This window comes from Chlamydotis macqueenii, chromosome 1 (genome assembly GCF_036417535.1).
Source record: "Chlamydotis macqueenii isolate bChlMac1 chromosome 1, bChlMac1.mat, whole genome shotgun sequence".
Taxonomy (NCBI): Eukaryota; Metazoa; Chordata; class Aves; order Otidiformes; family Otididae; genus Chlamydotis; species Chlamydotis macqueenii.
Genome location: NC_141556.1, coordinates 147902808 through 147974896, shown reverse-complemented (window position 1 = coordinate 147974896; position 72089 = coordinate 147902808). Strand labels below are relative to the sequence as shown.

Genomic DNA, 72089 nt, shown 5'->3' with positions numbered 1-72089 from the left:
CATTTTGAAACCACCTAGCACAGTGACACTTTGGTTCTAACTGGAGCTTCTGGATATTACCACACTTAGAAAGTGATGGTAATAATAGATGAAGGGTCTAGAAAGAGTTCACAGTATCACATCTTGTGAATAATATTTTAGTAGGCATCTCAGTATAAAATACTTAGCAATTATCCAGACTCCCTGGCCCTGCAACATTAAGGACTACTTTTCCAGGGGGAGAAGTTTGTTGTTTACATAGTGAGCATTGTCAGCAAGCAGATCTTTCCATCTGCCCATCCCCCTTGCTTTTATGCACTGGCTTTGTAGTGTTACTCCCCATAAGCTGTTGGTGCTGAATAAGACATGTTCTTGTAGAGTTCCCTGCAGCAACCATTGCCAAAGAGCAGCTGAGACACTTACAATGATTCACTGGTGCACGATAGCTCTAATTTCCTCTTTCTGTTTTCAGTCTTTGAACATTTTCATTTTCTGAAATTCCAGTGCCAGGACTGCTTTGTTCCTTCTTTCCTAAGGAAACAGACTCTGTTGTTTAATTCAGATACTGGAACAGAACAAAATTTATTCAGTATATGTTTCCTTAGACCTCTGTATATGTATTTATGTACAGACAAACATATGTATATGTGTGTGCATGTATACATATACATGCATATATATAAATATGTGTCTATCTTACTCTATCTTTTATTCCATATATGTACCTGCATAGTGATGAAGTAGCAAATCATGGCTTCTACCACCCCCACTACCCTCCAAAATAAACCAGTTCGAAAAACAGCTCAGGTACCCAAATTTGCCTGAGGACATTTTCTTCCCTCTCTCCCATTCTCCTCTCCCCCCAAATAAACCGAATATATGTCTTTTTACACTACCTCCAAGTGCAGTAGCTCAATGACAAGGTAAAACCTTTTTTTCCCAAAGATTCTACCTAAAGGTCGTAGAAGTCTTTAACTCTATAAAGTATAATATACTTGAGGAAAAGTATAGTTTTACCTCAGAAGTTTCATTGTCTCTCATTCGATGGTGCTGCTTTTTCTGATTATGTTTCCCCAAAGCACAGTTTAAGGTATAGTTTAAGATCATTTGAAGTATAATGTATACTTTATACAGTACATATAATTTTACTTACTTTTTCTTAAACCATCCTTTATGAAGGCAGAACTAAATCCCAGAACATCGTACAAGTGATTATTAACTGAAAGTGCTTCAATAGGTTATTACTTCTTTTTATAACAAAAGCTCTTGGATCTTTTTCCCTGGGTATCAGAGCAAGTCCTTGCTTACATCAAAAGAAGTTTGTGTTTCTCTCTGCAAAATATATTCATTAGCTCTTTCTAGTTCAATGGTAACATTTACTGTTAACAACCCAATCAGACTGCAGGTCTGATTTTTCTACTCTTTAAGACAAGTAACACTATGTTTGTCTGTGGCCACATCACCTTATTTCAGAAATCAGTCTGGTCTTCCAGCCCTCCTTTTGAAATAAAATTAGCATCTCTACATAAAGACAGGTTGGTTTAAGTAACATAGCCGGTTCACGCAGGAAGAATGTAAAGAGCTGATCTCAGTTTAGTATACACTCAAGTAGGCCATCCTGGCCATGCAGGGTACCACTCCTGCCTACTCATGGAGTCCGAAGGGTGGGAGGCTGGCATTTCCATCCAACATGCATGAAAATATCTGCCAAAAATAGAGAGAAGGAGAAACTTGTCAAATGTGTCTCAAAGACGTTGCAAGTAACTCACATAGGCATAGTCCTTATAAAATAAAATATGAAATCCCATATCATACTGCTCTCTATACTACACTCAATAATTTTGTGTTCCAATTATCAATACAAATCACAGATTTTGTGCTGGTCATTCCTAATTTATGAACTGTATAGAATAACAGTTAATTGACTCAGTAGCTAATTCCCCCTTGTATCTTCTCTAGTGATATTCAAGTATTTCAGCCAAGATTTTAATTGATTTTCATAGTAGCCACTCTTTAATAGGATAATTTGTCAATACAATAATAAAACAATTGTTCCTGTAGCACTGTGAGTTCAATTTATCAGATAACAAAGTTAAGGTTGGTTTCATTAATTGAAGGCAGCTGTAGGGTTTGCAGGATGAAAGACAAAAATCTTGATGGCACTGCGGAAAATTAGGTCAGAGGGCAGGGGAAAATTAGTTAAGCATGATGGACCAACAGTGACCTGTACAGGTGTTCAAGCTCACTTTCAGGGAATCACTTCCTCTGTTCCTCTTTGGCTCCAGCAAAGCCCATAGGTCAACACGTGTACTCTTATGCCTGGTTTGAATTAAAAGCCAGTCTAGAGCTCTCACTCTCAAACTCCAGATAATATTACCTATTAAAAGTAAAACATTTCACAATGTCTTTATGTTGTCATGTATTTCCCAGGGAGCTTTGTTTTCATCAGTAAGTGGCTCTTGATTCCTAAAATAGGAGACTTAAAATAACATTAAAATAATGCGCAAAGGTGGAAAAACAGCATTACAAAGGCATAAGTGATATTCATGGAGGCTAGATAAAGGGAAGAGTGCATTGAAATGAAATATCTATTGAAAGTCAGCCTGATTCATAGAAATATGTTCATCTATCACATGCAACACCCCACAACACTAACAGTGGAAATGTTTTTCCCTCTGTCAAAATTTTTAAAGTATTTTTTCCCATATCTCTTGTTTTCAGCCTTGTATATTTTTCTCTATACTGTACAACATTCTGTCTTGATGTTATTCTACATTAACAGAAAACTTTAAAAGCACAAAAACCTTTATAAATCTATTCCCTTTTATTATAATGATTTAACTTCAAACTCAAGTTTCCTTAAGAAAGAAAAGACTGGTCTGACACTATACGTTCTCTATTTTGTGAGCTTACTGTGTTAATACATCAGTCTGAAAATGCCAAAGACATTTGTTTAATCTTGGTTGAAATCAACCACCTTCAGCTATACAAGACACAGCTCCAACAAGTGGCTCAACTTTCTAGATGAGAAAATAAAATAGCCATACTGTAGTGAGTAGGATGAGGGTAGTGTTAGCAGAATGGGTGTTTCTGTGCCACAAGAAATGGAGGGTTTGCATACAGAAATGTTTCAGAGTGGGACAACCATTAAGGTGACTGAAGGTTCAGTCATCACAGTTACTTTCTGAGGTGCACTTTGGGGCATCTCAGCTCCCTAATGGATTCAGAAAACCATGCAAGCCGTGATATCCATGAGTGTAAGTGTATATGTATGTTCACCTGTGCACGTCCCCTGCTGTGCAGGTGGAAGTGAGCCTGAGTGAGGCTTTATCTGCCAAATGGAAGCTCCTGACTGATGGAAGTCCCTGTGCCTCTATTAGAAGACTTCAGGATGCAGCCATTTTACAATATGATTTTTCTGGTGCATCGTGGTGCACTTACCTGTCTCCCTCTCACAACCGACTTTTCGACTTTAGAGTCCAACTTTTATGTATATCATTTTGGGGCTTTGAAGTTGTGGATGACAATGTTTGTTGGCTGTATTTCTAATTTTCTCCTTACCAGACTGGGGATTTCACAGTCATCCCTCCCATCTTATTTTCTAAACATAGAGGTAGTCAGAGCCCAGGAAAACCTGAAATCATTTTGACACAATTTGACAGAATCGCTTACCTTTAAATTATCAAAATAAGGGCATAGAAACTGAAAAAAAAAAATTAGAAGGTGAATGTAATGCTTAATGGTTCACATCTTTAGCATGCAGGCTCATCTCAAAGAAAGCCTTCTTTGTTCAAGAAATACAAAGTGGTTTAAAATTGAAACTTTGCTTCACATTTTTAAGAGAGGTTTGGTTACACTGTTGATTCATGGCAATGATGTCAAATGCTCAGATTGTTTGCTGGTGGGAGTTTCATTTTAACTTCCTCAGTTACAACGTTGTTCATTCTTAACCTATACAAAGCAGTTCATTCCCAATACTACTGAACAATATTCCTTTAAAATTCATTCGTCAAATCAATCTCACCTTTGCTCTCTTTATATAAAAGAAAATACACCAGGAAAATATCATAATGTTATTCATTTGCTTGTTTGTACATCTAAGTGCTATAGCTATAACTCCTCCTTACAAGGACTGAAATATCTTTTTCACTTGGGCACCAGTGATATGTTTTCTCACTGTGGAACTGAACATTTAGGGGCTGAAACAATGCTTATTATTTTCCTATCAAACACTAACAGCGTCACCACTATATTAAATCTTACCTCCATCCTGTATAAAGTCAGGATAGAATAAGAAAAGAAAAAAAAAAGAAATCCTGTTCATATTATGGTATAATTTAATGAAGATATGCTTAGGCAACATAATGCACAAAGAAAATCTGATTTGCCAAAATTTCAATATCAAATTTTAACCTTTTTTTGCAGTAAGTATAATAATTCAATATAATAATAATTTTTAATGTGTGCATGCACATATATATGTATATATAGAAAAGCTGCGTCAAACATTGAGTCAGATCCCCAAAACTGCTTTAAAACAACACAGGGATTTTGTCAGTGGAACTATATGAATTTATGTCACATGAAGAGCTGACCATTGACAACAGATATATTGATAATTAGGAAATAACTTTTTACCTCTGTTTTACTAATAATAAAATGTTTCTGTCAGCAGAATTAAATAAGTGTTTTCATGTATCTGCAAATCTATCTGTCTATAAATGTGCACAAATTTGTGCTTATTGAAAAAAAATATTTTCTGAAGCCTTACAAGTCAGATTATTCCATTTGCTTCATTTCTGAGCAAATCACATGTATTAGGGTAAAATAAGAACATTGCTTACATCTTTTATAATTAAAACCACTTGATTCTGGTACTTCTAGTAATGTGATTTTATAAAATTGTATCAATAACACTGTAGTAGAGAAGCTACTGAAATCCTTTGTCACTCAGGAAAAAATGAAACAAAAAAAATCTGAGCATTTCTTGCACAATTGCATAGTCTAAAAGTTTATGCCTAGACTGTATGAAGGAAAAAAAAAAGTATATATTCAGAGAGACAGTACACAGAAGTGAAAGCAGCTGAACTTCTTGCAAACCACCCTCAGTTGTGAAAAGAGAGAGAACAGCGGCTACCATGTGGCACAAAACCTAAATATATATTATTTTGTTCCTTTTCGTTAAGACTGCACAGGGCATAAGTTGTTTTCAAGCATGCCTCGGACTCCTACAGCTCCAGCTGTCATGTGTAATTAAACATTTGGCCTCCACAATTACTCTACAGTGTACATATGCCAGTATTTCAAGCCTGGAATATGCATTTCAAAGAAGAATAATTCCCTGGAAATCCTAAATTGACAGGAGCAAAGACAGCCTGAAGGAAAGTAGTCAGAGAAAACTGTAAGGTCGGGATCTAATGATTAAAAAAGAAACTTCAAGAAGAACTTCAACCCTTAACTAAACCAATGGGAAAAAGAACGACAGTTGGCAAGCAGATTTCTGCATAGGGATCCTGATTAGGGAGCCTCTTGGGTTAATTTAATATTATCAGTGTTGTTCACCTTGCTGTAGTATGCCTTACCATTAATACCATTTAAACAGATTTCTTTTTTTCTTAAAGCATATTTGGCATCATTTATTTTCCATGACTACTGATTATGGCAACATTAAATTTGATGATTCATACTGAATCTGAGGTTGATTTATCAGCAAAGGGAGTTGGGGTTTTTGGTTTGCTTTTTTTCTCTTTTTCTCCCTTGCTTCACATACTTGAGTTAACTATTGGTGCTGCTGCCCTAAGTAATCCTGAGCTTGCATTCCTGTTAGGAACTCCCTTTTTAGCATTTTGTATGAGGATCATTTGTAAATAAATAGCTAAAGACCCTGAGATTTCTAATGTAAGTTTAAGGACAATGGACGTAGAGAAACCCAGATATTTTTAAAAACGCAAAATAGAAGTAAAGCCATAATAGAAAATGAGTGAATAAATCTCTGTTTACAAAAATTATTTTCTGCAGGGTGTCTCTGGGGTCCAAGGATCTATTTTCCACCCTTGATTATCTGCTCAGTAGCCCGTAAATGTAAAGGACAATGAATCTGGTCCAAGGGCTTGAGGCATGGAGAAAAACTTTGAAAAAAAAGAATAAGCAAACTCCTATTAAGATATATGAAAAAAAAAAAGCTGATATACTTAGATTTCCAAAAGTTAGACAAATAAGACTGATTCACCTTATTGATTCACTATAGATTCCCTCCTGTACTAAACAGAGAAAAATAATAACTTCCAGTCTACAGAGCACTCAAAGCAACATACATTGGAATTATTAAGAATTATTATAATTATAATGTATTATTCTTCAATAATAATCCAGAAACACACCATAAAAGACAGACAAGTATGACTAGAGTGGACTTAGGTATCAAATTTTGAAACAACTACATTAATCTGGGATGAATTCCTGCTTATGAGGAACATTTTTTTCTTAATTAGAGTCACAGGAAAGTTTGGGTTGGAAGGAACCTTCGAAGGTCATCTAGTCCAACTCACCTGCAAGGAGCAGGGACACCTCCAACCAGATCAGGCTGCTCAGAGCCCCATCCCATCCAACCTGGCCTTAAATATTTCCAGGGTTAGGGCATCTACCACCTCTCTGGGCAACCTGTTCCAGTGTTCCACCACTCTCACTGTAATTTCTTTTTTTTCCTTATACCAAATCTGAATCTATCTCCTAGTTTGAAACCATTACCACTAAAAGCCTTGCTAAAATGTTCATCCTTATGTTTCTTATAAGCACCCTTTAGGTGCTTTAGGCTTCTCCAGGCTGAACAGCCCCAACTCTCAGCCTGTCCTCATAAGAGAGGTGCTCCAGCCCTCTCATCATCTTCATGACCCTCCTCTGGACTCATTCTAACTGGCCCATGTCCTTCTTATGTTGGAGGCTCCAGAACTGGACACAGTACTCTAGGTGGGGTCTTGTGAGAGTGGAATGGAGGCAAAGAATCACCTCCCTTGACCTACTGGTCACGGTCCTCTTGATGCAGCCCAGGTTGTGGTTGGCTTTCTAGGCATTGTTGGCTCGTGTTGAGCTTCTGGTCCACCAGCACTCCCAAGTCCTTCTCCTCAGGGCTGCTCTCAATCCGTTCCCCACCCAGCCTGTAGCTGCGCTTATGATTGCCCCAACCCATGTGCAGGACCCTCCACTTGGTCTTGTTGAACATCATGAGTTTGCATGGGCCCACCTCTCCAGCCTGTCAAGGTCCTGCTGGAGGGCATCCCATCCCTCCAGTGTGTCTATTGCACCACACAGCTTGGTGCCATTGGTAAACTTGCTGAAGATGCACTCAATCCCACTGTTCATGCTGACAATAAAGATGTTTAACAGGGCCAGTCTGAATACCGACCCCTGAGGAATGCCACTCATCACCAGTCTCCACTTGGACATTGAATCATTGACTGCTACTCTGAGTGCAGCCAACCAGCCAATTCCTTACCCACCAAGTGGGCTGCCCATGAAATAAATTTCTCTCCAGTTTAGAGACAAGGATGTAATGCGGGACAGCGTCAAATGCTTTGCACAAGTCCAGGTAGACGACGTCAGTCACTTGTCCCTTATCCACCAGTGCTCTAACCCTGTCATAGAAGGCCACCAAATTTGTCAGGCACGATTTGCCCTTAATGAAGCCATGTTGGCTGTCACCAATCACCTCCTTATTTTCCATGTGCCTTAGCCTAGTTTCCTGGGGAATCTGCTCCATGGCCTTGCCAGGCACGGAGGTGAGACTGACCGACCTGTAGTTCCCTGGGTCTTCCTTGTTTCCGTTTTTAAAAATAAGAGTTATGTTTCCTTCTTTCCAGTGAATGGGAACCTCACCAGATTGCCACAGTTTCTCAAATATGATGGACAGAGGCTTGACAACTTCATCTGCCAATTCCCTCAGGACTCACAGGTGCATTTCATCAGGTAGCATGGACTTGTGCACCTTCAGATTCCTTAGATGGTCTGGATCCTGCTCTTCTGCAGTGGGCAGTTCTTCATTCTCCCAGTCCCTGCTTTTGCCTTTTGCTACCTGGGCAATGTAGCTAGAGCCCTCGCTGGTGAAGACTGAGGCAAAAAAGTTGTTGAGCACCTCAGCCTTCTCCATGTCCCCAGTAACCAGGTCTCACATTTCTTTATGGAAAGAGTCCACATTCTCCCTAATCTTCCTTTTATTCCTGACGTATTTAAAGCTTTTCTTGTTGCCCTTGATATCCTTGGCCAGAGTTAATTCTGTCAGGGCTTCAGCCTTCCTAAACTGATCTCTGGCCACTTGGACAATCTCTCTGTATTCCTCCCAGGCTATCTGTCTTTGCTTCCATTCTCTGTAGGCTTCCTTTTTATGTCTGAGTACGTCCAGGAGCTCCTTGTTCATCCATACAGGTTTCCTGGTGTTTTTGCCTGACTTCTTTGTTGGGATGCATTGCTCCTGAGCTTGGAGGAGATGATCATTGAATACTAACCAGTTTTCTTGGGCGTTTATCCAAATTCTTGTCTTAATATCACTTACCTTTAGAGTCAGTGACAGGAGAGACAGAAGCACTTACACCAGTGGAACTGTATCAGTGACAATGGAAAATTACCGCAAAAGGCTCTAGTCAACCACGCTAACCTGTTAGGACTGCAAGCATCCTAGCGATTTTTTTTTCCATTTCAGACTAAGCTAAGGCACTTATCTTTAACTGATGGTAACTTACTATTTTCATAAAAATTTAAAGTTCACATCATTTTCAGGTGCCATGGCATGACAGCAAGCTACAATGCCTGTCACTGTGAATGACAGAATGACAATAAATTCATGTGAATCCTCATGCACAAACACGCGTGCAAGGAAACAATGTTTTAATACAGCTTGATATTAGGTTCTAGCCTGCGAGTGTTTTATACAGAAAAAGCAACTTTGGCAAAGAAGCAACAGGACCACAATAGGAATGAGTCATCAACTTCAATTCAGCCCTATTCAGGTTAAAATACAAGTAAAGTCATACTAAGCTATGTGTCACTTTTCTCATGATTTTTGGTTTCATTTCCAAATCCAGCTCTGACAAGTCTGAGGCTGTTGGTAAGGAGTTGAGTACAGCTTCTCCTTGTTAGAGCTGGTAACTGAGGCACCAACTTGGTAAGTAGGAGCTATCAACTTCATTGACTTTAACTGCTAATTTACATTTTTCTTTTAGTAGATGTTTGTGTTACAGACTATTTGGGAAAAGAGGCAGCCTACCTGTTGATTCTGACAGTGGCATGAGCTTTCTATTACTGGCATGAGAATGGTCCTTCTGGCTAAAAACACAGTGGAGTAACCCTAAGAGACAAGGCATCTGTATTGCTCTTCCCACTGCTCTTCCCATACTAATTTTGCCCCAGCCAAACCTGGAAAGGTCCTTTCTCCTGCACTGCAGGTTTGTCCTCTACATTTCACGTAAGCAAGATAAATTCACAAGTTCAGAGAAATTCATAGTGGTCAGCTATTGGAAAAATACGCCACAATACAATTTTAAAATGTCAGTACAAAATCACTACTTCTTAGAAGTCCCTAACTGACTTTCCATTCCTTCATCTCAGGACAGGAGAATTCTGCTGTTTCAAAGCAGTTTCTGCTGTTTCAAGTATATTTAAGTTGATCTAGACATCTCAGAGGGCAAGGGCTTCAAAATCAAAGCTCCAAACATCCACTTATTGACTACTCACCGCACTTAAAGGATGTTATACTAATGCAGGAAAAGGCTTACCTCAGCCCCCAGTCTCTTTCCCCAGTTCTTCTTTTATTTTTTTTCAAAAACTATCAGACCTTGTCCTTTCATTCTGAGAAGCTGATTGTTGGAACGAGGAAGGACACTGGGAGGGAGAAGAAAGAAAGAAAGGAAGAGCAGGAAGAGAGAGGGTATCACAGGGTTTAGGAAACTGTCAGTATGACTGAAAGGCGCTGACCATTCTAATTCTAATAAAGTCTATATCTTGTAATGGAAAAAACCTCGTGCTGGCTCAAGGCTGTGGATCAGAAAGTGAAATCTTACCTCCACTCAAGTCAGTGGAAAAAAAAATTGTATTGACTTTGGTGAAGACAGGATGTCTACTGAACCTTAAGAGATTTCTTCAATAGTTAGAAATATACAATTCTAAAAACTAAGGGCAAGTCCTGAAATTTTATCCCATATTTGAATCTCACTGATTTTTCTTTTTAATGGAGTTGGATGATCTAGAGTACTGTCTTACCCATTCCTGTCTCCTGTTTTTCTTTTTTCCCTACTTCTTTTTGTTTGGCTCACTGTATCTGTCATCAGTCAAACTTCTTATCCTCCAGTTGCCTCTCCAGACAAGCTCCAGAACAGTGTGCTGCTATTTTGATCCCTGTCCGAAAAATGAGATAGAGTATGAAGTGAAAGACAACATTTTTAGTCTCTTAGTAGATACTCTATGGTCATTCTTTAAACATGTTGTCCCTAGGGTGGTCAAATGATCTCATTCTGTCCCATCCCTCTTTTCAGAGCTAATTTTAAGTCTGAAAGTAGTTTAACATGCTGGAAGACTTTACATGATGAAAAATGAATTGTAATAAGTGGAATTTGCCTTTTGATCTTTGGTCCCTTCCTCTTTTTACTGAAAAGTGAAAAACATTTTTTCTTATGAAAAACCGCAAATCTTGCACCCTTTGGGATTGTCTGTCCACTCATTTCTGAAATCAGTTGAAATCTTAAGATTTGGAAACACTTTTTCTCCTCATCCAAAATTTTATATGCACTTACAAAGTGAGGAGTGGCTGCCCAGGGAGAAACACAAGAGAAACATGTGGCTCATAGTGAATTGCAAACTAACTGTAAATTCATAACATGATTTTCTTACTCTAAATATTCTCTGGGAGATTAGCAGAATTGCCACACATAAGATATAGAACACAATTCTATCCAGACTACCTTGGTGAGGCTGGAGTCCTGTGTCCACTTTTGAACATCACACTTTAAGAAAGACAAATGTGAAAGGCCCAGAGGAGAGCATGAAAAATGGAATAAGGTTTAGAAGACATGACCTGTGAGTAAAGCTTGAGAGAATTTATTTACTCTAGAAAAAGAAAAGAAAAAGGAGACTGTGGCAGAACAGTCATCCTCTACCATGTAAAAGACAGTTATAAAGAAGGTAATAATTTCTTCCTCATTAACAGTAGTGGAAAGAATAGAGAAAAAAGGGTTAATTTGTAAAAAAAAAAATCAGCCTAGATATTAGGAAAAAGCCTATTGTGACAAAATCTCAGAGAAGGCTGTCCATGGAGTTTCAGTAACCCCTCCGCTTAGAGGTTTTTCAGACAAGATAGGCAAATATAAGCTAGGAATGTCCAAGGAAAACCTGATTCTGCTTTAAGGTGAAACACATAACCTCTTGAACTTCTATTCATCTCTAAATTTCAGTGATTCAATGTCTTCTTCAATCTTACCTAAACACTCATAAAACGGGAGGACTGTACCAGTTGCCTGGCATCCTCCTATTAGTCACATCCAGACCTCCAGGGTCCCTGTGCGTAATGTACAGGCTGGTTTACAATATTGTCATAGCTGTTGTCGTTTTGAAAGCAGCAGCACATTTTGAATCCTGATGGTTGTAAAGACCATTCCTTTACTGAATCAAATGTTATTCATACAGTGTTCTCTTCCTGGTCTGGACAATCTGAATAATTGTTCTGAAGGAAGATAATTTCCCCGCCTTTTATGCCTCTCCCTGAACTCCACTGCTGTTGGTGATGGAGTAAAGTGATTTATCTCATCTTGCTGAAATCACCTAAAGGCAAGGGTGGGATTCAATTAAATGTAATGCTGGACAACAGCTCTATATTACAGATGAGCAATTTCAGATGCCTAAATATAGCCATGTACAGTCCTATTACTGCTAGCTGCAGTCTAGTTAATTCATCCAGAAGAGTTTCTGTACTGATTTGGCTGACCAAGCATAGGTGCCTACTTGAGATGAGCTGGATAGCTCCCTCCATTGTTGTGAATGGACTGACTTCAATTTCAATGGACTCTAAAAGTAGCTTAGAAAACTAGCTCATGCATAGATGTATTCTGTGGGATACCTGGTGCACAATATACCTGCCATATTTTGGATGTTTACTGTAGGATGAATTGAATTAGGCTAATTCAGCTGCCTAACCATAGTTTGTCATGCTCTGCATTGTGACTCCAGAAGGGTGCAGGTCTCTCCATGTTTCTGTCGGTCTGGCACCGGGCACCTATGTTCAGGCAACTGACCTGATCCTGTCATTTCCTAAAAGTGCCTGATTCTGTCCATTGACTATAATGGGAGTCCGGAGACCGGTAAGGGGAAATCTTACTCTTACGGACTTGTTTGCACCAATTGATATGATGTTAAACAAGAAGAATCCTGCTTACTATGTTTACACTGACAATATAAGGAAGGCTTTAATGGTGAGATAAGTGATTAGGAAGCAGGTAAAGAGGAAAATTTTTCAAGAAATGCCAAAGGAATGAAAGGGAGATTCAGAAGGCTAAAGAAAAAGTAGAGCAGCTGGAAAAAAGAAAAATGAGGGAAGAAAAGAAAAAGGACAGAAATGTGGTTGTCCTAAGGAAGAACTCTTCTCTTCATTGTTTTTTACTGAGAGTAACAACTGTGCACTAAGCAAATACATATTGACAATAACTTAAATTTAATCAAGAATAAAATATTTTACCCTACCTTCAACATCAATACAAATCTCCCATTCATATCAGCAGGCCTCCTAGCATATAAAGCAAGATGTCTGTAACTCTGCATTTATTTCAAAGTCTACGTAGCTGATATAAAAATGGAATAAATCTCTCTCTATCAAATGAGTTTGATGTCCCAGGATTAAGGGGGATAGTGTGGTTTTCAAAGTTAGCTCTGAATAGGGATGGTGCAGAACATTAGTAAATAGGGAAACACATTTTTCTTAGTATCACTCTCAGATGTATCCAGTCTGCTTGGGCACATCTATTTACCCTTTGCTATAATCCACATCTTTCTTACCAGAAGGAGGCTCTAATGGAATCCCACATATATAATAAAGGTCTCATTGTAAAGCTTAAAAATTTGGTACTTACTGCAACAATGAAAACACATAATTTGTATACGAAGCTCTAGGACTAAATGTTTGCACTTATATAGTGTATGAACATTAACTAATAATTATGTTCAGCAGAAACTTGTCAGTCTTTCACAATAATAGGACAAATAATGCAAGAGCTATGAAAGAATAGCAAGCAAAGCAATGATTTTGAAATCACAGCATAAAGTTATGAGTTAAAATATGTCATTACAATCTTTGCATACTGAGGTATCACTGAAAGCTAATCATTTTGTATGTTAACAAGAAAGGGTTGCAGCAGTGATTAGATGGGAATGAAAATAAGAATAGTCATTAATTTAGCAGACATGGAACATATATCAAAGGATCACTATGAGGACAGTATAAAAAGTGCAGTCAATGGTCAGATCAGCAGTGAGCTTGTGAATGCCATTAGGTCATCAGAATTTCCCACATGCCCATTTCAGCCTCCCTCATCATTGACCAGAAGCATAAAGCACCTTTTGTTTAAAAATAAATAAATAAAAATAAACCAAATATATTAATTTTGCCTTCCCTGTTCCATCTTTCACCTCTCTGAATTGACCGCCAACAAGTAGCATGGTGTCAACAGAGTGGTGTTATTAATAGTTCCTGGTAATATTTTCCATTAGGAACTAACCTGGAACTGCCAAAATTGTTTTATATACCATAGCAGCTGTAGTATTACCAAGTAATAATAATGGCTTTCAGCCTATCAACTCACTTGTGTTGGATTTGAGCTGTTTGTGTGCAGATTAAAGTCTTTAAATCCAGTCACCTTCTAAAATTTTCTGTCAGGTTGTACTTATCTGCTTGGCAACTGTTTCCTCATCTGGGAAACAACTCCCACCCACCATGGGCTCCTACCACATGTACATCTCCTGTTCAGTTTTGACTAGATAGTGTTTACAGATCGTACTTCAGTTTTTACAGTGCACTGTGCTCTTCAGTTCTAGAATTTCTTAATAAAAATCCTATTCAAAGATATTTGCTTCTCCCAAAGAGATTTCCTATGAAGGCAGCAAAAAACCAAACTCAGCCTATCAGTGAATCTCTTCAATATCATTTACTTGGTGATTAGGTGAGCACCTGGCTTTGAATGAAAACCTGTGTGGTATCTTTTGTAGCAAGGGTTGAAAAAAAGCTTGCAAAAAACTTTCCAGTACCAGCCCTCTTTCTAAAGAAAATAAATGTCAGTAAAATCTAAAATTTGTCTTCCTATTAATTAGTTTTATTATTTGGAGAGAGATTGGTATCATCTGTCTCCAGTCGTATATTACAGCTGATGTCAGACTGCCCTTCCTCCTGCTCCAATCTGCTTCAGCGCCACTAAACTTAGTTGGTGTTCATTACATCTTGCAATGATTTGAAAATAAAAAAATACATAGAAATGTAGTAGCTTAATTTATTAATCTATAAAGAACTTTTGTAAGTCCTTTACTTATTTTGTGCCTTTAATTACAGAAGAGAGATTCAAAGCCCAAGATGTGCACTTGTAGCTACATTTTAGACATTCAAATTAATAAGTAATAAGATTTGACAAGGTCACAACAAAGGTGGCCCAGCTGCAGGCACATTTAGGCTGCAGATTTACCAAGTGACTTAGAGCCAGTAACCACCAATTGTAGCTTGGCCAGCAGTATTTTCCACATCCGAGTAAAGCAGAATCTGTACCATTTTTACTCCCTTCATTTAAAGTATTTATCTCTTGCTTACAATCCTTTAAGTTCACAATTCATGTATATTAATGCATATATAAGCAAGATTACTAAAAATACATGATTCTTAGGAAACTTTAGAGCCAGGATATGCTTTTCAAACCACTTTGTTGTGGCAGTTGAGCAAATTAAACTGCCTTTTTTTCTTTAATTATTTCTTCTTTCTAACTACGTAGCAGCCAAGATTACAAAAATACATAAAAATAAACACTTGTCTACACAGGTGACAGCCTCAGGAAGAGTTTGTGACAAAAATAGCATGGAAGTGTAGTTATACTTTTGTTGTTGTGGAGGGTGGTCTTTGCAGGTCAGGGCTAAGATCCTTGGCTGCGTGGGGAAGGTTATTCATACTTAAGTAGTCGTCTTATCTTGACTTGGGAATGTTAGAAGGCTTAGTCATCTGCGACAAAAATAATTCATTTTCTTTTATTTTTACCTGGTTTTCAAATTTCAAGAGAAATAAAGGAAGATGGGTAGAAGAAAAACCTAGAACTGCACATTTCTCCCTGTCTTTATCTCATCTATGCATGTACATCCCCACACAGAAATATCAAATTACACTTTGGATACACACCCAATCACAGAGGGCTGTCAAGCAACTGTGGCTGACTGTCAAGCCATCAAGCCTGTTCCAGAAATAAAATGTGCAGAACCCTGGGAAGGAGAACTTCCAAGACTTTTTTCTCTTTGGCCACCCTGTTGTCTGCTGATTGCCTTTCCTTCACCTGCCTCCTTCTGGAGAGACTCATGTGAGAAACTGAGGGTCCAATATGCAGGGCAGATCCTCCTCTTATGGAAGCCTGCTGCCTCCCTGGGGCCCAGGTTAAGGACATCACTAGGAAACTTCCTATCTTGGTACGGCCCTCTGACTGCTACCCATTACTGCTCTTCCATGTGGGTGGTGAGTAGGCTGCAACATGTAGTCCAAGGGTGATCAAAAGAGACTTCAGGGCCTTGGGATAGTTGGTAAGGGAATCTGGGGCATAGTTTATCTTTTGCTCTCTCCTTCTATTTGTGGGCAGCAACATTGGAAGGAACAGACACACTCAGTCTATTAACACATGGCTCCGTGGTTGGTGCCACCGCCACAATTTCGGTTTTTTTGTATAATGGAATGACCTACACGGCACCAGGCTTGCTGGCATCAGGTGGGATTTGCCTTTCTCAAAGTGAGAAGACAGTCTTTGCACATGAGCTAGTGGGGCTCATTGACAAAGCTTTAAATTAGGCTGAAAGGGGGAGGGAGACAATATAAGGCTTGCCGGTGACAAGCTGTGGGAGGGCATGCCAAGGTTAGAGGGATGGGGTGATAGTGAAACCCCTCAGCCTGTTGCTCTGAGATGGGCTGGGTACACTACAGCACACCTGAAGTCTTGTGGAGATGAGCCAGGGTCTCCTGAGGCAATAGGAGCCAACAGGGAAACACCAATAAAATACTTCAAAGGAATTAAGGGCTGTTCCTCTAAGAAGGTGACATGGCCAACAGCCCAGCTGAAGTGCCTCTACACCAATGCATGCAGCATGGGAAACAAATAGGAGGAGGTGAAAGCCACTGTGCTGCTAGAAAGCTAAGACCTAGTTGCCGTTACGGAAACAAGGTGGGATGAATCCCAGGATTAGGGTGTGGCTATTGAAGGCTACAGGCTGCTCAGAAGGGACAGACAACGAAGGAGAGGGGGAAGTGCTGGCCTCTACATCAAGAAATGGATATAGTGTGAAGACCTGTCTGAAGAATCACCATGAGCAAGTTGAAAGCTTATGTGTAAGAATTAGAGACTGAGGCAACAAAGGGAACCTGGTGGTTGGTGTTTGCTACAGGCTGCCCAGCCAAGGGGAGCCTATTGATAAAGCCTTCTTACTTCAGCTACAGGAGGCATCATATTTACAGGCTCTTATCCTGCTGAGGGACTTCAGCCATCTCAACATCTGCTGGAAAATGTCATGGTGAGCTGTAGTCCCGGGGACTCCTGGGATGCATTGAGAATAGCTTCTTAACCAGGTGAGAGACAGCCCTATCAGAGGGGATGCCATACTGGACCTGTTGGTCACCAATACAAGTGAGCTAATCAGTGATGTCGAGATTGGAGGCAGCCTGGGCTGCAGTGATCATGCACTGGTGGAATTTGCAGTCCTCATGGAAATGTGTCAGGTAAACGGTAAAGTCAGGACACTGAACTTGAGGAATGCTAACTTGCAACTCTTCAAGGAATTAATCAATAGGATGCCCTGGGAAACTACCCTCAGGGGTAAGGGAGATGAACAGAGCTGGCAGATCTTTAAGGACGCCTCCCATAGAGTGCAAGAGCTCTTGATCCCCAGGGATAAGAAAGTAGGTAAGGAAGGCAAGAGACTAGCATGGCTGAGTCAAGACCTGCTGGTTAAACTAAAGGGCAAGAAGGAAATGCACAGGTGGTAGAAGCAGGGACAGATATCCTGGAAAGAGTATAGGGATGCTGTCCTATAGGAATAATAAGAAGGGCTTCTACAAGTATGTCAGCTAGAAAAGGAAGGTCAAAGAAAGCATACTCCCCCTGATAAGCAAGACTGGTGAACAAATAACGACAGAAGATGAGAAAGCTGAGCTACCCAACAACTATTTTGCCTCAGTCTTCACTGGTAACTTCTCTTCCCACACCTCTAGAGTGGATGGACTGCAAGATGGGGACTAGGAGAGCAAAGTCCCTCCCATTGTAAGAGATCAAGTTTGCGACCACCTGAGGAACCTGAATATACGTAAGTCTGTGGGACCTGACAAGATACATTCCAGAGTTCTGAGAGAGTAGGCTGATGTAGTTGCCAAGCCACACTCCATGATATTTGAAAAGTCATAGCTGTCAGATGAAGTTCCTGCTGACTGGAAAAAAGGGAAACATTTCATCAATTTTTTAAGAGTTAAAAGGAGGATCCTGGGAACTACTGACCTGTCAGCCTCACCTCTGTGCCTGGGAAGATCACGGAACAGATCTTCCTAGAAGCTATGCTGAAGCACATGGAGGACAGGGAGGTGGTTTGAGACAGCCAGCATGGCTTTACCAAGGGCTAGTCCTGCCTGACAAACCTAGTGGCCTTCTATGATGGAGTGAGCTATCGTAATGTAAATTATAAGCTCAAGTATTTTCTGTTATTGGTTTTTTGTTTGTTTGTTTTCCATCTCTGTTTTATTTTCTTCTATTATTCTCTTAAACTTTTTTAATCTCAACACACAAATTTTATCTTCTTTTTCTTTATCAATTCTCCTTCCTGTCCCACTGGAGGGTGGAGGGAGTGAGTGAGAGACTGAGTAGCTTGGTCTTGAGCGGGGCTAAACTGCAACAGTTATTCTGTTGCCCAGTGTGGGGCTGATGAGTTTGGATAAGAATATTAATTGGGAGCAGTAATGGGCAAAACATGGACTGAACTCAGCTAGAGTGTGAAATGATTGTGGAGTATTTGTTGTTCTAATTGCGGTGAAGAGACGAGCAGTGGATTCTGTGCAAATTGTTCACTTTCGTTCAGTGTTGTGATGATATTATTTTGATTTTAGCATGGGGAATCCTTTTTTGTTGATGCATGTGTATTTTAATGATAATTCTTAAATACATGGTTCACAGAGGAGAGGAGTGGAATGTGTTGGTTTTGTTTAGTGGGGGGGTGGTACAGTGTGAAGGGCGGACAAGGGAAGAGCTACAGATGTCGTCTACCTGGACTTCTGTAAGGCCTTTGACGTGGCCGCCCACAATATCCTTCTCTTTTAATTGGAGAGAGATGGATTTGATGGATGGACTGTTTAGTGAATGAGGAATTGATTCAATGGTTCCATCCAGACAGTAGTGGTCAAAGGCTCAATGTCCAGATAGAGGTTGGTGACAAGTGTTATCCCTCAAGGGTCTGTACTGGGAACAGTACTGTTTAACATCTTAATTAATGACATAGTGGGATTGAGCGCACCCTCAGTAAGTTTGCAGACAACACCAAGCTGAGTGGTGCAGTCAACACATTTCTTGATCTCTACTCCTTGTCTGTTTCAGGATAAGTAACATCTATTGCTGTGTTTGTCAGAGCTGCTTCTGAGCCTCTTGGCAATGCTGGTAATAGAATAGAATCATAGAATCATAGAATGGTTAGGGTTGGAAGGGACCTTCAAAGGTCATCTAGTCCAACCCCCCTGCAAGGAGCAGGGACATCCGCAACTAGATCAGGTTGCTCAGAGCCTCATCCAGCCTGGTCTTGAAGGTTTCCAGGGATGGGACTTCCACCACCTTTCTGGGCAACCTGTTCCAGTGTTCTACAACTCACATTGTAAAAATTTTTTTCCTAATATCCAATCTAAATCTACCTCCCTCTATTTTAAAACCACTACCCCTATCGCAACAGGCCCTAAACAGCTTCTCCCCATCTTTCTTGTAGGCCCCCTTGAGGTACTGGAAGACTGCTATCAGGTCTCCCCGGAGCCTCCTCTTCTCCAGGCTGAACTGCCCCAACTCTCTCAGCCTGTCCTCATAAGAGAGGTGCTCCAGCCCTCTTATCATCTTCATGGCCATCCTCTGGACTTGCTCCAACTGGTCCATGTGCTTCTTGTGTTGGGGGCTCCAGAACTGGACACAGTACTCCAGGTGGGGTCTCACCAGGGCAGAGTAGAGGGGGAGAATCACTTCCCTCAACCTGCTGGCCACGCTTCTCTTGATGCAGCCCAGGATGCGGTTGGCCTTCTGGGCTGCAAGGGCGTGTTGCCTGCTCATGTTGAGCTTCTCGTCCACCAGCACTCCCAAGTCCTTCTCCTCAGGGCTGCTCTCGATCCATTCTCCGCCCAGCCTGTATTTGTGCCTGGGATTGCCACGACCCAGGTGCAGGACCTTGCACTTGGCCTGGTTGAACTTCATGAGGTTGGCATGGGCACACCTCTCCAGCCTGTCAAGGTCCCTCTGGATGACATACCTCCCTTCCAGTGTGTCGACGGCACTACACAACTTGGTGTCATCGGTGAACTTGCTGAGGGTGCACTCTATCCCACTGTCCATGTCGCCGACAAAGATGTTGAACAGGGCCGGGCCCAACAAGGACCCCTGAGGCACACCACTCGTGACCGGTCTCCACATGGACATTGAGCCGTTGACCACCACTCTCTAAGTGCGGCCATCCAGCCAACTCCTTATCCACCGAGTGGTCCGTTCATCAAACCCATGTCTCTATAGTTTAGAGAGAAGGATGTCGTGTGGTAAATGATGAAAACTCATGGATAAGAAGTTGATCTGGGGCCAGACTCAAATTGCCTCTGCCATGCGAAGGACCGAGGAAGAGGAAAAAGAGTAAGGTACAGAGAAGGAGGAAGGGAAGGACTGGTGAGCCTTGGAAATTTAAGTCTGCTGCTTCTACTGTCTTTGATCAGACCTGCCTTCCCTCCAAAACAACAGCAGCCATCTTCTTCTACCATCTGGCAATGGCCATGGGATTCTGACTGTAAGAATATCCAGTACCTTGAGTTAGCCATGATCATGACTGAAGTTAAATTTATCCAGATCCAGGATCCGGAAAGCAGGAAGTAAAAAATTTTTTCCTCTGTTCCTGATGAGGTAGTAATGTAAAAAACAGATTATGTAGTTTCCAGTTTGTTTTAGCATTATCTGTATTACAAACTGAGGACCCCTAACCTTTAACTAAGTATAAGTTCACAGCAAAACTATTATGTACGGATAAAACTGCCACAGACGTTTTGTGAGCTGCAGGTAAAAATAAACAACGTGTGAGGTGATTAAGCTTACCTGTTGATAAATATACACCTATCAATACAGTATTAATTCTGAGTACACCAGTGAAAAGCATTTGTGGTTCTGAAGACAGCAGCATGGAGAAGAAAATGAGAGAAAGCACTGGTGAAGTGAAAAAGAAGGATAGAGTGTGTACTTTTGATACATAGCAGTTCTACACTGGATTAAAAGTTTAAAGCAATTTATTCAACTTATTAAAGTAAGAGTTTATAAAATACTCTTGGACTCTGTTTTGTGCATTTATTGAATGCAAAACTTCCCATATAAAAATGACTAGAACTTGATTTCTGGTCTCACATAAAAAAAAAAAAAAAAGGTGATTTATATTTGAGGAAACAATAAGTCTCCAGACCCAAAACTATCTCTTACTGAGGTATTTTTTTTTTCTCCCTGGAGGAAAAGAAAAGCTATTGGAGCACACATAAAATTTAGGTGCTTTAAGAATTTCTCCAGGACTTCTGTTAGATTTGCTATCAGAAGAGGCAATAAAATGGGAATTTATGTTTTTTCCTTAACAAATCTTATGCTTTCTGATCTGATGTTTTGTCATTGTAATTAGGGCTGTTCCCTGAAGTAGCAAACTGAAAAGTGGTGCCACAGTGTTTATTTTAGGTATGAACATTTTAAAAAATATGATGAATGTTAGGAAATAAAGTTCATATATGTTATTCACTTTTTATTTTTTTTTATAGATTACCTTTTCACAGAGTAAGAGTATGGCTTGATTGTGACTTAACAAGAAGAGATACTGATTTAAGTTACTTTCCTCAGTAAATATTTTAGCCATGTAGGAAATTAATTTATGGTTGCAATAAGATTTCAGGTTGTACCAATCATAGGTGAGAACACCTTCCTAGTATCTCCCCAAAATAATTAGCAAAAAAGGACTAGAACAATTAGGACATGTAATAATTTCTGCTGTCAGTACTGGGTCATTTCTTCAATATGACGATGTTCCACACCACATCTTTAAATAATTTTCATAGGGTTTCTGTCATCCCCCACCTGCACCTCTTGCACAGAGCCTTCAGTGATGTTATGGATACTTACAGGACTTAGCTGAATTCACTTAATTAGTGAGCTCCCATATATGACAGTCTGCAAATTGGAGTTGGATACAGGAAACACATTGGGGTACCCAGGGCAAATGTTACATGCCTTGAAGCACAGGCTGACGGCCTCAGGTGGAGCACAAGTAAAAAGGAGCCTCTCTCGGTTGCCCTTCAGCTCAAACTGGGAGATTATTCTGGTTACTAGATTGCTTCTGCTTTCATTCAATGACTGTCAAAATTAGTCTATAGAATATATTAACACTTGTAAGACAAAGACCAGAATCTCAGAGAACAGTGTTCCAGCTGTGGATGCTCACTATTAGGCTAGAAAAGCAAGTTTTATTTACTTGTTCTTTAGCCCTGTGATATTTTACATTTAGGGTAATGTAGAGACACATCGATTACACATCTTCAGTGTCTTGGTTAGTTGGGCTTTCTCCCAGGGAGCAAGAACTAGGTCTACACAACAGTTTCGTTTTCCCTCTGATCCCAAGTCTCATGCAGTGCTTTTCATCTCTAGCTCCTTTAAAATGTGTTACCAAAACTTGATTTATGGTTGTCTATGTACAGGAGGCTGAAGGTCACATAAGAAATCTTGCACTACATAGACATAATAAGCAGTCAGGAGTCAAGCTCCAAGCAGAAGCTCCGTCCCATCATTTTTTTGTTTCAAGTGAGTGTCAAGGAGATTATGTCCACTGATATTTTGTTTCTCATATAAGATAAATTGAATTTTAAATAGTAATTTCCTTCATTCTGCTCCAGAGGCAAGGATCTTCAACCTCAGAGAGTTTGGAAAAAACATTCTCTCCCCATCCCACTACGCTTCTCCTAGCCCGTAAAGCCTAAGATTCACATAAGTAAGCTGGAAATTGTCTCCAGCATTTTTACAAACATATAATTCATTCCAAGATCCCTTTTTTTCTGCTTTTACAGAACCATCAAGGAAATGTCTGTGATTTTCCATGGAGACAATGAAGAAGGGGAAGAGATTTCTTGTGGGTCGATCTTGACTAGTTGCCAGGTCCCTACCAAGTCGCTCCCTCTCCTCAACAGGACAGGGGGAGAAAATAATACAAAAGCACATAGGTTAAGGTAAGGACAGGGAGATCACTTGCCAATTACAGTCACAGGCAAAGCAGGCTTAACCTGGGGAAATTAATTTAATTTGTGGCCAATTAAACACAATAAGATAATGAGAAATAAGAACAAATCTAAAAAGACCATCTTCCCCCACCTCTCCCTTTTCCCATGTTCAACTTCACTCTCAACTCTTCTACGTCTTCCCACTGAGTAGCACAGAGGGATTGGGAGTAGGGGGTTCAATCAATTCATAATGCTTTGTCTCTACTGCTCCTTCCTCCTCACACTTTTCCCCTGCTCCAGCATGGGGTCCCTCCCACAGGAGATAGTCCTTCATTAACATCTCCAATGTGGGTTCTTCCCATGGGCAGCAGATCTTCAAGAACTGTGCTAGCATGGGTCCTTTGCACTGGGTGCGGTCCTTCAGGAACAGACTGCTCCAGCATGGGTCACTCACTGGGTCACAAGTCCTGCTAGAAAAACTGCTCCTGTGTGAGCTCCTCTCCATGGGCTGCATCTTCCTTCAGGGCACATCCACCTGCTCTGGCATGGGGTCCTCCACAGGCTGGAGGGTATCTGCTCCACGTGCTGCAGGGGGACAACCTGCATCATGATAGTCTTTACCATATGCTGCAGGTGAATCTCTGCTCCAGTGCATGGAGCACCTCCCTCCCCATCCTTCTGCACTGACCTTGGTCTCTGCCTAGTTTTTTCTTTCATATATTTGCACTCATCTCTCTCATTTGCTGTTGCACAGCATTTCTTAACCTTTCTTAAATATGTTATCATAGAGGTGCTACCAATGTCACTGATTGGCTCAGCTTTAGCTAGGGGCAGGTTCATCTTGGAGTGGATGGAACTGGCTTTGTCTGACATGGGGACAGCTCTTGGTGTCTTCTTACAGAAGTCACACCTGCAGCCCTCTTCCTACCAAAAATATGCCACATAAACTCAATACTACCATTAGAGATCTCAGGATTCTAGAGAGCTTTACGAGATCTATATAAGATATGAGATCTAGGTACAGCTTTAGAGTTCTTAAGCTTGTATCTTGAGCTCAAAAGTCATAAGCATGTAAGCACAACTGGAAGTTCAAAACCCTTCCAGATGAGGTCTTCTGTTTCACTGGTAAACATTCTTGGGAAGACACAATATATGTTTTCTCTGTTCTTATACTTCATCCAGCATAGTCATATTAACATTCCTGAGACATGTTAGGTCTGCTGTCAGTCAGAAAGCATGCTCAGAAGATTATCTACATTGTGGCCAGCGTGCAGGTAGCCCATTTAAATAATAGAAAAAACAAGTAAAAAAAGTTGTTTTGAATTGCATATTCAGGTTTTAGCACTGGATCTCAGCAATCAGCTGTCTACATGCCCGTGTCATACAGTGACCACCTTCTTTTACTGTTACAAGTTAATGGTGTGAGGTTTTCATCATTTGTTTTACAAACAGCTGAGAATGAGTAAACATTTCTTCTGTGATAACTCTAGCACTTTGAAAATCAATCTTGTCAACATTGGTGCCATAGCTTTCATTTCAGGAAAATAGGGAATGAAATACAGAGTAGTCTTATAAGGCACTGAGGAAATTAACTAATTCTTTAATCCTTCTACAGTGCTGTAGAAAGTAAACTGAGGTATTGTTGATATTAGGTAACCATGGGAAATCATACAGAAATATCTGACATCTCATGACTTGAAGCTATTGCTCTATTCTGCAGAGCTGGTTGTGAACAAAGACCCCAAAACTGCAGAAGATTTTCTTAGGATATCAGTCAGCAACTCTTCACTTCTTATGAACAAGCCAAACTCCTCAGATTTCTTTTATTTCTTTCAGTAAGTTCAGTATGAAACTATATGCAGCAAAGCTGCAAGAAACTGTCTCTTAAAGGAAAACAGTCACAAATCTGATTTTGCCCTAATGGTCCAAATGTAAATAAGTACTTAGAAGGGGAAATTAGCATAATAGGCATGAATTAACTGACTGAGATAAACTAGAAAGTATTTCTGCTTCAAACTTAATCAAAATAATTCTGCATAAATAGAAAAATATCTTTAAATTCATGTAAATATTTTTAATTTCTTGTCTTAATATTAATGAAAATTCCACAAAACTGCATGTAAGATTATTCTTCTCATACATATCCCTTTGGCTGTAATCTGGAAAAACCAATAATCTAATAGAGAAAGTCTGATCTGAAAGCAATAGTGTGTGTTAACTAACACATGCCAGTAGAGAAAAGCTAAACAATTTTTTTCTCTGGGCTTGTTTGTTAGAGGTTTTTTTTATTTGCCTTCCCAAACATTTCTGAACAGACTTAGCATTCAGGATTCTATATAATATTTGGAAACATTCAGGACATCCTAAACAACAGCAATCTATTGAGTCTTTCTGGATTTTCCAATATTGGTGTAGAACAATAGATCTTCAAAACTTAACACTCATATTCTTTCATTAAAATAGTGTATACCATACAGTTTGAAGTTTTGCAGAATCATATGCATCAAAGATGTTTGTCTGCTTTCATGGACCATTGCAAAATGGCAGTTCTTCTTTTTGGCTTCAGAAACAAAAGAGAAATGTACCTAAACAAGTATTTTTTGAGTGTGTAAGAATTATATAAATAATAATCCCAAATACTACAGTTTCAAATAAATGGTACATCAACAAAATTTTGCATCTTTACCCTATTAAGAGTATGTCTGAAATTTTTTAAATTGCAGCACACAATTTTGATCTTTGCATCTATCTCAGTAGGTTTCTGTATAGTTTAACCGAATGTGCTTTCAGCAATGATATGTCATTTTTTCTAAATGAATCTGAAATTTTATGTAAATTAATGACATAGTGATTCTTTGAAAATTTTGTGTCCACAAATCTTTTTTTTTTTAATCTCTTATTCCATTTTTCAACTGATCAAAGAGATTTTCTTAGACAGGAAAATTTTATAAATAAAACAAGCAAGTGTACTGCAAATTTTAAGTAGTTTGGTAGATATGTAGGCAGAATCTAAATCAGCACATTGTCTAATGTAGTCTGCGTTGACCTATTTAGCTTTAAAGCAGAGCTGTAAAAGAGTAATAATGAACTATAACTGCTTTCTCTACATCACACTTCACACATATCATTTACAATGTATTTGCTTAGTATTGGCAGAGGACACGATGCAAAGTATCTGGCTTGTAAAATCCAACTATAAGGTTAGACATAACAATACTTTAAAGTCTGAAGCCCCAAAGAAGCTCAGCATTTTCAAAGTTTCAAGCTAGATATTTTGAATGTCCAGCTATCAAAAAGTGGTTGTCTTTGGAGCAGGCATTAGCAACTGAAAATCTATTTGCATGTAACTCATGGGCACTACAATTCCTGAGATATTTGCTTTAAGAAGGAGGGCTTGGCTAATAATTTTGAAGCTGAGACTTACCATTCTCCCTTTGCTAAGCTGAATGCCCAGCTTTTCTTCTGTGGCATATGTATTTAGTCAGAGCATGTGATATAGACTTGCTTGTGATCATCTGCCTAACTGGTAAATATTACTCATATGCAGAAGAGGGCTTATTCATGCTCTTACCAAACCTGCCTCAGGAGACACAGAAGATACTGTTAGAATTGAAGGGATATTTTTCTAGACAAAAGACTAACAGACTTGGAGAAAACACAGGGTTTCTCTTCTGAACATCTTCTAGGATAACCAGAAACAGACAAAGATAGAAACATCAGTGAGATTTAAGGAGAGGTGGGATTTTTGAATGACTTTGATGGAAAAAGAAGGGGAAAAACAAACAAAAATACAAATTGAGAACAGTTTATCCATAGCAGACTGTGCAACAGAAGTACAGCTTAGGAAGGCAGTAAAGTGGAAAAGCAGGAATCACCTGCAAGCACAAAAAGAGGGTATCTGTTTCTCATGCCAAGTGCTAGTACCAGAATGTTGTAGTAACTAAATCCCACTTGAATTTATCTTTCTTTGATTTAAAGGAGATCACAAAAGAGTGAACACAGAGAAAGATGTTCATTTTTTTTCCATTATAACTTTTACAAGCTTGAAAGCATTTATGCTCTGCATACTGCATTCACTCTTTTTTTTTCAATTAGGACAAGGGAAAATAATATACCAAACTATATCTACACATTCTTCTGTTGGTGACAGCTGCCATTCAAAGTCCAGCCAGTTTGTAGTCTCAATGTCTTTGTCTCTTTAACAATTCCTCTATTGATAACAAGGAATATACAGGAAATGATTAGCAAAATCCTCATTATAGCATCAACAGTTATGTTGATGCTAGCTAAAAATGAGTTAAAATTAAGAGTTCAGGCACACAACGTACTTGTATTTTAATGAGGTGATTTGTGTAGACCTGTCATTGAGCATTAACATTTACAAATGTAATTAATTCAGTCATATAAGACAAATATTAGATAGTTATATTTTAATGAATTTAAACCTATGTATAAATGCCAGCAGAAAGTTCCAATCATACTTAGTCAGGAATATGCATTAATCTTGCTTAGTTTTGCTCTATGTGGTGCAGTAGACAAGATCTTCTGGCAAAATTAAAAATAAATGCCTACATTTGACCTCTGACTCATGCAGTGTGGAAACATACAATATTTAGGTTTTAATTGTGCTATTTTTCAGTTGCATTACATCAGACCATCTGTCCAAAGTCTAAGCTAGGTTTGTTTTTCTACATATATTGAAATGCATTTTTTTAAATTATGTTTTATTATTTTTTCTAAATAAAAAGTTCAGAAATATTTGCATATATCCAAACAGGAATAGTCCAACATCCAATTAACAATAAAATATGCATTGAATAGGAAAAATCAATATTGATCTGCAAAATACCATGCCAATTTGTTCTCACAGTAAACATCCCTTCTCTCCAATCAACTGATTTTCTTTGACAAAGGGAACGGGAAGAAAATGTACTCAAATGAAATATAAGTGAATGTTGTTTGCAAGGAAGAAATGTATATTCCGATGGCAAATACTTCAGGCCAGATTTCCCTACAACTTTCCAGTTTTTATGCTTCACTGAAAACGAAAAATAAAACAGATCCTGAAACCACATTTGAAAGAACTGTCACAGATGGCAATGCTTATTTGTATACTCACTAGATAATGCTCACAGTATCATATATTTGCATTTTATTTTCACTCAGAACTTGCCTTGCAGTCATTTTCATTCCAATAGACAGGTGTCTTCTACAGAAAAGAGAGAGATGGTGGCAAGAGAACTTAAGTAGTGTTAAGAGGTGATGGTGGTGCGGAATGATACTATTCCAGCAGGTTCTTTGGAAAGACACATTTGTAGAGCAGACAGGTTTGCAAGAAGACCCTGAAGGCAGATCTCCTATCACTTAAGACTGTTCAGGAGATCAATGAAGAATGGACTTCCCTGCTCTTTGGACCTCTGTGCCTGTGTTCACAAAGGTTTCTCTTACCTTGAGGAGCCAGGCCTAGTTAGGAAGAGGCAGGTTGCTGTATCTCTGTCTGCTTACTCCTCTCTTACACTCAAAATGGCATATCTTAGTCAAGCAGCAGTGCATTTGCACTGTCCCATGCAAATGTAACAGACAGTCTTCACATCCATAAGAACAAATGTCAGCTATTCAGAAAACACTTGAAATTACTTTAGCCAAATACGTGCCCCAAAAAATTTTGAGCAATGTCACTGTTCAGATTGTTCTGATCTTTTTCTTCCTTATGTCAGCCACAGTTCATACTCCAGACATGCTAATCCTAAAATATCTACATATGAGCTTAAGAATTGCTTATATCTCCACAAGACACAAAGATGAAATGTAGATGTTTTCAAATCCGACATCTGTATCTGAGTTAATCACTTTAACCTTTATAATCAGTGAGTGGGTAGGACAGGAATTTTTTGGGTATGGTTCATCTCCTCCAAAAGTAGAATTTTGTCAAATGATTGATGTCCTAAATGTGCCTATCAGTCTCCAGAAGACCATAGCATGACTAGCTGAGATTATAGATATATGAAGTTAGGTGAGATGAATCCCACCTGCAGTGATGTATTAGATAAACAAATGCTATTGAAATATCCCCAAACACATCAGGTTGATGACTGCTATAGTTTTATATCAAACACCCCCCTGAAGTGCCCTTTACTTTATGTGTTATTGTCAAAATGAAGTCATGAAGACCAATAATGAACAGCTGGAAAAGTACATGTTACATAAAGGTGAAGAACATCTGGAGTGTTCTACAGAGGATTCAATAGGCGTTTGATAGAGCTGAATTGCTAACAGCAAAATAAAAAAAAAAGAGAGAGGAAAAAAAGGGAAAGTAAAAGAAAGCTGCCAAATTCCAGACTCTAATTATTCTGTAGTTGAGAAACCCTGAAAACTTAGTTATCTTTTGTTAAAGTTGCAATACCATCTGATATTTCTGTGACAATAGACTTAATAATTAGCAATACTGAAGACCCAATGTCTGAAATTACGCTGATAAAAAAATTAATTTAAATATACACTTAAAATAACATACTGAAAAGAATACACGATCAAAACAATTTTTTCAGGACATGCAAGAGTATGTTTTGAAATAACTATTTGCAACAGTATCACCAAAGGTATACAGCTTTTCTGATTTGCTGAAGGATGTGTTTCTGGGAAAAAAACCACAGAAGTATTTAGTCAGCTTGGGGCATACTGAAGTTATGTGTGTAAGCATTACCTATTTGCTTTATTTTTTTTTTTAATGACTTGTGAATGAATATTGAACAGCAGCTAAAAATTCTTCATGGCTAGTACAATATCTGGGGTTCAAACCCACACTTTTCAAGAAAATACCTACTATACAACATATATTTATTAGTAGTGTTCCTATCACATTAATACTTCAAGGTGAGCTAGTAGGGGTATTATGATATTGTAAAATTTTAATCCTAATAAATGTGCCTATGGTAATAAAATACATGTAAGATATTGCTTTTATGAGTTTGAAGTTGATTTATGTTACGTTGTAACCCCTTGCTGAGGAGGATATTTTGCTGTACCTTAGAAATATGTATAATGCAGATTACTACATTTCCTCCACCATTCTAAACATAATAAACAGTTGAATGGTTAAGTAGAACTTTTAGAAAAACTAGCGTTGAATCATAGAATCTTAGAACCTTTAAGATTGGAAAATACCTCCAGGATCATCAAGTCCGATCATCAACTCAACACCACCATGCCTACTAAACCATGTCCTGAAAGTGCCATGTCTACACATTCTTTGAACGCCTCCAGGGATGGTGACTCCACCACTTCCCTGGGCACCCTGATCACTCTTTCAGTGAAGAAGTGTTTCCTAATATTCAACCTAAACCTCCCCTGCTGCAACTTGAGGCCATTTCCTCTTGTCCTACCACAAGTTATTTGGGAGAACAGATGAACACCCACCTCCTACAACCTCCTTTCATGTAGTCGTGGAGAGCAATGAGGTCTCCCCTCAGCCTTCTCTTCTCTAGACTAAACAATCCCAGTTCTCTCAGCTGCTCCTCATAAGACTTGTGCTCCAGACCCCTCACTGGCTTTGTTGCCTTTCTCCAGATGTGCTCCAGCAACTCAACTTCTGGTATGGAGGGGTCCAAAACTGCACACAGTATTTGAGGTGTGGCCTCACCAGTGCTGAGTACAGGGGCATGATCACCGGAAATTTCCTCCAGAAATTGGTAAGACACCACTCAGTTTGAATAAGGACATTGAAATCCAATGTTGTGATACAAGTGAGGCTGTTTTCACGATGCTGCAAGACAGAACATGGCAAATAGTTACACCTACACATTTAATGGAGTAACTCACCTTCAACTATAGTGGAATTACTAAAACATTTTAAAATTTATTTTCTAAAAACTTTCACCCGTATGTTCATTCCCCCGCTCCTCCCTGTCATGTGAAGGACTTATACAGACCTTGCAAGTTAAAATCTCTATTTGTGCTATGTAAAAGCTCAGAAAAGCTTCAATAACTGTTACATGTTTATTGGTCCTGTGACCACTGAAGGCTACTTTGCTATCCAAGTCCAGTCATATATATTTAGCAGAATGCAAGAGAACTGAGGGACACCTACCACCTGCTACCATCACTCGGAGAAGCTTTTGTCAATTCTATGTATAGTCCTCAGGTATCAAGTGTAGTGCCTGTTGAAGCCCCACCTATTTGCCCATCTATATGCCCACAGGCATCGTATACATGTATTTCACAGACCTTTCAGCAAGACTACTCAATAAAATTTCAGTCCATTCCAAGTTTATAAGGGTTCAATCAGGCAGATGTTAATCAGTGAACTATGCACAAAAAAACGAGCAGCCGTTTCCACCGTCTCCAAGATACTTTCCATAGAGTCTATTATTCCAGTACCACAATTGAAAAAGGGCTTAAGTTTCAATTGAATCCCTTTTGCAGTCTCAAAGAAATTAGGGCTCCTCTAGGCTGATACTTACTCTAATGAACCTGAATACTGTGAAACCCTCCTTTTCCACCCCCAAAAAGGCTTCCTTGACCATAAACAAGACTGTATCTCTGGAGGATTTCCTATGCTCTATTGATCTGAAGGTATGCTTTATAGTCTCTTAAGAATGGTATTTGTCTTTATCTCAAGTTCAGAATCAGCAAAATTGCCCCGGACAATTTTATTAAGCTGATAGAGAAGCAAACTGCTCATTTTAGGAAGAGAGAAGGACCTTTGCTTTGTTGGTCAGTTAATCAGAGGTCTTTTATTTATTTCTTGTGAAATTGTCTTTTCTTCAGAAATCAGAAAGAATTTCAGACAGTCTGAGAGCTGTTTTGCTTTTTGGCATGTCTAAAATAAAAGAATCCAAGGAGTTTCTTCCATGTAGGCTTTTGTATTTTATATTTTAAACATATTTTCCTCTTATGTCTGGTTCCTAATATAACTCCTATCAATGGTAATGGAAAATTTGCTGTTAACTTTAATGGAACTCAAGTCACTTTCCTGGTGAGGGTTTCCAAAGAACTTTTTTTCTGAAGATTTACTCACACTCTTTAGAGGCAGATAGGTAAATTCTGGAGTTACATGCCACCTGTATGTATATACATAAAAATCCATGTTGATGGGAGTTTACCTATGTGTGCTAAGCAGAGCCGATAAAATGACAAGAGTGATGCTTCAACAAGTATGCAATCTAAATTAGTCAGGTAAAGGAACAGAATAGAGAGAGGAGTAGGATGTGAAGAAGAGAGCACAGAGAAAGACAATAGAAACCAAGAGAACATTCAATTCTTTTGCAAACGTAATTAAAGATTATCTCTCACTGTTTCAGTGAAGGTGACAGAGGCACTGACATACATTACTAAGATATTCAAAACAAATGGCATGTAACCAAATGTATGTGAAGTCTTAGTTTGCTCAAGTTTGTCGTAGTTATGGTATTTGCTGCAAGGTTGAAAGTACACTCAAGATGTTGCTTGGTTGAAAAAGGTAATATATGGGGCAGAACTCCAAACACGCCAGGAAGAGATTGGCAGACTCACACATATATATGAAATCCAAGAATCTGATGGATTTTGGTGTCACTATTTGAAAGATATAGAGACATCTTCTATTGAGGATGAACCAATGTAATTCAACCAGGACCTAAACTACTGGAGAATAAAGTGCAGAGGCAAAAACAGTAATATACAAAAGAAGAAAAGAAAAAAAAAAATAATTGGGAATGGGGGCAATCTAGTGAAGAAAGTTCAGGTAGAGGAACAGTCCTAATTGCAGCTGCATTTTACCAATATATTGTAATAACTATCATAAAAACTAAGGAACAAAGAAAGTTCATTTACAACATAGAAATTATTCTTTCCTTTAATTTCTTCACTGTCCTCCTTCTGTCACTGACCGGGCTTCCTGTAAGGATAGAGAAGAGTAGATGGTCCTAAATTGCTGAGCTTTAACACATGAACTATGGTTCATTCAAAATATGTTTTGCTTTCTGGCATGTCTAAAGTGAGAGAATCCAAGATGTTTCTTTCATATAGGCTTTTGTGTTGTTTGGGTTTTATTTTAATTACAAACAATTTTTAAAAAATCATATGGTTCATTCAAAAATTTGGAAAAGGCTTGGACATGATTTTGCTTTCTGTATTAACACTTTTTATAAAAAAAATAAATCTTGCTTTTAAAAGATATTCCAGCCATGACTGGTGCTTGTTTTTGCGGTTTCCATGTTGGTTTATTGGATTACCCAATAAATTCCTTTCAGTAGTCAGTTTTTAGAGGGAAAGCCAAGGGTCCAACCAGCAAGGCACTGACACCACTGCATCCCAGGCACAGTAGACATTCAGACAGTTAGAGGCAGAATGGAGTTGCTTATCATAGGTGGTTGGTTCATGTGGCATTAAGAGCTTAAATCACTACAGCGCAAAACAAAATTTATATAACCTTTCTTTGGGTATCTGGGAAGCCAAGAGGACGGCTAAGTACTGAGTAAAGTGAAACATATTTTAATGGCCATCTGAGGTCTCAAGTTAATGCTCTATGTTTTTAGAGAACCATGAGATCTTTGACAGTCCACAGAAAAATCTTGGTTGCTAATCCCTTGAATGTTAATGCTATGAATTTATATGACTTTCCTTAATCATGGGGCAGGAAAATGGAGATTTACATTTATTTTTAAGTTTCTTTTTTTTTTCCTTATTTTTCACTGTCTCCATGAGTTGATGAGTTTTGCTGGTGACATTCCTTTTTTTTTTCTTGTAAGAAAACAACCTGTAAACTGTCTTTGTTTACTTTGATTCAAGCAAACAAGTCATTGCTGTCTTTCACTTGATGGGATATAGCATTGCCATCTATTTGACCCAACTAAATTAAAAAAACAATAATCTATGAAGGTAATTTAGCACTGTTTCAGGACACTTGGCACAGAAGGGGGTTGAGCTGCACTTTAAATTTGGAGCCTTACAGATGTATTATTCAGCATGCATTAAAAAACACAAAATAAACTTAGGAGGAGTAAAATAGCAGGCTCAACTCTACATTTCTGAAGTCAGAGCACCGGGGCTGCGGCAGCTGATTGCTATAAGTGTTAAATCATTCCAACATTCCCATTGTAATCTTACTGAACACAAACCAGGAAAGCTTTATACTGCAAGATTTTTAGGACTTCTCCTTGAAGAGTACAAACAGAAACACTGCAAATTAGACAGCAAAGCTTGACTAAAGGTGACTTTTGGTTGAAGGATGCTGCAGGCCATGGTTGGTTAGCTTTGTTCTCGGGCCATGTTTGATGTTACTTGTCAAGTTTCAGACATAAAGAACCAGGGAGGGGAAGGAGACAGAGAGAGAAAGAGATAACTGCAATTAAAAATAGGTATTTTCTAAACTGCAGACTTTTATTTTTATAGCTGGTGTGTTCCTGAGCAGAGACCTTTCCCTGGGTGAAAGCAGTTGATCATTTCTTATACCATTTAGCCTTTGTCAGGAGGGCTATTTTAACTGCAAAGAGAAATATGTGAAACTGTCAGCCACAGACCTTTAATTCCCAGGCTTATTTTTGTAAACAATGATGCCATTTTTTTTACGGCACACTCCCTTTCACGGAGATACAAAGATCAAACGTGAATGTTTCATTTTCCATAACTCTTCCAGACAAACATAGCTCTTCCAGAAAAATAATAATAAAACCCCCAAAGAAGTAAACAACATTCACAGAGGGAATATAGCTCAAGTAATTCACACAGTATACAAACATATAGGTACAAAACCTGCAACATGAGTTTTTTTTGTTACATTTTAACAGTGTTTCCTCAAATCTTCAAAGCTTGCTTGATGGTTTGCTGAAGTAATTGAACCACTCTTGAGTTGTTTTATATAGGACATCTTATCTTTCTTTCATTACCCAGTCCGTGGCTTCTTTTCTATTCCCATGAAATCCATGTACACACTTTAGAAGCCCTCCTGAACAAGCTTGCTTCTAACTTTCACAGAGCCCTTAGCACAATTTGAATACGAAAGAGATACTGAATAAAAAGCTTTAATCTCTTGTCTGCTATTCTTCTTTCTTGCCTCTTCATCTCTCCCCCCTCCTTCTTCCAAGAGCTTTTCTGTGTTAGTAAAGTGAACACTTTCTGTTTAAAGTAAGTATAATGCTTGAGAAGATGCACTGGGAGAGTGAAATCGAAAGCCTGGCCTGTGAAGCCTCTCTGCCACAATTTAGCAATATTTGTGCTGCATTTACTTGCTCTTGAGCTTTTTGCAGGTAAAAGATTAGTAAAGAGCTCTCCTTAACAAAATCATTCAATCGGTAGCGAGCACAGGCAGTATCAAATGTGCCCTCTACCTCAAATACTGTGGGGTTCTTTCTTCTGATACCTCTTCCCTCAGTTAACTGGAACTGCTTTGAAAGGGCTTTCTGTTCTCCGCTCTCTTGTCAATTTGAATGCCAGGAAATGAGCCCCCTTTGTGAGATTAATTAATAGCAGGAGCTGATCGGCCCAAGCCCAATTGCCACGCAACAGAGCTGTAATTGCTACTTTGTGGAAAGGAAAGAAAAAGTTTTGGTTGCAGTTTAAGAAGAGGGTTTAAGGAAAGTTCTTTGAACTAGAGGTCTCAGTGCACTGGATTAAGGCAAGAAGCAAGGAGGCCTTTGAAGTTTGTTAAGAGGTTTTGGAGGAGAAAAAAGTTGGGTGGCAAATGGGAGCTGGCAACATCAAAAGCATTTAGCACCATTCCTCACCTGCTTGTATTCAGAGCAGGGACCACAGGCTGGAAGCATCATTTTCCTGCAGCTTAAATGATCAGTTTGAGGCTCTATTTGTTTTGATCAGAAACTGTGCCATGTATGTCAGTATGTACCTAAGGATTGTTACACCTGAACATACGAAAGCTAGGTATACCCAGGCACATGCACGTGGATATGAATTACATGTACATATATGTACAGTCACTGAGCTCAAGATGGTAACTGACATCTGTCATTTTTCTTCCTACCACATATCAATTATTGCTACTTGATTAATTACTTGTGCACTGGCATACTAGTAGTCACTGATTACATATTACCAATCTCACATTTGATTAAAGGCTTATTAGATGCAAGTTTTTCTAAAATACTAGAAGTCATATATACATTTGGCAATACCCCAAAAGCTAAGGCCACTTAACGGAAAATGTGACCTGGAGGAAGTGGACACAAGTCCCTTGCAAATGCCTGGGCCATAATCAGGCACGGCAGAAACCTTTGCATGAGCTAGCAATAGAACCCGTGTGACAAATTAACATCGCATCATCTTGTTAACATTGAAGGGCAAGGATGAAACTTTACAAGCAGAGCACAGCTCTGAGTCCAGCAGTTCAAAGATCCTGGAAAACTGCCCTAATGGTGGCTGTGGGATTACCTTGGAGCCGGGGGATCTCCAAGTGCAGCAGAGCCAACAATCTCGTTCTGCTCCACACCCCACCGCAAGGCCCATGGCCACAGCATACGTGCTGGAAATCCCTCGGCAGCACAAAAGCACCTCGGAGGCTGTTACAAGCCAGTGGAGCTTAAAGTAGCCTTGAGGTGTTCTGAATTGTACAGACGAGCTTCTGCCAGCCTTGAAACTCAGGGAGCGCAAAGGTGGGGGAAATCTGCTTTTGTCCACTTCCTTAGAATCTGTCATTTACACCACAAATGTCGACAGGTCAAATTCACATCTCATGTGATCTGAATGCATCCAGTGATTTCCAGACGAATTTGGCCCAGTATCTATATCCTCTTAGTACAAGGACAGTGCTACAAATTAAACCACAGAAGTTTTGTCACAAACTTGGTGATGTGCTTTAAACCATTTGCTCTTAGAAGGTGGTGGCTGTCTTTTTTGTTCTCTAATTCTACAGCACCAAGCAGAAAGGACTTCTATCACTGTAAATGGTGCTTCTGGTCAAACATGAAATCCTCGCAACAAACAGATTTTTAGGCCATTAATTTGGGTGGTAGGAAGAAATTTCAGGGTGACAACAGGTTGAAAATCATTTAGGGCTCAGCTACCTGCCTTACCTTTTAGGAATTATATGAAAAAGGGGTTTTTTTTTCTATTTCAGGAATTGCCAGGGTCTGTGGTTTTGTGTATTTTCCCCTTTTCAACCTCCTGTATAAAAATAAAATAGAAAACAAAATGTACCTTCAAATAAATGTCAATAGATATTTGAACTCTTTCAACACCTCTCAATCCAACCCTCCAAGATTGTATTTGATCAGCAATTTTTCTCCTCTCCCAGTTCATTGTATTTCTTAAAAGCATACAATTAAAAGATAATGTGAAATGATTGCTGAAACAAAAATCCAGACAGAAAAGTATTTTAGTGGTGAGGGCTTTAGTAAGATTAGAAATGAAAACTTAAAAAAACAAAACAAAACTGCAAGCCACTTTAGGCAGCCTTCATCTTAGCTAAGCCTTTGCCTTCTCCAGCCTCAAATGGGCTCCCTCTGCCCTCAAAGCACAAATCTGCCACTCTAAGACAGGTGGGATAACTCCCCCTTTGGACGTGGTTGTCCATTTATTTCCAGTGTGTACAGAGGGAGCCTGATCACCTAACTTAGGGCAGCACATTTTGGAGCAGGTAATGCTGGGGAGAGGAACGCCTCTCCTAGCAAGGTTAAGAGAGAGGACTCCAAACACCAGCAGACGCACTGGAGAGAGGCATTCTGTGATTCCTGTTCATTAATGGCTGATACAAATTTTAGCTTATTCTTGTAATTGTTTAAGAGAATGCCCTGGAGTCAGACGCAGAATAAACAATATCACCAGATAGAGTGCAGCAGAGCATGTTCTTCTTGTTTTAGTCTCATGAGTCAGTTTTCAATGCTATTGATACAGGGTTCACATCTGCTCTCAGATCTATCTACTCTTTCTTTAAATCAAAGTACTTCACAAAACAGGGAAGCCCTCTTGAATAGCAATAATTATTGTTCCATCTTTAAACTTGTGGGTTTACCCCAAAAATATTTATGGTGGGTGGTTTGCTGGTTCTGCATCCTCTCTTTCTCCACGTGCTCTTTTTCCTGTTTTACTGTTACACAACCTCCCCACTAACCTGTTGTCCTCTTCTCAGAGCAAGAAAGGAGTGATTGCAATCTTCAACTTCTCTAGAAGTTTATCTGCGTATACCTCACACCAGAAAAGGGTTTCTTTCTCATACAATACAAGAAGTACTCAAAAACAAAAATTAACTGAAAACACTAATCCTGAAGCAGACTGGATGAGCTGTAGCAAGTATATCTATTGTTTTGGAGAATGTTATGCTATTGACTTCTAAATTTATCTGCCTAGCTCATTTAAGCCATCTTTATTCTCTTATTTCAGCTTCTCATCTGCTAGAGGGTGACTTACTTGGAAGCCAAGCCTTGAAAGCAGTTTGCCAGTCTGATTTTTCTAAGAGACCGTGGGGAGACCAGATACAAATGCAAGTCTTCAAGAGGCACTAGTTTTTCACCTTATCGTAACCTGAAGCATAGGACATGTAAAATTCTCAGACTTCAATATCCCAAGGTCGCATTACATGTCACAGTAAATTTTACTTACCTTAGGCAAAACAGTGATGTAGATCTTTATTTAAACATACAAATTAATTGACGAAATGTCTACAAGACACCCAAGCCCATCCATATATCATTGTTTTTCAGTGCGGTTTTCTATAATTACATCTGTTAACAAATGTAGCAAATTCAATTAAAATTTAACTGGCAGTGCATGGAAGCAAAGCAGGTTCACTTTTATTATGTCAAACACCTTATTTTATGCCATGCATGTTAAGGTTTACCACTCCTTAAGGCTTGCAACTGCAACATTTTAACTGATATCTGGAGGCTTGTAATTGTATGTGTGCACATCAATTATGGATTGGATTCAGCATTTTCAGATAACTTCACCAATCACAAAGAGCCCAGCGGTCTCCTGGCATTTTCGGAGCAGTTTGATTACAGGTGTAATACATACAGCCTTGTTAGCTTTCAGTGATGAGGGATTCCCTTCCCTGCTGGGTTCTAGCTGAGGCACTGACCATTGCTTTTCACTAACAATTTCTATCTGCTCCCAAGAGATGTTTTAATGAGCCCCTCCGACATGGCCAAAGGCAAGAAATGTTCTCTGGGCCAGTGAGGTGAAGAGCCAAAGCTTAGCCTACTAGGCAAGCAATAATTAATAAGGCGTTTTTGATTCATCTCAATTCATTAACAAAGTTACTTTTTTTTTTATTACTGCTAAGCAACACAACGTTAAGTCTGTCACATTACTTACAAGTATTGAATGAAAAACTCGTGCCAAGGTATGCCAAAAAAAATTAATTTATGACAAAAATAAATGAATTTAGAATACTAATTGGTAGAAAGTAACTGACAGATACAGTGAAAGATTGATTTTAGGGGAAACGGAGAAATCTGTTTTCTGTTTATTTTAAGGACAGGGAACGAATACTGATTAGAAATGTATAGCCGTTAGGTTAGCACAGCATTTGGTTAGGTTAGTACAGGATGTTAGAATTGTCTAAAATTTTCCCCAGACTTGTGGCTGTCTGCTGCGCAGGCAGAGTGACCATGGGGCGGTGGTCTGCTGAGGTTAATGGTGATGGCTCCTTGAGACCCTCAGACTGAGTTGCCCTACGAGAAGCAGTTTGTCAGATCACATACAGCCCTTCTTTCCACAGAAAGTAACATTTCTTATTATCAGCAGCGACCGACTTGCGAGGGGCCAAACGTCCGCTGGCATAATATAAATCAACTACATGGAGCTGATTAAGAGATCTTCCAAATGTTTTGTTTCCTCAAGTCAGGATCTTGGGAGCCATAATCAGCTTTGATAAGTTGCTGGGGGTTTTGTTTTCTTCCTCCTTTCCCCACGCTGAGGATAAAGAGAACGACGTCGCCAAGGAGAGGAGTAAAAAGAAATATTAGTTAAAAACAGAGTGCATCAAAACCGAAGCTCTTTAGGGATCTGGAAGGGGCATCAATCACTTCTGTGGGCACATTAAGCTGTTACATATTATAGCCATCTCGGTTTAAGTGGTGTAAGGCTCTTCTCATTTGCATTTGTTGTGTTACAATCTTGCTCCGGGCCTGTCTCCACAGTGAATAAGGTGGCTGTGCAAGGCAGCTTGTAGCTGGCATAAAGGATATGTCAGAGTCAAGCTGCTTCACTAATCAGCTTTGCCGGGGCAGATACATGATAGTCTATGTGAAGAAATTCAGATAATAGTATACAGCATCCCCTGGAACTGTATATAGTGTATGTAGGGCTTTAGACTAACTTCTAATCCTTCATGGAAAATTTGTAAATACTGCAGCGATGTTCTAGTGACCTCTAAAGGCAGCTGGTTCGCACCGTGTAGCACTTTTTGTTAAACCTCCCGCTTTGTAAGACACATAATGCTAATGTTGCTAAAGGCTCTACACGGGGAATTTTGCCCAAAATATGATTTTTCCATTAAACATTCCATATCTCCTTGCCACGTTCCCACCTCCTCCCCATCGTCCTGAGTGGCTGCAGGTGAGCCCCCCCATCCCAACCCTCCCGCCTGCCTGAGCCCCCTCCTCCCCCCTCGCCCCTCTCTGCCTTCCTCTCTCCCCCTCCCCGGATTTGTCACGCCGCCCGCCTGTGCCGGGGGCCAAGCCAGGGCTGCGCGCCCAAGCTAACAGCAGTCACAACTCGCATGACCCTCCCCTGGGGCTCGGCGGTGGTAGCCGGCGTCTCGTGCTGTGGTCTCGCTTCCTGTTCCTCCTCTAAACAACTTGGCATTATCGTCAACTTCCCTGCATCCAGCAGGCCGGGCCAGGGGCTCTGTTAACGTAGAATAACGGCACCTCGCCACAGGCCAGCCAGCATGGGTGCTGCTCCGAGTCGAGTTCGACTGCAGTGTTAAGCTGGCTAAAAATGTAAGTTTTTATAGACGTTACTCTTCTGTTTCACATTTTCCTTTCCTTTCCTTTTTCCCTTCGGTGGTTTTAAAATGATGTTTATGAAAGAAAAAAAAAAAAAGAAAAGAAACAAGAAAAGAAGGCTAGAGTCGAGATTCAACCGCCCTCCCTCAACTCTTTCCAGCGCAGTGTTTCCAACTCTCTGTAGCACAGCGTTTTTTCCCAGTGTCATTCCCTTCAATCTCAACCAGTAAGTCTGGCGTGTCATTTTCTTTAGCACCAATTTGCAAAGATGCCCAGATCAGAGTCGGAAACCTTCCCCCGGCTGGGCAGGTTGCCCCTGTCATGCACCTCTTCTGTCTGTTGATCTCCTCCGCTCAGCAGCCCTGACGGTGAGCGTGAGACACCGTGCTTTGTTTGCTTTAGTCGTGATTAAACAATTAAGCTGGACATTTTGGTCCATTTGGACAACAGTGCGCGCGCACACACACACACAAATTAAACATCTGACAATGACTAAAAGCTATAGAGGGTTTTGCATGCAGGTGAATTCTGCAGAATAATAGATTAGGAATGCCTTTTCTTACTCCCCTATTGAAGATAAGGGGAGCGGTTTTTAAAACAACCTCCTCACCACCAAAAACCCCTCCTCACATGATAAAAGACTTATAAAGTTGAATAGTTGGGAGATAATAACTCTAACGGTAAAGGTCCCAGCATACGTATACCACCCTGCCTCTGGCAGTAATCCTGGCTTTGGGGATCTGAAATTTCCTAAAGATGTATTAGTGTCTTATACACATGTGCTCTTGTGCACTCATAATCCTTTTCACTAGCTTCTTAGCTGCATGCTTTGTATTTAAATTTTCCTTCTGACCAAGTAAATCCCTTTGGATGAAGTGACAGGAGCTTTTCAGCACCCATAGCTGGGTGACAGCTGGTGTAGAGGCTCTGAAAGACTGCAAAGTGTTCCTTACTAGCTTTCTTCAGGACCAGTGTCAGCCACCAGCTGAGCGATTTGTTAGCTCCCCTTTGGGCATCAGTCAGCTGAAGAGGCTCACATTAAAGGCTAAAGTAATACAATGGATATTAATATAAAAAAAACCCCACAATATCTGTGCTTCTGGCTTTACTGTGCTTTTAATTAGGTGCTTGTTCATTATATGAGAACACGGTACATTTTCATTAATTCTGGAAACCCTTTATTAATACTGTATGAAGTATATGTGCCGGCCTCAGAAACACACTGTTAAAACTTTGGCTTGAAAGACGTAATTGTCAGAAGCCTTTCTAGGAGCAGTGCAGCGGTTAAAGTAGTTTACTTACAGATCACAGAACAAGATGTTTGTATTTATTTTCCCTCAAGTAAAGTTTCCCTGCAAATGTCCAATGTGTAATATATTCTGTTATTTAATTCTAGATTTGAAGGTTTGCTTCTCAGGGGTTCTGGCAAGTTTTTGCTATTGGAATTAGTAATGAGGAGCGCTGGAACTGTGGAAGTAAATCGTGCAATATAATCAGGTTGTTAAAGGAAAAGCCATCCAAAAATGGGACTATTTCAGAACCAAACTAGGTCTGGATGTAACATTGCAGGATGCTGCAAGGTTTTTCTGAGGGGATGCAGACATAAAGGCAGGGGAGAAATTCTTCACCGTTCTTCCAATAAGTAAAGCCAAGATTAATATAAAAATAAGTCAATTTTAAAACACAGTAGCTGGTATGATAAAATTTTTAATTATTTATTGATCTTTAAGGAGATTAAAGTACTGAGCTAGGTAAAAATCCCACAGCATTCAAGTTGTTTTGCTTGAGTAAGGACTGTTGGCTTAGACCAAAGACTTATGAGAATTGCTTTATAAAAATAGTAATTAATATTCAATACTTTGTTGGTGCACCACCCACATATATTTGTGAAAGAATCTCAGCTTTTAAATAATAATCCAGGCCTGTGATAAGCAAACATGTAAAAGTATTTTAATTGTATTATTTTATCTAAGGCGTGTTGTCATAATAAAATTCTCATTTAATAATTGAGATAAATGGAATCATGAAGATTCTTTCTTTGGGCTGTTATGTTTTAATAAAGTCGGATAATAGAGTGCTTCTCTTTTTCTTATTTTTCCCTTGTTCTGGAAATGAATGGGGGATCCTAAAGGAATAAATGAAAATTCCAAAAAGACATATGATCTCCCTCAAAGCTTTGAAACATTATTATTCCTAAAAATAAATAGCTAAATTAAAACTATAGATATCTGAGGCAGTTCCCAATTGAAATTTTGCTCCCGATGACTAAAATCAAACCAATTTGGGGCCTTTGATTCACGTTCAGTAAAAAACTTTGAAAGTAATTTCTGTAAGAATGCTCATTTTCAAAGAAATATAACAGCTTTCAATATCATGCATTTCACTCAGTATTTCTTTCGATTTAATCAGATCTGGCGGTTTATTGTCTATTTTTTTTCACTGACAGTTGCTAATTGAATAAGATATATTTTGTAGAAATAATAAAATTCACAAGGTGCTTCTTATCTGTGAGTGATAGATCACAGAAATGAGGAAGACTACTCAAATCAATTAAAATAAAGCATTGTTTTCTGGCTCTTCTTTTTACTTTGGGAACTTTACAAAACTAATTTACGAAGGAAAAGTGAGGTCTTTTTAATTTAAAACCTTTTTAATTCTTCTAAAGAAACAGTTACATATATACCATGAGAACATACAATGCAGTTTCAGAAAAGAGATAAAATTACCTTTCACAGACTAAATCAGACATGTATTTACAGTTCTCACTCCTCCTGCACCCTTTGAACATACTCTTGCTATTCATTCTTACATCTGGATTCTGACCCTTCTTTGCATACATTTTTCCCACCTCCAAAATATGCTGCTGTTGAGCCAGAAAATAAACACTCGCTAAAATCTCAAATTAAGACTCTCCCTGAATGAATTGCTGAGGGACCTGATCCTGCAATCACTGAAGTCTGTAGAAGTTTTAATCACAAATCACACAAGCAAATAAGACAAGGGGCCTTATATTCATAATACCTGGGCAACTTTCTGAGCTGCAGAACTGAAGGCTTTCTTGTAAGTATTGTAATTCCAGAAATCTGCTAATAATAAAAATGGAATTTGGGAGATTTTAAGTTTGAACTCGGGTATTTCACTTAGGTCATGATCCCAAGCACTTCTTCAGCATGTTTTTCCCTTATGAATTATTAATACAGGGCTTGTAATGGGCTCACAAGTGACTCTGGACTCCTTATTAGTAAATCACGGTTACAATATCAAACTGAAAAATTCACAGGATGTATAGTAAAGATAATATTTAATCTCTGCAGGATATTTTTGAGAGAGAAAATATACAATAGCAAAACATAAGGGAGTCTCTATTACCTCTAAATATTAATTGATGTTTTCCCTACTTGGGTCAATCAAAGTTCCTAAATATTGCAAGTTTTCTTCTTTTTTTTATTCCCTGTTTTTGGAAACCTTTTTTCTGATTATTTTATAACAAACAGCTTGTTTACCGTTCACTTATTCACTCTCTATACAAAACACTGTTGGTGCTTCTTTATTATTATTTTTAAATATAGAGCAACTTTTAAAAAAATATAGGGCATACCTGTATGTTTGGTGTCTGTTTACATTTTCTGTAATGTAGTCATTAAGCACACAACGTAGACTTAAAGGATGTCAAAACTGACAACCACACTATGATTGATGATGCTGTGCTAGACTAATTCTTACCAGGTGTGGTGTGATGTGAATTCAAATGCAGCTCAGGGTTCTTATTTGTATTAGTGAAGTTGTGCTTTGTCAAAGTTCTTTGACTTCTTAACCCACTAAATCCATCTTCTAATCCAAATTTTTCTTCGCCTTATTGCTGTATACAATATTTTTCTTCCTCTCTCTCAATAAAGCAATCTTTACATCTTCATCTCCAGTCAGGGTTTTTTAAGACATCCAGTTTGTGTAAATTCCAGAAAATATCAAGTCTGATGAGGTTATGTTAATTAAGTGTAAAATCTACATAAAGGCTTCCTAAGTGACTTGAGTCAGGGTAGGCGATATTACGTAGGGTGAAATTCACTCCATCAGCATAAAGCATAAACAGGAGGGCTTTATGTGGATGAGGAGTAAAATCCATGATCTTCAACCAGAAAAAACGGCTACAGCACAGACTTCTTTGGTCCCTACATACATTGTCTCCACTGTCATCCCTTGTCACTTGCAAAGCATGGTGGGGGCAGCGTCAAGTTACTATCTCTTTTTAAATGTCAGTGGCAAATATTGGGTACTTGCACTTTCAACAACAAAAAGATATTTAGTAGTAGCTGGGGGTGCTTGACCTAAACTTTCAGGCTTTTTTTTTTTTTTCTCTCTCCCTCCTCTCTCCAATTCCCATTTTTGACTCTGTCCTCACTGCTATATTGTCATCAGCTGGATCATTGGCAAGCCATGTGTCCGGCACCTTTGATAACAGAGAAACGTGTTGGCCTGGGGTGGGCAGTGGAGTTGCATTTGTTTCCTGGCTGAATGACTGTGTTTATCTTGGTTTTATTTACATTTTATTAACAAAAATAATGATCTTGCAAACAGAGTCTTGAGACACTAAGGAAACACATAGAGCAAAATTCTTAAGAGTTCAATGTACTTCAACAGCCAAATAATCTAAAAACTTAAATAATATCATTTAATGAATCATAGCAAACAACATTAAATGCTTTGCTGCTAATCTATGAAAGTACCTATTACGCCCCACCACTACCTCCCGCTTTCCCCCACCAAACCCTATTTCACTCAGGTCTAATTTTAAGTGAGTTCTTTCTCATGCAAATATCCACTGATCTGAATGAGATTTTGCAAGGGTAAAGACTGAGTAAAGGCTTTGGGATGTGATCTTCAGAGAAAAAAAACAACCCCTTCTTTTACGGATACGGAGAGTCACTATACAGGAAAGTTATTGTACTATTACTGCACAAAAGTAGTGGAAGAAGGGCCAGCATACAGCATGGTAACACGTGCAATCTGTCTGCAAGGGACTGACAGGCACCGGTGGTAGAAACACCAGAGCAGGGAGAAGGCAGGGCTTTTGGCTATCATCTAGATTACTCAACTATCTTCTTTCCATTATTACCCTCAAATACCCTCAAGAACTCTCTGTTGAAACCCACAGCCAAAGGGAGGGCAAGTGGAGGAGGCCAAGTTTTAGTCCTACTCATAAATCATGTAGTTGCCGCATACACCAAAATATGTAGAAGAAAAAAATTCCGTTTATCAAAGTCCTGATAATAAACATTGAGGATGGGATAGTAATTGGGGGGGGGGAAGCTTTTTTTCTTATATTTAGATAATTTTAAGTGTTGGTTGTTTGGAATTCAGATGTATTGACTGAGGAAGTCACAGTGACCCCGGCAGGCAATACAGTATCCTACAGAAAGAACTCAGGAAGTTAACCTTATAACTATACATATATATAAACCCAAATTTTTATATATAAAATTACCTTTTTTTTTTTTTAGATCCTTTTTGTAGATTTCTCAGCATTTCCAATGTTTGGGAACCTGCAGGTGAACTTCAGGAAGTGGGTGTAGGAATTTTGATGGAAGGAGGAACAGGGAAATAAAGGGAGAGAAATTCATTGGAGTTGAGCTTAGAATCTTTATTTGCTGACACAGTTTGCACTCACAAAATACATCCCAGTTTTTGCAGTAGAGCAATAGATGTGAGGAATGATCCCTGAACTCACAGGCCTGACAACAGATCTTCCTCACAAACAGGAGAAGTCTTGCTTTTCTGAATATTTATTTTAAAGTAAACACAGGTAATTGCATTTCTTTCTGAATCATTATACTCATGAATTACAATTACAACTTAGTGTGCCCTTTGAAAACTAGGTGAAAAATACTAGAAAGACTGCTATGCCACACGCTCTATAGCAAAGCTATTAAAGTATGCCAAGGGCACCGGCTACTTACTTGACGTTTGTGGTTAGTTTTATTTGCAACATTTAAGATACTCTTGTATAAAAACAGTTGTCCAAAGAAGCGCTGATGTCACTGTGAAGACTGCTGTCACTTACTTGAGATGAGATGGCATCCTGTGCCAGAGAGCACGTGGGCTGGATGACCCAGCACATGACAGGCACAGGAAGGAATGGAGAAATGCTTTCTCTTTATCATGAGCAGCCTCACATCTGGATGTAGCTTGGGCAGTTCTTGGAGGTCTTGCTAGTTTTCACAGATTACTGAGTGCTGTTTTCTTTGCTCCATTCATTCTTCCTCTCAGTTTGTTTATTGGCATCAAGCTTGTTCCTTCCTGCTGAGGTCCTCGGCTGGCATTGCATTTTGCCTAGTTCACTCTTAATGGGCTGGAAAAGAGTTTCTCCACATTATCAGTTGCTATTAGTGGTATCAGTGGTGGAAATTTGCTTTAAGTAGATTTTCCAGGAGGCTTGGCTAGGTAGGATTACATAGTAATATTGGTAATTATTTGTTGCATCTGTATGTCAGCCTTAACTTAAGCACTGCTTTGCTTTATGGCCATTGTTTTGACAACTGTAAAAAGTGTGTCCTGACAGATTTGTGAAGGGGTGAACTAGCTATTGCTTCTCCTAGTTTTGTTATTGGAGCTAACAAAAATGCAGCCTTTGCTTTAATAGGTTGTCTATCTTATGGCTTTTTTTTCTGAACCAGTAAGATATTTCACTGATCAAAAACAGGTTAGCAAACAGAAATTAAAGTAGAATATGGTAATCTGGGAGATCTGTGCTAATGTATTCCCACCTGCAAGTCATACGAGGTGCTCTCAGCAGTGTTCCTCACACTGTCTCCGTCATGCTACCCAAACACGTGATTCAGACTTGTGGCCAAGTCAATGGTTTTTAACCAACTACTGGTTGAGCCATGGTAACACCATCTTTGAAATGCAGGGAGAATGCGAAATAACAAAACTTGAGGTTACAGGTTGTTTTTTTTTTTCACTTGGGGCTGCTCTAGGACACATTTCCTCTCCTTTGTTGAAGGCTGAGAGAGCTCATGAAGCTCTGCTCTGCTCACGAATCTGCTGTGGTTGAGCTGACACATGGTAACTCTTTTTGCCCTGTAGTACCTTTGATCAAGCATCTGAGCTGCTAATTGTATTTGGTAGTATATATATTTCTCTCTAATATGTAGTATGCTTGAATCTATCTTGGTAAACAAATATGACACATTTTCATTTACTGCATTTCCATAGGAAGAAAAAAGGAAGAGGCAAGCAGTCCCAGACCCCCTCATCCCCACAAGAGTGACAGCGGTGGAAGAAAGGCTGAATGCAGCAGAAAGGACATGAGTGGATTTCAACAGAGACCACTGAAGAGGAATTATCTCTGAACGTAATACGCTGGCCAACAAAGCACAACCAATAACTTCCAAGGCCATTGTGGACCTAAAACGCTAGCAGTGGTCAAAGCAAATTAAGACTTTTAATAAGGGACCCTTATGTGTCATTTTACTGGAGCAGGATTATGCTGCCAGCCCTGCAGAGGAAGATTTAGTCAGGTAATTCTCATTAAGGGGCAAACCTCTCTGACTTCTGCGGGTGCTTTGCCTGATTAAGTGCTGAAGAGCCAGGCACTGAGGTTGGCCCAGCTGAGCTCTAACCTATCTGCCTTTAAGCAAGCAAAAGCTTCATATATCAGCTCCAGCTCATGCAGAGGAGTCTTACCAGGCACTTTAATCCTAAGGGGAAACATTTCATTGCAATGCACAGCAATTTGCATTCTTCCTCAAAACTCTGCTGTTACATTATCCATTTTTCTCTTGATTAAAAGAGATCAAGAAGTACACGCTTGCACACTGCACATGCAGGCTTTCCATACAGGAGGCCTGGAATCCACATTCAAATTAAGGCTGGAGGAGATCTGTCAACTTCCAGCTCTTGAAGGATTTCTGCTGTTCTAATAACAGTCACAATTTACTGATAATTATCAAGGAGGTAAGTTACTGTGTTTTTTTTTTTTTTTTGTTGCTGTTGTGGTTTCTAAGATCTTCAAGTGTTTTTGAGAAGTATCCAATACTAAAGAGTTCTTAAACACTGTAAGCCCTCTGAGTCTGTACAGATTATTTTAATTTTACCTGCTGAAGCTCAATCTATGGCATTACTGTCACAAGCATATATGGAACTGGAGCTACACTGGCAGAAGGGAAATTTCAGAAGGTAGGCATGAAATTCTCCAAGTATTCAAGCCTTTGGACTATGGTTTAGACTACACAGTCTATTCCCACCACCTTCTCTCTAAGAATGCCCTGGGAGAATAACCAGGGATGTAATCACAAAAGGCAGGAATATAATCACAAAAAGCTCTTCTCTGATCTATGCAAGAGCATCAACAGTCTTTGGGTTCCCTCCACTCATATCTTTGATCTTGCATAAGCACTGTGAGGATTAGGGCTTGGGGAGCAAGAGGAAATCCCTGCTCCACCACTAACTTTTTTCAAGAATTGGTATTTGGCTGCAATTCAATGTCCCACAAATGAAATGTGTATGATGGCACTTCTTTGCCTCAAAGGAAACAGGAAGATAAGCCCATTGCAGGGTAAATGGTAGTCAAGTACTGCATCAAGGGGACTACACAAGGTACCTGGACCAGGTTGATTGTTTAGTATAAAATTGATCTGAGTATGAAAAATAGAAAATGTTTATTTAAGAAGCTGAATGTCTCAACTGATACCAAGGTAAACAAATAACTTGGTATTCCAGACATTTGCTGTTTTGTAGGATAGATTACACCAAACATTTGACTTTGGCTAAAAGTCATCTACTTCCTCAGAGGTAAGTCTAGCTTCCTCTCCAAACATTACCATACTAGCTTTGGCCTGGAGGCTCTGGAAATTTTCATATTTGAGCACATGGAGCAAGACGTGAGAAAAAAAAAAAGAGGGAGAGGGGGAAATCTTAAATGAATTTAACATCTCTTGTTCTCCATTTTTAAATCATTGAGGAGAAATAACAGTTTTGAGTCACTTACTCTAATGAAGTACACAAATCAATGATACCTATCCACATAGGAATTAGTAAATTAATATTTCTGGAGAGATTCTGGTTTCATATCAGTGGCTTGACCTGTTCAGATGAGCTATTAAAGAAGGTGCTTTTGTACTTCTGTGATCTTAATTTTTTTCTTGCCATTGCCACTTTAGGAAAAACTAACAAGCCTTTATGATCCAAAACTGGCTGTGCTTCCAAAAAAAGCTACTAGTTGTAGGAGGTGTGGGATTTCATTAGGAGAGCATCCAAGTGTGATAAAAGTAAATTTCACTAAGTATCTATTTATTATGATAGTGAAGGAATGAGAATCCACCCCTGCCTCATCTGATATTTCAGTACAATGGTTCCAAAGATCATTGTTACAGTCAATCCTTCAATTTATGAATAGAAAATAAGTAATAGTGCATGGTATATAGCAGAACTAGAAAAAGGTAAAAGGATTTAGGACAGCACAATAACCCATTTTTTTCCAGAACTGAGACACATCAAAAGAAGCCTCAGGCATACTGGCTTTTTGTAGTTGAGGAAAAGTTGCTGTGTGTTGCATCTTTGTTCCCCTTATATCTACGAAAGAAAAAATGTGCTTCTACTCAGGCCACTGAACAGCATATTCAGTGGATTTACTGCTATTAGTTGCAGAGTCCTCACTCTACTTTCTCTTGGGGCAGGTAGAATTTTCTTTGAATTACAGAAGTAGAAGACTAATACAATTATAAAACTCAGGCAATTGCTTCCCATGCCAAAAATGCTGTATAGAACTATATGCTGTATGACTGTTGGTCAAAATGGAAACAATTACTTCCAGCTGCACCTTGTACTTTAACTGCAGGTCAGCAGGCTTGAATCATGGTAAATTTGCCACCTTAAAGTCATTTGCAAAGTTTAATATAAACCACATCAACCCAGAGTATAAACAAGCTGGAAATGATAAGCAGTTTGTTATATCTCACTGAACAACAAATATTAAGAAATAAATATTTTCTTGGAATGTTAGTAGAATACATGATCTATGTTTTCAATCCTAATTTCAGCTTCTGATGAGATGAATCAAATATTCACATCCCAGCTGCTTCTGAATGTTTTAAGTGGAATTTCTTGGAGCAGCATGAGCAGGTGGTGTTCCCACACAGCTCCAAATAAAGTTTATACATGCTGAGGAGGATGCTGGCTGCCTTACATACAAACATGGATTCAGATAACTAATTTTCTTTTAATACATATATTTGGTCATTTTGGTATAAGGCTGAGAGATTTTCCCAAGGACAAAGCCATAGGTATAGAGAAGTTGCCTGGAACCTTACTTTCTTCCAAGCCCAAGGCCATATTTTTCTGTACCTGAGCCATAGTTTCTATAAGCTGCATGCACAGTAAGAACTGGGCTGTTTCAAGCCTTTTGACAATGCTTTTTGTACTCTGGTGCCAAGAGTGGGGTATACAGAGTAGGATATGAAGTTACGGAGGACATCTGAGGCTACCAGGCCTGTTGGGATACACCAGAAAAACATTCTTCGTGGGGCTAGGGGCGGGCAAACTAGCTTAGTCACAGCTCAGATCTAGTTTCTGTATAAAGGCAAAATGCTGACTTGCACGAGCTTGTAGTCCTGTTCCCAGTGTCCCTAGCTGGAAATCGTTTCGTCTGCTCCATATTGGAGCCTAAATTTAAACTGTCATGCAGCACAGAGGATGGGGATTCCATATCTAAGAGACACATTGAATGAAAGTGCTCACAAAGCCTTCACTTCTAGCAAGTTAACCCAGTCTTTGCCCTTCCTAAGTTCCTCCTTGAGAACCTAGCCTCCTGTAAAGAGAGATTCATAGCTACTCAGATACCTGCTCTGAACCAGACCTTAGAGGACTCTATCTTTTCTGGCTACAAAGGGAATTTAGGAAGCTCAGCTTCAGAAGGCTAGAGTAAGCTTTTGTCACTTTTCATTCCTCTGTGGTCAATTTTGACATGGATTTTAATCTTTTTTTAATCTAGCTCAGCAGCAGAGCATATATTTGTCCTCCTGTGCTGTAGGGACTTTTGGTTTACTCTACTCGGTTATTCCAAGACTGTTTAAGACTGTGCCAGCTGGCTACCCTCCTATGTTCATGGCAGCATGCAAAGGAGTGCAAAAGGACAATAGAAAGTTAACTATTGCCCTTTGTATCTTACAAAAATCATAGCATTCCTCTATGCTGAGGACAGGGAGTGGAGCAATAGGAAAAACTTTACTTTGGGCTTGATAGGAAGACTCAGACTGGCGGAATTTTGCTCTGGACTGTTGAATTACTGTCCATTCCCTCTGCTTTATGAAAGTGACATGAAAAACTTAGTAACTGTGTCAAATATGTGGCTTCTAATGAACACTGTGAAAATTCTACCTAATGTAACTTTTAACCTTGCAAGTTGCTTCATGGGCCATGCAGATGCAGTGCCATTGCCAGTGTCAATACTTGATGCTTTAACAACAGCGATGCTGGACTGCCAGAACCCAAGGCAGGAGTTTCCTCTCCCTAAGTCTCTTGTTCCACCTTTTCAATAGTGTTTGCCAGAGATTCACCATCTGAAAAGATAGACCCAAATATTTGCTTTGAATATTTACAACTAAGATGTCATAGAATCATAGAATCACAGAATCATAGAATAGTTTGTGTTGGAAGGGATCTTTAAAAGTCATCTAGTCCAACCCCCATGCACTCCTTGCTCATGAACACTGAACACGTATCAGTGAAAACCAAATAGATTGTCCTGACAACAGTGAACCTAGAAAATAATTTATATTCACAAATTAGCTTATATCCTGTATTTCTCTGAGTGGAATAGTACAACACTATTTTCTACATTTTTTTTTTTTTTACTACCATAGCCCCTAGAAGCCTTTGAGTTAGCTCTCACTATGCCTAACTTTCCTAGATAGCATCTGTTGAGACATCTCTAACATTGTAAAAATCCAAGTTATGACTGTGTTTCTTACCTTCGTATATCTAAGCCAATATAGAATATTAGAAAATATGACAAAGGTGGGTATTCTTAGAGGAAGAAATAATTAGTAATAAATAAGAACTGTTTTAAAATAAGGAACCTCTCTGAAAGCTAAAATATAGGTAAAGACTAAAATAGGATGGGAGAGCTGTATTTTCTACAGCTATGTATTTAGAATGAGTGTATGAGAACTTTAACATTCAAAATCCAAAATACAGATCCAAGTCCTCAGAGGAGGCATCTGGACAACTTAAGAGAGAGACAAGAGACTTCTCTACTGTTTTGCTTCTGGCCTATATTGAAGTTTTCCTAGTTGTTCTAGAAGGAAGAAGAGGGGAAAAATATATATATATTCTGGTTTGTTTAAAAAACAAGATAATTAGAAAGAAGAGTATTTAAATATATATTTTTATACATAAATTTTCAAGTATGTGCATAGGTATCCATCTGTTCACACATCTCTCCTAGAGGGCACTCACAATCACAAATGTGTTGAAAAAACATTATTCTCTTCAAAGAATTATTTTCTTAAAAGTGAAAGCTAATGGGATCTGAGCATAAACCCATGTCATTTTCCTTCAGTAGCAGCTTTCAGGACTGGATGACAACAGATACTAGCTGGTCCTGGTTTTTTTAGAAGACTTTGAACCATGTGAGGTTAGTGTTATATCTCCTGATCCACAGGCTACAGCCAGGGGTTTAGTTAGGTCACATAACTTGATTGCTGCCATTTGAGGATACCGCCAACGTGACAAAATGAGCTTCATGCACAGAAAATTCTAACCCCTACTTTTTCATATGAGATTTGTCCTAAGACTTAATCAAATTCTATCAGACTAGCTCCTCAGGAGTCAACAATTGCAATAAAAAGGGTATCTGTTGCAGCCTTTTAGTCCTTTTTTATTTCCCATGACAGAAGAGACTTGAACTTTTTTGTTTTTGTTCAGTGTAAACCAATAAAATGCGATGCTAAAATACACTTATGTTTGCAACCCCTCTGACTAGAGGAATTAAAAAAACATTGGAATTGTCTTTATTGACTATTCACTGAATCTCAAGACCAACTGGAGGAGATACATTGAGGCAACCACATCAGCTCACATAAAAAACATATGAATATGATTGTGATATAGGATAAAATACCTGTTCAAAGACATCTAAGACACATTAAAGTGCCACAGCAGTAATAAAATTCTTATCTGATTATTTTAGAAGAAAGAGATGCTAATGGAAAAAAAAATTGGTTTTGACTAAGGATACAAGAAGATAGTAGATTCATCATCCAACATGTTTTGCTGGTAACAGAGCAATTAAGCATGATCATAAAGGTCTACTCTCTTTTTTTTTTTTTTTCCTTCTGAAACTAAAAATATTTTCATTCACTGGTGTCTAGAAGATCCAAAACACCTCTCTGCAATCAGTATTCAGGAGACACACAACATATGGTTACTGAAAACTGGCAACAGAACAGTTTCTCATTCTCCAGTCAGGCATTCATTGAAGATGCTCAGAGGACTATCAACACAGCAAATACTCCTTCTTGCTGATGCACTTTTTTACTGTAGTGACCTAGATAATCTTCTGATAAAACAGATATTTTAGTCACATACCTCATTTATTCAAAATCCAGTGTTCTTTATGCTTTGTTTAAATTACTGTTTATAACAGAAGAACTGAGGAAAAGGCATATACTTATAGGTATGAATCCTGCCTTTTTTTTTTTTTTCAAACATTTCTGTATATTTTTACTCCTATTATACACCATGTATTTTTGCATCTTTACCTTCACTTCATTCTAGTAGTTGAGGTCACTCTAGAAGTTCATATGATGCTACAATCTGCAGGGGAAAAAAATATAGTATTTCTAGCTCCATAAATTGAATTTTCACTCACATATGTTTTTGAACAAAATATACTTAGGGAAAAAATATTGTAAAGCAAAAATCACATGACAGCGTCAGCCACATCTCTTAGTCTCTGAATTTACCAGTCCTTGTCTGCCTTTCTTCCTCAGCAAACAATGATAAGAAGACCAAGGCTTTTTACTCGTTCCTAAATTCCCTTTGTTCTGAGTATCTACATAGTTTCAAGGTATCGCCCTGACTTATTGGAATAGAGTCCATATAACTTTTTTTTTTGTGACTGTGTTCCAATAAAATAGCACTAGTACATCCTAAAAACAGGTTGAAACATTAAAAAAAAATGCTTACTACAGACTTATTGCCACTGTTCTAGGCTTAAGGATGAGTAGTGATCTAGACAAAAATATGATCAAATGAAAATTAGGTTACCTTTTCACTGAGCTAAAAAATGGGTAAATTCTGAGATTCTATCATCCTAGAAGCATCTACAGATATTTAGGAAATGGCTTGTAGCAGAGCTCTACTGGTACAGGTCCAAGAAAAACTTAGGAGGAAAAATACTCTGTTTCCATAGACTTGATATCTTCAAATAAAAGGCTATCTTCAGCCCTCTAGCTGGCACACTGAGAAGTGAGCCTAGAGACACACCATTCTATGTACATCCTCAAGGAAAAGGCACTGGGCATCCAGTGCATCCGTTAACTGACTTTCAGTTGACAGATTCATGGGGAATACACTGGGAATCTCTCTACAGACATACCCAGGAAAGCTGTGGAGTCTCCCTCCTTGGACATACTCAAAAGCCATCTGGACATGGTGCTGGGCGACTGGCTTTTGGCGGCCCTGCTTGAACAAGGGGGTTGGACCAGATGATCTCCAGAGGTGCCTGCCAATCTCAACAGTTCTGTTATTATGTGATTCTGTGATTGATAAAGCCCTGCAATGTCTTGCAACCACACTCAATATCTTCTACTGTGGAAGTGTGTGAGGTAGTATAGTACAGTAGAAGAGGTTTGGTAGTCAATAATCTGAGCTTTATGCCTAAAAAGAAGGGATGGAGAATTATTTTGAATGGAGCTAATTACCAAGTCTTCATTGTGACATACTAATTAGGGCTGAGATCTTAAGGAATAGCTCTTCTAGCTCCCTCCCATTTTACAAATGGCAGAGGGAGAGCTTCCAATCCACTTGAAGGTATAGCTGACCCAGTGGAGTTCCCTTGCTACAGCACACACTCAGATGGGAAAGAAATGTTCATGTGGGATGATACAAGTTGGAGAAGTGGTAAATTCTTCAACCACCTCTCAACCAAAACACAACACCTGACTGCAGCAGTGCAAATAGATTTAGCATTTCCTAACATATCAAGCATGAACACAAATCTGATGAGTTAGCAAACATGGTACCTACAAGTCCAGGATCATCATTTGTTTTACGTGAGACTGCCTAGTGGTATAGTTATGCTTTCTAGCAACATTTCCTTCTTTAACAGAGGAATATTGTTCCCATTGAATCTTTGGGAGACGTCTTTTCCTTTCAGTTCCTAAAACGAATCACCTTGCAACATCTCAGAAACAAAAGGCTGAGCTTCTTTATCAACTCTACAGAAAGATCAGACTTCCGAAAGACAACTTTCTGTAAGACTCGGTAGTGATTTTTTTTTCCTTCTTCTCTGTTCTGCAAAAATAACAGCTTTTCTGTCAAGAGTTTTGTGTAGTTCTGTGGATAGACTTATGCCTACTATGGTATAGTAGTATAGGACAGCAATAGCTGTGTACCATTGTAAGCATTCCTCTGTGAACTCACAGGGCAGAAAAAAAAATGTAAATGAAAGAAAAATAGAGGCAAAGAAAGATAACTCTACAGTAGGCTACCAGATCTCTCATAGGTGCACATTAGATTGCTTTGCAAAGTAAATATACAGCACAAGACAAACTATCAGATAACAATACTAAAGTAACAAAAAATGTGAAATTCTTAGTTCAAGGATTTCAGAAGCATCTGTTCTGAGCCTAGTGATATTGAATATTTTTATTATTTTCTGGAGTTATTCCTTGCAAAATTAACAGACGGCACAAAAATGATATGTTATATGGTAAGTGCACAATAATGTAAGTGGTCACTTACATTACCATGCCAGGTGGAGGATCCATTTGAATGACGTAACACAGCAACTTAACACAGTCTGGCACAAGCTCAGCCTTCCAGAAAGAAAGTGCCTGCTCCACACTTGGAGCAAGGACTTCCAGATTCTGAGAAGGGTTTAGACTCAGCCCTTTCACCTCCATTTCAAAGAAAGGCTGTTGTCAAAATGACAAGGATTGAAAAAAGAAATTATCTGAGACCTGGAAATCTTACTTTACAGTAAATGGGTAAATCTGTTTCTTTTATATAAAAAGGTTAAGAAATGACATAACAACAGTATAAAATTACCTGCATTATTTCTTATAACTGGGTCTTTAATCTAGTAGATGAAGGCATAACAAGGAGGAGCTGAAGCTACATAAACTGAAAATGATCTCTGATTTTTAAGAACACATGGAATTAACTATTGAAATAGATGTGGTGGTTTCTCTGCAAACCCTTTAAATCAAAATATATACTGTGATTTGTATCTTAAATCAAGGCACAAGTATTGATTCATAATGTAAAGAAATAGTAAAATAATTTAAATGATATATATATTTAGGTAAAGATACTGGATATTTTTAGAGATGGTAACACTGAAATGGAAGCTATGGACTATATGCAAAAATTACTATGAAGTGTCACTTTTTTATTTGCATGAGACACAATAAGTATACATTAATATCAGTACTAGTACTATCAGTTCAGGTTGGAGTTCATTTTTATTTTTGTTCAGAGTTGAAAACAGAAACAGTCTTCTATGGTAAAAAGAGCTATTTCAAACATAAGGAGCTATCTGTTAGTCAAGACTCTTGTGTTCTGGTATGATTTAGCACTACTGATCATTTACATGGATGTGCATGGTAGCGCTTCAGCAGTTCCAGGTTTTATTTCTCTCTCAGCAGCTACGCTAGATGAACAACCAAGTAGCTAGGAAGAAATTAGAATAGTTTTGCTCAATACATTTGCATCCAAATGTAGATCTCTATGTCTGACTCTCACAGGTCCCTGAGATGCTCCAGGACTGTTAGGTCTACAGAGCAGTTATGTTCCCTCAGTGCCCTTAAATATTCCTTCCTCAGCTTGGACTGGAAGCACATGGGAGGCCACCTAGTCGGAGCCCAACAGCTGAGCTTCCATGCTGAAGTTCTTGTTGATTTAGCCTGTCAGTTTGTCTTCTCACAGACTTCTTCAGAATAGGCATTACTCAATTTTCAGTAGCCCAAGTTGCAAATTGAGCTCAACCAAATACTCTGGAAACCAAACTGATCTGATCAAACTTGGGTGTGTGTGCATGTATGAAGGAGCTAGGGCAACACTTTGTAGCCTCTGAAGCTTAAGCTCTTTGCATACAAGTCCAAAGTAAACTGACTGTTACATTGGTGGTAGAGTAGAAGAAAATACAGACTACAAAAGATGGGACAAAGCAATTCTTAGGAGTTGTACTACTGGCTTTTAAAGATTTGCTAAACGTAAGAGAATGTTTTAATTTTATGAACGTTAGGGTGAAATCTCAGACAGTCCAAATCCCATAAAAACACTGCTTCATCCAACCCATTTAGAGTGCTGAGACAGTTAATAGATCTGACTGCTTATTTAGAAGTATTACAGGCGTTGTATTGGAACAACTGATATAAAAACACGCTATCCCACGCTCCCACTTTTCCCACTATTTGCCAATTCGTAATTACAGTATGTAAATACACAGCAGAATGGGTCTTTGGTTAATCAAATTGATTTAATTGCTGAATCCCCACAGATGAATGTGAACAGAGTCTTCTCTTTTCTCCTTTTTTGTTGGCAAAACATATCCACACAAATGATAAAAATTCCACCAGAAATGGGAATGGGATTTGAATAACTCTCTTACTGGAACACTGCTAGAACACCTGTAGTCAGATTCAAAGGACTTTAACAAGGTAATTCCTCATAATTTTAGAGCTGCAAATTATGGCGTACCCTCAAGATGCTGAATTAATTAGGCCTTTGTAGATTATCAATGTGTATATGTCTATTTTTTTTTATGGAAATCTGGCATTGTTTTTCATTTTCTGAATTATGTTATTAAAAAGTAAGATATAGTAACAGAAAAAAAATGTCGCAAAGGGTTCACCAGATATGCTCATTATTTTACAGTCTGAATACAAAGCTCTTGTAATAGTTATGAGTGTTATTGTTAATATCACATTTACCACTAGTCGTTGGAACCGTAACATTATCCTGATTGCTTTCAGCAGGTAACTGAATCATATAATCTAAAGAAAGCAAGACTGAAGATGTCCTTTGCAAAACAGTGGGTCATTAAAATCTGATGACTTCATGAGCCAGTAAAAATACATGTAACTTTTAGAGTTTTCGACCTGCACTGGATATGTTCATGCCATAGGATCCAGAAGCTTATCAGTTCCTTAGTCCATGTCAAAACCTTTCCCAGTTCCAACCTCTCTGTCAAGGACATAGCTTCCTGTGCAAGCCCTGGTGAAAAAGGGCTGTATAAAGAAGACGTGAGTATGCACTCATGCAGGGGTGCTGGCCTGAAGGATTTGGGTACCAGAATCACAAAGCATGCCCTGCCATGCACCAGAAGTGAAGCCTCAGATCTGACATTTGTGGTAAGATGAACTAAAGGCATTTGTGACAGATGCTTTGTCAGCAGGGTCCCAAATATACATGAAAATTCATCTTCCCCAGCAAAGGTATTGGGGTGTCAATCCACAGAATCAAACAAGAAAGTTAATCCCAGTCCTTCCATATCCTAGATGAGTGTTGTGACCATACTTGAACATTATACAGAGGGTAATAGTAGTAGTAGTAGTAGTAGTAGTAGCAGCAAATTTTTCTTCAACGGTTCTTTGAGCAAAGCCAGCTGTCACAGCATGTTGGGTCCCACTCCAGAGGCATCCTGAGAAGGCCTGTGAGAGTTAGGTCATCAGAGGAGGCTGAAGAAATATCTCATCTTGATAAGGTTCTAGCGCAGATAGGTTTTAGGTTTTTCTGCCCTGTTAACTTACTATAACTTTTTTTTTCTTTTTCAAAAAAAAGGAAACATAAAGGCTAAGAAGTCTGATCTTATCAACCTTAAAGTTCTGGTTCAGTTCCACATTCAGAGGTCTGCATTTAAGTTGCCTAAACTATCTGTCTGTCTGTCTGCACATGAGATAGGAGACTGAATTCTCACTATAGGATCTAGTCAATATGGTCAGATGAGTCTGAAGAGTTCTTTGGTTGACCAGATGCCATATTTCCTTTAAACTGAATGAACTGAGCTCTGCTGAATACCAGCTCAATTTATTTCTTTAGGCATAGGTATTTGAGATGCCCTGACAGCCTCCTTGGACAATTGCTGTTACTTCATTAGACCACCAGTCCTGTGTCATATCTACCAAGGCTGTGCAGATATCTTAGGCACTCTAGCATGCCAAAACATTGCTAGATGCCTATGGTTGAACATCTGGACTGAACCTTCGGCTTCTACTGTAGAAGAAGCTTAGACACTGGCATACTCATAGACACTTGCATTTAGATAAATTAGCCTAGATTCCTGAGGATGAAGGTGAATCCTATCTGCGAAACTCAGGGGTTAGTTACCAGCTGAGACAGTGTTGTCTGAGACAGTTTTCAAGTTAGACACTGATAAGTCCTATTCTGAGGTACCTATTGCGCTTATTCAGCTCTGTCCATAAATGCTTGGAGCAAGCTCAATCAATTCTAGACTACCTCAGCCTGGAAACAGATTTACAAAGGTCATTCATATTTCACAAATAACGCCACTGCTAACTTTTGATCTCAGCAGCTCATGAGAATACTGATTTAAATGCTTACTATACATTTCTTTAAGACTCAGGATAAAACTGCTGCCAGATCTCAATTCTAAGCAAAATAAAATTCTTTACATTGCTTTTGTATTTGCTTTGTGTGATAACTACCTTTTCAGCATATTACTAAACTCAATTAGAAATTCTTACTCGACAACCATGTGCTGCAGTATTTTGCTGAGACTAATGAACTAAGTTTCATAAAATCAGCTTGTGACCATGTGATGACTATTAAAACTTATAAAACCCTTAACAATTATCATAAGGAAATCAGCACACTACGGCAGTGTTATAGGGTACATCGTGAACCAAAGTACTTCTAGCTCATCAGAGCTTCGCCTGTTCATGCTGGAGCACAGACCAGGTTTTAAGCAAACAGATGGAAATACAAACCTCTGATATTTCTATTCTACTTTGTGCAACAAACATGTTTAGAAAAGAGGGATTACATTGACCTTGAAAGACTACTGCACTGTGCCCTGTACTCAGATTTCTTCCTTTCACAACTCCCTTTTCTATCATTTTCTATCAGTGCTTTTTTTTTTTTTAAAAAAAAGCAAGATTCTCATGTTTTGGTTTTTTTTTTAAACTAATCAAATAACTGTCACAGACTGTTAAGATCATTTTATTTCACATAAATTAGCAATTTTTTAGAAGGCTTTCATACCTTTCTTCCCTTCCACCTTACTAGTAACACTCTATACTATTATTTTCTGTCAGCCTGGATGCTAATCTTTTTCTTCAGTCTTTTCTGCCCTTACTGTTGGTGTCTCTTCTGGCAACAGCCGGAGCTGGCCCCTCATAATTGTCCTTCTCCTTCAGATTTTGGCTACCAAACTAAAAGCCAGGCTGCCAACTACTTCACAGTGGGACCTTCCAGTGCTGTTCAGAGACTCTGAGGGACATTTGCTTTAGAGAGCACCAGAAGTGCCTGGAACATTTGGCTTACAAGTGCTTTACTTTTTCAGTAGTCAGAAGCTTTCCTAAGGTGCAAAACTTTCTGCAATTAGAGTTTTCCTACTAATCTCCAATAATTTCTTTTATGCCTTATTCCCTCCATATCTATCTACACAGCTTGCCTGCTTTGTGTATTGTACCAGATAATAGGACTAGGATCCTTCTTTGTTTAGGTCTCTACATGTATACATCCACATCTGAGCTGTTCACACAAGGCTCTTAGAGAAAACAGATGTCCATTTTATCTTGCTCTTCACATAGTCCTCAAAGAAGGTCAGACGTATTGCACCTTAAAACTACACATTAGTTGGCACTGGCTACAAAAAGGTTTATTTTAACTAACAGAAACATATATATACATATATTTTTAAATTTTTTTTACACTTCATATGTTTGTATCTATACTGGAATCTGACCACAAAACGAACAGAAACTATCCAGGATGAATCATGTGATCTTTAATAATAAATTTTACATGCAAGTGGATCCCATAACAAAACTCAGAAATAAAAGCAGCAATTTTAGTGTGCATTCATTTATACTACTTTGCTTTTTCCATCCTGACAGAAAATGCCTCTAACGTAACTGTTATTTAGTTTTCCTGGTTTTGAGCTGTCATTGTCCACTGAATACTGCAACACTGAATGTATTGTACTTAACCTAACAGCAGTTCAATGAAGTAATCCAATAGCGTATTCTAGGTGCCTACAGAAACAGAAACATCCTGGCCATAAAAAATAATGCCCTTGAAAAGCTATTTGCAGAAACATTTAGTTCTCTTTAGTCTTTCAGAATGAAGATGTGTTGTATGAGGTATTTTATACATGCAAATGCTTCATTTTCTTTCTTTAAATCTTTATAGTACTATTTGTTTTCAAATTAGTTTTGTGGTTGTTTCATACAGGGAATGCAAAAGGCAGGGGTACATTTCACCATTCTGTGGCTTGCTATGTATTTTTTCTTTAATAAATCATCATTGAAGATGTGAACAAGTTTAATTTCACAATATAAATATTTCCCTTTTCAATTTGTGTGTTTGTATGTGTGTGCCAAAACCAGATTTTTCTAAAAAGCAATAACCTAAGAAACCACAAATTTGGCACAGCATGAAGCTGTGCCAAATAATACGCCTATGGAAAAACTGCACATGATACAGGCCTTTTATATTTATGAATCCTGAGCTTCAAAAAATACCTATGTTTTTACTTAACTTTGTTTAGAAACCATATTCAGTGATTTCTGACTTCTGTGTTACATAATGATGTATAGATCATAAATGTACCTCCTGCTATTTGTCTGCCTGGAACAGACTTTTGGGTAAATAAACAATCTCAAACATAACTAAAATATTGATATATTCCAAACTTCGGTAAAACTTTGAAAACATGAATACTGGAGAGAGTATAAGTTACATGGAGAATAATAATTACTGGGTTTTAAACCATTTTCTCTATTTAGTCTACTTTCTCATTCACGACCATGGCATAGTGACTTGAAAATGGAAATGCTAGTGGAGCCATCTTTTAAGCCAGGTTACAGCCACTGTAGCCAGCAATAAAATGGGAGAAAGGTGTTTGTTAGACATGTTCCATTGGAATAGCTGGAAGAGATAGGCGGCAGCTATGCCTCATCTTCATCTCAGGTAAATTGGAGGTGCCTCTGAATAGTGCTCATCTGCTACAGTGGCAGGAAGCCATGGATTTTTTTCAACTGCTTTTTCCTTGCCGTTGGGCTAACTGAACCCCAAATAGAGTACCAAACGGGAGGACTCTGTTAGCGCCCACTAATCCAACAGAGAATCAGACACTTCTGATTCAAGGAGCTAGAGTCTTGGGTCATGAATTTTATTGTTAGAGAAGAGGTTATGATGACATATGAAAAAGACTTAGCTTATTTTTATTGAGTTACTTTCTGTTGTGACTGAATCAATTTGATCTGATATTAACTGGATTTATCCTCAGTCACTTGACAGAATAAAAATTATTTGGCATAAATGGCCTTCCAACATACTATAAAAAAATGGATTAGAAAATACAAATCTACTTTCTGGAAGGGTCAATGGTACAAAAAAAAAATACAAAATCTTGAATCCTGCTTGCTTGTTTTATGTTCCAGAAACCATTCAAGTTCAGACTGTACTAGGACATACACCTCAGTCACAGGCGTAATTAGCGAGACTAACACAGCCTTTGCCGGGATCTGCACAGCTGCAGCTCCCATTCATCTACTGTCTGAAGTAACATCCTTTATAGCCAACCTAGTGTCTATACACTACCCTGACATAGTATTTCTACTACTTCTATGAGAGCAATAAAGACATATGGTAGAAGGAATACAGCTAACCTGCCGTAACTGTGTTCCAGTTACTATGCCTTTTCAGCTAGTACAATGGAACAGCTAAATAAAGGCAGGTATTCAACAATTTCCCAGTACTGTGCATCCCAGTTCCTCAGGAGAAGACCTTAGTGTTCAGTTTGTCCTGTTATCTGACTCTCAATTCAGCTAGATCTAGGCAGGCCAGACCCTTTAATCTCCCGAGTTCACTGTCATAAATGAGACTTCTGTCACAGAGCTTTTTGGAAAAAGACCTCACACCCTTTCCCCTCAAATTCCAGCCAATGTTGGTGTCCAAATAAAACCTCAGAAAAAAGAAATAATTTTGCCAGTTGGCCAATAAAAACTCCTTGAAGTTTTAAGGTAATATATCAGGGAGATTTCACATTTGCAATCTCAGTTATATTTTTTTACCCTTGCTCCTCTCAATTTGTTATGTTTGGCCACACTGCTGGCTCTGCTCTACTTCAGTTCTTTTGGACTCCAGGAGATCTATAATTATTATTTAAGAACTACAGTTTTGTCAAAGCAGTACAGCCCAATTAATCTTGTTTCTTGAAATAAATCTAATAAAAAGTGAGGTTTGGAAAATGTATTCATGTTGTGAACAGTAGAAACAAACCACTGAGACAGAGTTAAATGTCCATGGACCGGTTAGAGCTTTTTAATGACCTAATTTGCCCTAAAGCAAACAGTCACCACCATTTTGGATGTTGTGATTTCCAGATCCAGTAGCCACAGAAAAGGAAGTTCCAAGAACAACCTGACTGCTGAGGACATTGATGAGTAGATGACTGGCTTTAAACATCAGACTGGGTGATTATTCTCAGGACTCATATAAAAGTTACTAACATATTGTTTTTATTAAACAGAAAATTGTCAGGAGAAAGTTAATAGCTGGGTTTGGGGTGATTCCCTGTTCTTAAAAACATTTTCATTATCAGACAATCAACTAGCAAGTTTCTTGCATTAGATCTACACATATATCCAGATCTTCCAGTGACTTGTTCACGCATAGTCCTCCCCAGAGGTCAGGGGTACTCCTTGCCAGAGCAACATTTATTAACCAGACAAAGGTACCACAGGCCAGGGCTCGGGCATATACTTTTTAAATCCTGCCCTGGAAAACAGTGTCAGGCACTGTGCATGTAAAATACATACTGTGCATGTATTTTACTGAATGGAATTCCATTAAAACATGTACATCAGGGTCTGGCTCCTCCTGATAGAAATATAATGAACCAATTAACTTCACTGGTGCTTTCTCCAAATAAAAAGTGGGGAGACTAACAGAAACAAATAGCCTTACCTTCTCTTTACCAGCCAGAAATCTGCCTATTAGAAATGCATTGCTATTAGAGGCAAGGAAAGAGTCTTGGCAAGTATAAATACCCTTCAACAGGAAGTCCTTTAGCCTCTTTGAAGAGAAATTTCAGCACTGACAAAACCAAGACCACAAGAGCATCCACAAAGATTCTTGAAATTAATCCTTCCTGATTCAAAGTGGAAGACAGCAAAATTTTTATTGAATCGTCCTACTGCTCTCAAATTATAATGTGCTCTACTAGATTGCAGGTCAGTCACACCAATCTGGAGGATATTATTTTTTTTCCTTTTTCCCCCCACTTATTCTTTTCATTGCGACAGCACTATTGATGAAGACCTCAGGAAAAAAATGCCAGCGCCCAAGACACTTTGATGGCCTTTCCACTGTGTAATTATACTTACTCTTGATAACACTAAAGACATGCCTTATTGGTAGTGGCACAGGCTGCTTTCCTTTTCACAGAGAGATGGATTGTTTCTGCAGGCCTTGATGGCCTTCAAATTATCTGAGCACAGAAAAGAGAGCAGAGTGAATTTTATTTTAACTCATTTTATTTCTAAATTTATTTCCCAGTAGCTAGAAGGTGATGACTGCCCCAGCAGTCAAGTCAATTGTTATCTGTGGGACTTGATTATGTTTAGACCCAGTCTCTCATTTTGAGCAAGACACAGTTAATGAGGAGAGAAATGAAAAGTGCATTGAGTCACAGTGTGTTTGTGGTAATTTGTGACACATTCACTCTACTCAGTTCTTTGTTTATTCCTTCCCCCCTCCATGCAGGTCCTGTAGAAAAAGGAACAGATAAGCGAATTCAGTGGTAGACAGTTAAGGGTGTTGAAAGTAATGAATCTATATCTCTCTATCTCTTTCCCCATTGTTGGCAGTAATTGGAGCAGTGTTCATCTATACAGTAAAATGCCAGTGAAGCCCATCTTAACGAAACATCTTTTTTTCCATTATTTTGCAACACATTTTTCATTGACACTGCTAGGTTTTATTTTCACTATGTGCCTTTTTTTTTTTTTCAAGCTCTTTGCCACTCTTCTAAATAATAGTCCATTAAACAGTTCACAGTGTGTGTTCTGTAGAAATGTAAAAAAGTGATTGGATGATACTAATTAAGGAGAGATTTTGTTTCCATTTACTGCAGATCAATGGTGGGTTACATTAAAGCTGCATTTTTGTGATGAGTTTAAACACAAAAGAACAGCTGTGCTAAATACATATTTCAAGGCTTACAGGTAGGTCAAATAAATCTTTCTTTCTTTGCCTGTCTATTTTAAAACTATAGCAAACTATATGTGAGGAATAGTAGTAAAATAAAAAGACAAATTTCTCACTGCAGATTTTTTTTTTCACTTGTGGTAGCAGAAACTGTTAAATCAGGAATGTCAGTTGCAATGCATTGAGATCCTGTTGGCTTTTAATTTACTCTATAGCCTACTATGCATTAATTTTAATGACTTTTTTCTTCCGTTTTCTACAGTTGCCACTCTAAGGTATCCCTTCTCTGATTTATAGCAGTGTTAGATACAGTGAAAAAAATATTTTAGTGAGAAACTTCTCCCTGTATTTGAACCCCCATTTCTTCCTTTAATCCTAAATTATTCTGAGCACAAAATTTAACCAAAATCTCCATACGGAGATAAATTCATATGCAAAGAAGAGTGGCAGCTCATTCCAGTCAGATCAATTAAAATAAAAATTCACTATTCGTTGGCATTCCTTGATCAGCACAAACAACATTCAGAGGAAATTCACTTGGTTGCCTTCAAGTAACATAACGAATCCTGAACATATATGACAAGGAACTAAAAGAGAAAATGCTTTTCAGGCACTTGCTCTAAATATTAAAAGCACAAAACTATTTTAAAATCAGTTCACTCTGACTATTTTAGAATTGTATTTTATTTAAAATGGGGTCCTATATAAGGGAGCTATAGGAACTCTGCTTTTATCCAGATCATTTCAATATCAAAAGCAGACAAGAATTGCTGTTTGCAGTTTTCTTACGTTACAAGTCTAGATTCCCATTCTAAACCACTATTAGCAGAGCAGAATAACATGAGACAGGCTTTGTATATCATGGGCTAAGGAGGCTGCCTGATATCTTTCATTTTGCAGAAACCAAGGTCACAGACATATTTAGTATTATCCAACCAAAATTTTTACAGGAATGGATAAAAAGGTTTTATTTGGGTCCATCTTTACTATTTTAAGTTTAAACTATGAATTCAATACTATATGTCTTCTATCAAATCAGCTTGAAGCAAGAGTTAATTTATAATTCTTAAGATCTTTGTTCCATGTTGAAATTTGGATGCTCTCAAACTCTTAAATGAAATTGGATTTACTCACTTTTTGAAAAGGTGTATTTGTAAGGACGTTAAGAAATTCTTATTTCTGTGTACTGTTCTTGACACTAGTACCACTGTCAGGCCTCCTGTGCAAAGACTAGAACATCCATGGATATGAAGGGGCTGCTGCAAGTCTGAGGACTACTTGAGTAGAAATACATGGACAATAGGACCTGAGCTCCATGCCTTACTTCACAGTGGGTCTGCTAGCTGGCTTTTCCACTGCTCATGTAAAGATGATGCTTTCTTTAACGTCAGTATTGAAATGCCTTTTTTTCTTTACACATCTTGAAATACAAACAATGCCATACTGCAGAACACTTCTGGTCCAGAAGGATGCTCTGTTTAGCAGTAGCCTGTGCATCAGCTGATTGATAGATTCATACCTTTCCATGTAAGAAAAGACTATTAATTATTCAGTCACAAAGTCCAAAGACATGTAGGGCGGGTTACAGAATTTAAAAGCTATACTGAGCCCAGGCAACTTTCAGCAAAGGTCTGTTTTCAAGAGTGACATCTACTCTCAAACTGAAAACAAAGATGGTTGGAAAGCATTCTGCTAGTTACAGGACACACTTCCAGTGAATAAAATGGCCTTTAAAACCTGCACTACTGTGCAGCCCACGCTGTTTCTACTGCTGTTATGAACTGGATAGATTAGGGTGAGTAGCACCATTTTTAGTTCAATTTTGCTCAGTGTCTCTGTAGTTGTGGAACCCACACATGCAGAAACCCTTTATTCAAGCATGGGTTATCACTGGTATTCTCACAACAATTTATACAAGGAAACTTTTCCTGGTATAATTCATTAAAAATTAATCAACCTATTTCTGTGCAAATCTCTGTGACATGCGTTCTTTGATGCAGTGAGTGCTGAATAGTCTTTTCTTTATTATGAAATGACACAAGTGGAACTTTCTAATTGGCTGTCAGTGATGTCATACCCAAGTAAATGCACAAGTCGGCTTATTTCCCTTATTATGAACATACTCCATGACAGACTGCGAGTTTCTGGAGAGCTCCTGCCTCTCTTTGGTAGTTAACATCACTTTGCTGGAAGAATTACACTTATGCTTCTGTAATAGGATAGAAACTTGCCAGTGTGTTTTCCTGTCTTTGCTTGCATGTGTGGGATATTTTCCTTTCTTTTACTATGCTCTCTTACTGCCGAATCTCTGTCTTTTCCCACAGGGGCAATGTGGAACTTACTGACTGAAATTAGCAACAACTTTCTCAGGAATCCTTTCAGGGCTTTCTTTTTTGGGTGGTTTCACGGGTTGTGTCAAAATCAACAGTAAATGTGGTCACATTCATATTTAACTCATAGTTAACAGACTTCATATAATATGCCGAAGTTTCAGCAGCACAACCACTAAATGGATGTAGCCAAGAGACATATGGAAACAGTGAGATTTTGTTCTTGTGGTTTTCAACGTATTTGTGTATGTGGTTAACAGCTCCTTGTTAATGTAGAAAGATTGCCACATCTCCAGCCTTGCCAGGAGGGTCCACTTTCACTGCAGGAGGATGTGCTCTCCAAAGAACGTGCTTTGGCAGGAACAGTGCTGCTTACATTTGTTTTTCTCTGTTACCCATGTTATGTGCTTACAGAGCTCAGATAAAGGGCAAACGTTTTGCTTCTAGGAGCCACCTTCCAAAATCATGTGGCAAGGTGCCATGTCTTCTAGCCGTACTCTATAAAGCTGTCCAAGCCAAGATGACAAACCTTTGACTTCTTTACTACCTCAGCTCCCAACTACTTTCATCCTACTTCGTAAGCAGCTCCCCTCCCACATACAACTTTCAGCTTACACCCAACTTCACGATCCCCAGACCCCAGACCTCTGCAGTCTGACAGCACAGCCAGGACCACCCTCAAGCACACCACAGCCTCTCCTCCACTCTCTGATCTCACATAGCTCTCATCAGGTCTTTCTGATCAGTCAGAACCAGGCTTCCCAGAGAAGAGCGGCACTGCAGATCTGTGCTGTTGCTGGGGAGAGTATAGGTGTAAGCATTCTCTAGGGTGGTCTACTGAAGGCTGTAATCTAAGATTCAATCTATACCTGGACCTTCCCCCATCACATGCCCCTTATATTACCTAGTGGTATGTTTAAGGTATGAGAAGTAACAAAAGGTAAATACACCTGGAGACTCCAGCTCTTTAGGTGACATGCTTACAGGATGCTCTCCCAAATGCCTGTGATTACTACTAATCACATACACAACAGTTCAGCTGTAGTAATTCTTATCCCCAGTGTCTGGAAGAAAGCTGCAGAATGTAAAGTGCAGTAATCCTAGTTGATGGAACTAGCATGGTGCTACTGCAAATGGGGCTGGAGTTTAGCAATCAGAGTTTGTCACTATTTAATCAAATTATTAAAAACAGTGAGTACAAAATTTAGCTTGAGAAAGAAGAGTAAGGGATTTATGCTGGTATCAGGTTGTCCCAACTTCCACTGTTTGAATATTCCTTATTTTGTTTTGTCTTGCTTTAAGAAAGAGAGGTTTCTTTCTCTTTTTATCCCCCTTTTCTTCCTTGTTCTTTTTTTTTCCTGATAGACAATGGCTCAATCTAAAGAATAAAGACACTATATGATTATATAATTTTCTAATCCAATTACAGATCTTTGATATGGCCCCTTATCTTTTCTGTTCATGCAGTGATATACAGATCACATGGTTCTTTAAACTTGAAAATATCTTTACTTTTCAGTTCATGCCTTTACCTTTTCCTTTGCATTTCACTAAAACACAAATGTGTAATATTTAATTATTTGATTCCTATCTTATGAAAGAAAGATTAATAGAGACATTAATGAAGACAGTAATGTAATCACCAGTTAACTTTCCTACAATAATATCATTGGGATTTAATTTTAGAGTATAGAGTGAAATCTTGGCTCTGGTAAAATTACAGCATTCCTATAAGATTTACTAGTATCAGAATGTCATTCTCTACTTTCCAACGACCAGCAAACTTCCAGTATTTGGCTGTGTGGTCATTTTACACCAGTGGGACTCCTTTGTTGCTTTACTGTATGTTAAACTTGAGAGGAATATTCTTCCAGCTGATCTGCCTCTTAATAAGGAGTTGGAAAGAGGAAGTCTTTTCCACATCCTAGAACTGGAGCAAGGATCAAATACCCAGCTAGGCAGCAATGGTTGCAACAGTGGGTTGAAGCAACCGTACCTACCATTAGGGCATTAAATGCACTCTCATCCCTCCTTGAAATCTGCTCATGAGTAGATAAAATTTCGGTCAGCACAGAACTAGCTGTATGTACTACTGAGCTTTACGTGCTGACACCATGAACAAAATGTATATTGGTGACAAAAAAAATAGTATTAAGCACATGTAATATTTTGTTAAAAAGCTTATGCTTGTTCATCAACTCTGCCTTCCTACAGAAGCAGGAGATTGTCCTTCAGGCTAAATTTAAAAGTTTAACTCTTAAATCCATGAAGTATTTACGGAAGCAGTAGGATTGTTTATAGGATACATAGGAGGCACAAAAAAGTTTTGTGATCCTTGGTTTGCTCTCGTATATTCATTAACTCATTATTTCTCTCAGGAGACCCTGCCTTGCCCACCCATCTTTGATCTTAGCAGTGTCTAAATGTCTAATATAAACATTATTTTATTTTAGTTTGTTTTATTTTATTTTATTTCTTTTTATTTATCCCTCAGCTGCTGTTTGATCATTCTTCCCCAGCTCCATTGGAATAAGACAGCAGCCTTTTCATGGGGTAAAGAGCTAAAGCAGTTGCACTCACATCCAACCCTCTGCAGCTGGAGTGGGTTATTAGAACAGCAGATGGATTCCTCCCATCCACCTCAGTAAGAAATGAAAGCCATATGTAAGTAGTGGAACTATGGTACTGACCCTCACAAAGTTGGTTGCTAAAGTTCCTGTTGGTTTAATAAAGAAGATAACAGCCTAGTCTAGTTCCTTTTGCTCTTGTCATGAAGAGGATAAGGATTAATGATCATAGGGACTCCAAAAGACATTTTTTCCTTGTCCTTGTGCAAGCACCCTTCAAGCTAGCCTCCTGCAAGACCACAGAAACTCTGCAGCTGGACTTTCAGAGGTACTGTGGGGTGCTGAAATTTGTGACTTGGCATGAGGACTGATTAAACGGTCTGAATGGCCAGCAAGGCTGTGAGCAAGAGCAGCCAGGAGAGGACAGGAGGTCAGTAATCACCAGTGACAAGATGATTCTGAACAGTTTGCTGTGCCACAGCTGCCTTCCTCTTACCTGCAGGTAAAAGAAGACAGTACAGACTGAAAAAAATCCCAGTATTTCTGTAAAATGGTAGAATAACCACAGTAAACTGGTTTACCTTGTAGACAACTCTTTTGCTGTTAATGAAAGGTTTTCAATGTATCTTGAAGTATTTGCCAGCTCCCATGAACATAAAATGCCTGAAAACTTAGTACCTTTGTGGAAAAACTAACTTCAAATATATAAATCATGATCGGTTTCCCCTAACTGGCAAAATTAGGACCTAGCTTTGAAATTCCTCCATGGTCCACATTCAGGAAATCATCTCTACTTATGGTGCTAGAAGTCAAACATCAGTTTATAGTTAAGCACCTGCTTAAGTGCTTTTTTGGGTTACGTTCAAAAATGAAATGTGTTCCAGCCCTTCATGTGTAGATAAGGGTCAGACATAAAATTAGAAGATAAATTTAGATTCCAGTCACCTTCTCTTTAATTAGTGATTACTCAGATGAGAACTTCTATATAGGACCATCTGGGCAGTGA

At 38.7% G+C, this 72089-nt stretch overlaps 1 long non-coding RNA gene across 2 annotated transcripts; it reads left to right on the top strand.

The window, feature by feature from the left end:
* Positions 1–40404: 40404 nt before the first annotated feature.
* On the top strand, positions 40405–59083 carry LOC147602309 (uncharacterized). Of its 2 annotated transcripts, none has more exons than XR_015257710.1 (3): positions 40405–40560; positions 47779–48519; positions 58767–59083. It is a non-coding gene; the product is annotated as an uncharacterized LOC147602309 (long non-coding RNA). The 2 variants fall into 2 exon arrangements; XR_015257709.1 differs by having other exon boundaries at positions 58764–59083.
* Positions 59084–72089: the final 13006 nt, after the last annotated feature.